At 43.9% G+C, this 60,948-nt stretch overlaps 1 protein-coding gene and 1 long non-coding RNA gene across 2 annotated transcripts; one reads left to right on the top strand and one right to left on the bottom strand.

Moving 5' to 3' along the window:
• The first annotated feature begins 420 nt into the window (after window positions 1–420).
• On the top strand, window positions 421–49,397 carry ACVR1C (activin A receptor type 1C). The gene is made up of 9 exons (XM_028746245.2): window positions 421–538; window positions 12,713–12,946; window positions 26,652–26,897; window positions 29,343–29,573; window positions 32,915–33,082; window positions 34,431–34,587; window positions 35,865–35,989; window positions 39,688–39,818; window positions 46,053–49,397. Exons 1-9 carry the CDS (start codon window positions 463–465, stop codon window positions 46,176–46,178), a joined length of 1,494 nt encoding a protein of 497 aa, XP_028602078.1. The 5' UTR covers window positions 421–462; the 3' UTR covers window positions 46,179–49,397.
• Window positions 36,689–39,696, bottom strand: LOC114605248 (uncharacterized). The gene is made up of 2 exons (XR_003708536.2): window positions 38,474–39,696; window positions 36,689–37,348 (listed from the first exon to the last, which is right to left on the bottom strand). It is a non-coding gene; the product is annotated as an uncharacterized LOC114605248 (long non-coding RNA).
• Window positions 49,398–60,948: the final 11,551 nt, after the last annotated feature.

The following is a 60,948-nucleotide window of genomic DNA, read 5'->3' as shown; positions in this document are numbered from 1 at the left end:
CAAAGGGCCAGCGGCAGTCTCGGGTGACTCGTGTGCTACCTGAAGAGGAGCCACCTGAGATCAGGCCTCGGAAGTTTCCCGCGCGAAAGCCCGACCGGGCACCGTCGTCTGCAGAGAATGCCTCGCGCTCCACGGACAGAGGCCCGAAGTTTGGAGCCACGCCGCTGGAGAGGCGTCGGCCCTCGGCTCTCTCTCTCTCCCGCGGGGCAAACCCCCTCTGCCCTGTAAACAGGGACCCAAGGGGTGTGTCCGGAGGAGGGCGAAGCTGCAAACCCCACCCCAGGCGCCGCTGCCGCTCCCCCCACAGCTGACAGTCGCTGCTCGCAGCCTGCCCTGCCGGGAGCGTCGACCAGGGGAGGGGAGAGGGCAGCCGCGGGAAGCCCGCCCTAGCGGGGCTGCGCGCGTGTGCTGCCGCCGCTCGGCTTGCTCTTCCTCCCGCCAGCGCCTCTCCCATGTGCTGCCATGCGACCTCCGGCGTCCCGCTCCGGGCTGGGCGCCTTGGCGCTCGTCCTGGTAGCCTGCGCCTCTCTCTGCACAGGTAAGGAAAAGAAGCTGTGTGTGTGTGTGGGGGGGGGTGTCGGGATCTGGAGGGGAGGCGGGATACCTGTTTCTTCTTCGCGTGGGACATGTGGGCGCGGAGTGGCGGGGCGGGTCTGCTTTGGAAACTTTTGTGTGTGTTTGTGGCTTTTCTCCCAGGAAACTCTGCCACTCGGGTCTGTGCGCTTGGACGCGTCTCCCATGCTCTCTGCACGTGCCCAGAGGCATTCGCCCCCATCCCTTTGGTCCACTTACACGTACTTAAAAATATATATATATATATATTGACTAGGTCCTAGGATGAAATGGCTGTGTTGCAAAAGAACGATTTGGGTGATTAAATCTCATGCGTAAGGGAAAGAAATGTGACTAGAATGAAAAACTGCTTGAATGGTTCTGTTGCCAAAGAACGGGTTTGGGTGTTAAATCTCATGCAAATATACTCAAAGGGTGTTTGTTTGTTTTCAAGTATTCTTTTAAAAAAGGAAGGGAAAGGAATAAAGCGTCCGTGAATGGGGTTGGAGGAGAGTCACATAAGATCGGTTATTGGAGAGCGGCTCCAAGGTTTGATCCTCCTGAACTCGGCTTAATATAAAACCTTTTGGGTGGCGGCTACGATTCTGAGGGCAAAGGCCGGTTAGAGTTGACGGCAGAGAACTGTATGTATATATATAGAGAACTGCAGAGAACGGCAGAGAACCCTTCAAGTTTCCAGAGCGTGTCTTTTATGTTTACAAACCCAGCTGACTGATTTAAAGGGCTCTGGGATCTATTCTGCCAGAAGTTACAATCCCCCCCTCGACCCAGAGGTTTTTTCCTCCCTGGTTATAGATGTAGAGGGAGCACTTGGTTGTTACTTAGGGCGAAGGGCGTTCTACACATTCCTCAGAAGTATTACTTCATGGGATTCAAGGTTTAACCCTGGGGTTGAAACATGCTTGGGGGCAGGGTCCCTGGATTCATACCTTCACAACTTCATGTTTCCTTTATTTATGCAACTTTTGCTGCACTTGCACATAGAGCATTTTGCTTGAAAGGAATTTGGGACCATTTGCTATTGCACCAGTTTCCTTCATGTCAACTGAGGAATAGGAGTATATTTATAGACTGGGAATGAACTGGGTTTTCTAAAGACTTGCAATTAAATCCCTTGAATTTTGAGTTTGATCTGGTTGGTACTCCCTGACCACCGAATGGTTTCTAGTATATCTTAACTTGCTGCATCAAGTGTATGCACAACTGTCAACTTTCAGATTTGAAAATAAGGGATCAGCAGCCTCGAAAATAAGGGATCACCAGCATAGCTGTCAACTTTGGGAGTTGAAAATAAGGGATCAGCAGCCTCACCTGTCCCGGAGACAGTCTATGGGATATCTAACAATCCAGGATAGCAGCGGGAAGCGGCACTGAAATAAGGGAATTTCCTGTAAAAAAAGGGCAGGTTGACAGCTATGAGTGTATGCTTGCTCTGAACTTCTAAGATGGAAGAAAAAAGTGTAATCCTGCAATCCTATACATTTCTACTCAAAAGTTAGAAGCCCCACTGGTTTCAGTGAGGCTTACTCACAGGTAAGTGGGGTTAGGATTTCAGGTTGAAACTTGTTTCAAATTAAACTGATATGATCCAGTTATTTTCTCTCTCGCTCTATGAGACATCCCAAAGTGGTGTCTAGAACTCTGATTCAAATGCATGCTTCCCCCCTCTTAAACCCACAAAAATCTATTTTTGTGTGTAGGGTTCCATCAGTTTTCTTCTTCTTAGTATGTTCTCAAAATACTCCCAAAGGTGGGGGAAAATCATCGTAAATTAGTACCGTATTTTTCACCCCATAGGACGGTCCGTCCCATAGGACGCACCTAGTTTTTTTTGGGGGGGGGAAATAAAGGAAAAATTTTTTTCCCTTTATTTCACCCCCAAAAGCAGGTCGGGGAAACCGAACCAGGTCGAGGAACAGCGGGATGGCGGCGCTGTGCCTCCCTGCTGTCCCCCGAGCTTGTGGGGCTGGCCGATGTCTGCCCGGCGCGAGGGGCGCTCTACTTCAGGGCGCCTTGCCCGCCGGGCGGCAGGCTGCTATCTGCAGCGTGGGGAGCCCTGCGGGGAACTCCTGCAAGGCTCCCCATGCTGCGGATGTCTGTCCGGCGCGCAGGGCGCTCTGCTTCAGGGTGCCCTGCCCGCCGGGCGGCAGGCTGCTATCCGCAGCCTAGACATCCCTGCGGGACCTCCCACAGGGCTGCCTAGGCTGCGGATGTGTTCCCGAAGCGCCGGGCGCTCTGCTTTCAGCGCGTCCGGCGCTCTGGGAAGCAGGCTACTATCCGCAGCCTAGACAGCCCTGCGGGAACTCGCACAGGGCTGCCTAGGCTGCGGATGCCTTCCTGAAGCCTGGAGAGCGAGAGGGGTCGGTGCGCACCGACCCCTCTCGCTCTCCAAGCTTCAGCGAAAGCCTGCATTCGCCCCATAGGATGCACCCAGATTTCCCCTTCATTTTTGGAGGGGAAAAAGTGCGTCCTATAGGGCGAAAAATACGGTATGTGATATCCACTGTGTTGGAAAGAATGGGCAGGCAGGCAGGCACAGAGGCAGCCCTCTCGCGTTAGGCACCAGTTCAGTATCTAAGCCACATCTTTGGTGCACAGTGAGCAAATGGTGCTGTAATTGGTTGGAGAGAGACAGAGAGTGCTTTTGGGGAAATATTGTCTTAGGTGCCTTAGGTGAGAAAGATGGGCTCCGAGGGATGTGGGGAAAGGGCAGGTTTGGAGAGCGGAGGTTGTGTCTCTGGCAGTTTTGGGTACATCGCATGCATGACAGTTGGGAGGAAATATAGCATGTGGCAGGTTTTCAGGATTATGGGGAGCTGGTCTTTTGTTTTTTAACAGAATGCTATGGGAGCAATGTTCTGGGATAATATGCAGAGGATATGTTTGTTGGATAGGGGCTGCTGTATCAGAGTTGTGGGAGGAGAACCACTTGGGGAAAACAGAGTGAGGACAATGGGTTTGAGATTGAGATGGATGATGCATAAAGGGTGTGAATGCAATTAATGCACACAGATTTTATGTAAATGGGAACGAGCCTGGCAGTCCTAGCAAAAATCAAACCTCCAAAACTACTGTTTGCATTTCAGAGGAAAGCTCCCATTGGTGCAAATGGAGTCACAATGTTTGGAAATGCAAATAGCAGTTTGGGGGGCAAGCCTCTCGCCCCCAAGTACCAGGAGACAAGATAGAATTAAACTTCCCATACTACCTCCATAGCCTTGAGGCTGCCCAGGCTTTCCTTTGTACAAAACAGTATGTCCATTAGCACAGAGCTTGGATAACTCAGTTGGTTAGAACAGGGTCCTCATATCGCCAAAGTTGCAGTTTCGATCCCCGTATGGGACAGCTGCCTATTCCTGCATTGCAGGGGGTTGGACTAGATGGTCCTCAGGGTCCCTTCCAACTCTCCGATTCTATGATTAATTGCATTTACACAGTTGTTGAACCCTCTCTAAGCTATTTTGCTGCCCTAAGTCACTCTGGTGCATGTTGTTGTATAGGGTGGTATGTGTCTTGCTCAGGTCTGTTTCCTGCAAATGAACACAGCAAACGCTTTCTTGACTTTGCTTTCCGTACAAATGAACATAACAAAGAGAAGAGGCACTTCAGCTCTTTGGGGAATTTGCATGAAATGAAGAGCAGTGGGGTGCAATCAGGAAAAAACAGGAGAGGTGGACCCGATTGCTTCCATGTCTAAACCTGAGTTCTCTCAAGAAGATTTGTCCATAAGAACATATTTGCATGAACTTGGAATTCTAGTGTATATTGGCAGCAGAGCTAGATGTAATACAGTGGTACCTCGCAAGACGAATGCCTCGCAAGACAAAAAACTCGCTAGACGAAAGGGTTTTTTTGTTTTTTGAGCTGCTTCTCAAGACGATTTTCCCTATGGGCTTGCTTCGCAAGATGGAAATGTCTTGCAAGTTTGTTTCCTTTTTCTTAACACCGTTAATACAGTTGCGACTTGACTTCGAGGAGCAACTCATAGAACGCGGTGTGGTAGCCTTTTTTTAAGTTTTTAAAGACTTTGGTGATTTTTGAAGCTTTCCCAAAACTTTCCCGACACCGTGCTTCGCAAGACGAAAAAAATCGCAAGACGACAAAACTCGCGGAACGAATTAATTTCGTCTTGCGAGGCACCACTGTATGTTCTAAATATATGGAACAAGTTTGTGCCAAGGTAACCCACATTCTATGCTGAAAATGTGGAATTCTATAATCTGTATAGATTATGGAAAGTCAGAAAATTTGCAAATATCTGCTTATTTTGCAAAGCTATGTTGCAAATAAGCTTCTGGCAATTTCACCAAATGTTGCATACTCTGGAAAACCTATCTTCACACCTGTGTGGCTCTCCTCTTTTTCCTTTTTTGAACACCGAAAGCTGATAGCCAAAACATGCTGAATATTTTCACCCTAATATCAGATTCCACACTTGTATTGTATAGAGACGATAAGTACTAGGTTTAATTACTGTGGTGCATGGCACGAATGTTTATATGACCCAAAGTGTTTGTGCAGTGTAGATGCTTGCGTGTCAACAGTGGTAGAAGTAAGAGCAAAATCCATAATAAATAATTATGATGTGTGCCACTTCTAATGCAAGGCATCTGAGGCAGACACAATTCCAGTAAAAAAAATTTGAGGGTTTGAATACAGTTTGGTATGTACCGGTATGTGTGTGAGGGGTTAGAGCAGAGATGGGGAACATGTGGCCCTCCAGATGTTGTTAAACTACAACTTGTATCAGCCCTCATGGCCAGTGGCCAGAGATGATGGGAGTTGTGGAGGGCCACAGGTTCCCCATCCCTGGTTATAGAGGACCCTGGTTACACTGAGATAGGTGCATTCAAAGTATCAGCACTGGTTGTACAATACCCTTTTATCATGGTCACTTAGCTTTATTCTGTGTGTTCAAATTCATATTACAGTGGTACTTCAAGTTACATACGCTTCAGGTTACATACGCTTCAGGTTACAGACTCTGCTAACTCAGAAATAGTGCCTCGGGTTAAGAACTTTGCTTCAGGATGAGAACAGAAATTGGGCTCCGGCGGCACGGCGGCAGCAGGAGGCCCCATTAGCTAAAGTGGTGCTTCAGGTTAAGAACAGTTTCAGGTTAAGAACGGACCTCCGGAACGAATTAAGTACTTAACCCGAGGTACCACTGTATTTTAAAATTTGAGGTGCCATGTAAAGTCCAGAAAGCAAGCCTGCGCATAAATGTACGTGACAAGCATGTGTTCTCCAGATAGTTAATTGCATAATTCAACTGGAATACCAAGTCTGTTTTCTCCCTGCTTTTTTCTTTTTTTGCTTCCAAGAGACCAGGGTTTCACATCTATTCATTCATAATATTTTCCATTATATCTAACTTCTCCTTTTCCCCCCAAATCAAAGATATAATTCATACTCCCTCCATTTTCCTCAGTCTATTGTCCGTATAGTGTTGACAGCTGCTTGTAGCTGATGTGTCTTCATTATTATTTTTTCAGGGATGTTAAGGAGCTTAGTGCATTTAATTATAATCAATGTATACATTCAAGAACTAGGTCAATTAGGTTTTCAAGGGAATAACCAGTCAAAAGCTATTAGGTAGGATGGGTTCAGTCCAAGTTGTTATGATATGGAGGCATCGTACTGTATTGTTGAGTGCAAATACAGGGGCTTCAAATTTACTTTTTGAATAATTCTTGGTTCTTATGTCTTGTAATTTTATACATTTACTTAACTGGGAATATTGTAACTGGCACCCCAGTATTTATTTTGATGGTGTGATGAGCAATATCAGTGAACATGGCACTTCTACCATGTAGTATTCATGACAGAAGAATAAAAGTATACAGTCCAAATGTTACTAATCTACAGTAAGCCCACAATTTACGTGCATTTAACTTGCATGCTTCAGCTTTGTGCGCGTGACAAAAAAAGTAGTTTATTTTCAAGGGGCAGAAAGGGAGCAATGTTCTGGGAAACATAGCTTGGGCGATCCCACCTGCCATTTAACCCAATGGGTTTTGATTATACATGATTTCGCCTTTAGGCGCCATCCCTGGAATGTAACCCTCACATAAATGGCAAGTTTACTATATACCGGGAGATACAAATTCCATGGGATTTCTGGGAATAAAACTGGTGTAAGTAGCACGGCTCATTAATAACTTAATGTTCTCTGGACTGTAAACAAACCCATTTACAAGCCACTCTTTTGGCTTGGACATCCCATAAACCAGGGCACTACCAATGAAAAAGCCCTTTCTCCAGTAGCTGCCTGTCACACCTGAAGAAGAGCCTCTGAAGATGACCTTCAGGTCCAGGTACATCAGTGATAGCCAACATGGTGCTCTCCAGGAATTTTGGATACAGCACCCTGCATCTCTGATGGTTGGCTACTACTGCAATAGGGATATACAGGTGACTTTCCATGTATGGGGGAGTTACGGTCCAGGGCCCGTAAATGAGGAGCACCCTGGAAAGTCTTCATGGCTAGGGAGGAGACCCACCCAAAGGACCTCTTTGGGCTCTGGGGAGGGTCTCCTTATGAGCTGGAGGCACAGTGAGGCTTGGTTGACCAGCCTAGCTGACGCCTGGAGAAGAGGCTTCCTCACTGTCAGCTATGCCAGTTCCACTACCTTTCTGGCTCATGTGAGTTGCAGGGACAGTGGGGTTGGTTGACCGAGTGCTCCCCATTTCCAGGTACCCAGCACCAGACCTGTGTGTGGTCACTCGCAAATAGAATGTGTGTAAATGGGGAAGGTGCCTATATGGGAAGAAGTGGTCCTTAGAATTTGAATTGGTCCTGCAAACAGACTGGCAGCCAGTGAAGATGGAGAAGCACTGGCATAATTTGGTTCTTTTCACCCACTCCATTTATTGCCATTTATGTTGACAACTTTTTGTGTTCTCCTCACCTCCCGTTAGTGCAGAAGGGAATACATACCTGGACATAATTGGATGCCAGAATATGCTGCTTTTGGTAATAATGTGCCTCTATGGACGACTTCACTCATTACTGGGTGGTGTTTATTTTAAAGATAGTACTTCTATGATGTTTTAAAAATATAAGCTGTGAATATGACATGCAGATGTTTTGAAGTTACCACGTATTGTATCGTATCTTCATCAAAGCCTTGACCCCTTGTTGAGGGTAAATTCAGTGGCAAATCCAGATTCCTTACATGTTCAGCCATGTGTAATTCAGAATATAAAGAAAAAGTAAGAGCACTGATGCCAAAGCAGGCCTTTGATGCACTGCACATATCTGGGAGACAGTCTCGATGTGGGGGAAATTGCCTAGGAAAGGTTGAAGAGAGGAAAGAGCAAAACAGAGCACTGCCCTGTATTTATTGCTGTTTAATATGACCCTTGAGTTGACTTTGGTAAAGCAAGAAAAATAAAAAAAGTCCAAGGGTTTGAAGCTATATGAGGCACATGCCAGAATAAACATGATTAGATTAACATAGTCTCACCTCCTTTGTTTCCAGACCAGAACACTTTGCTAGCCATCTGCTTTAATGTTTGCAGTATATGCTCATGCCTCAGGAGGTCCAAAGTCTTGCAGAAGTTTAAAACAACTGCAAGAGTGTCACTTGACCTGCCCAGTCTTTTAAGTTGGTAGGATCAACATGCCTACAATCACGTCTGCCCAATTCTGGTTAATATATTTTCTTTGCTTTAGATCAGATGCGGATGGTAAAGCAAAATGTTTTTCTCTTTCAGTTTTGGATACAAATGTGCAATCAATGGATGCACCTAACAGGATCCAGCTGCATCTGCAATAATGCTTTTTATGTTATTATTAAGCCATGAGAGTCTTTAAATGCACTTCATTTACCAAAGTAACCTCACAGTTCCCTCGGGCTCTTACCCTAACAGTGCATCCACTATTCTATAGGTGTTTGGACCCCATAGAAATCAGGCTTGTACACACTGTTCTGCCCAATATATAATAAACAAGGAGCTTTCAGAATCAGTTTAATGAATGGAAGATCACAGTAACCTGTTCAGTAATGTTTTGCAATCTAACTGGCTTTTGGGTGCCAGAATAGAAAAATATGAATAGCTATTTCAGTCTCATATGTTGGAGGAGAGGAGATAAGTTGAATGGCAAATGATATGGGAATAGGCATGAGTCATTTTGCATGTGAAAAATATTGTTGTTTTATGGAGAGAGAGAGATGAGACTAAAATAGAAGTGCTTTTGCCAACCAATAAATCATGGTATAGAAAAATGCGGCAAACAAGCATATGACACGAGCCGAGTTACTATGAGATGTCCTTTCAAAATCCATTAAGCTTATCTGTAGACCTTCTGGGCAAAAACTAGCAAATGTCTTCTTATTTAAGACCACATTTTTAGTTTAAAGATTAAAAGGCACATTGTGGACTTTTATAAGCAATAGTCTAGCCTTTTCAGGCAGAGGCATACACAGCTCATCTGTGTAAATGATAATGCTGGATTGCAAAGTGGATGGTCATTCAGATAGGCTCTGTTGAAAACTGTTCTACCTAGGTGTGAGGGTGTGTACACACACAGCTTCTTCCAATCCTCGGTCAGTCTCCAGAGCAGTTTTGCATCTTGAACCACCACTATCCCCCACTCCACAAAGGTGATGGAAGAATGTTTGAATGAAAGTATGCTTGGTGCTTATGAAAGAAAAGCTGGATATCCTGATGGGAGAATGGGATAAAGGACAAGACTGACAACCAAATTTGGTTTTCAAATTGCTTGTGTGTCTTGTCAACCATGTCGCACAGGTGACAGGAAGGTGTGCTCACCTGCCAGGAGCAGGAATCAGGTGCAGGTCAGCAGTAATAACAATGAAAATACTGTGTCGGTGAAGTTAACTCTTTATTCTAAGAAGCCAAAACAGCCTAGCGATCTCAGCAATTGTTCCCAGTAAGTCTCGTCCACAGAATGTTTTTAAAATGGATGTTCCAAAATGGGATGGGGCAGGAATGTTTTAGTGAATGTGCAGAGGGAAGAACAGGAACATGATAGCAGGACCTGCCCTGTCCTACATGCATTTGCTAGATTGTCTGGGTTCCCACTTCTACAGCATGTATGGTTGAAGGGTGGGTGAAAGAGAAGGACAGTAAAGTTTGCTGAAGTATGAAACATCTTTTTGGGGAAGGGGGTGCTGAAGAGAGGAACTTGCCACTAATGACTGAGCACGGTGAGTGGGTGGTTGCATAATTCGGGAGTTGAGGTGAGAGAAGGGACAATGCAGTACCTGGGAAAGGGCATGGCTGGCTAGCCGGAATCCTTAAGCACTCCACATAACAACAGCTTGTTATAGACCCCCATTTGTGTTCCATACAAAATAAGCATTTTCCTTTTCTGTCTTCACCTTGACAACAAAAAGGTCTGAGTAATTTTATTTGTTCATTACAGCTAACAAATTCATGAATGGTAGTTTCATTCAGGCAAATATTTAGTGGCAAATAGTCACTAAAACACACTGAATAACTTTAAAAGGCTATGGAAAATTATATGCTTTTAGGAAGACAGGATTTGGTTTAAATATAGAGCGCACACAGAGCAAAACGCAATTTTGAAAATATACCTCAATTTAACTTGAAAGGACCCAGTTAAACAAGCTGCACGCACACACACACACACACACACACACACACACACCCTTTCCCCAAAGGACTATTAGAACTGTACTGATGGAAAACAGATTCAATTCTCAGCAGGTGTAACTGCAGTCATCAAGCAAACGTGTTTGTGTTTGTATTTAACAAGATTTTAAAAGCATGTTCTGCATCATAACTCAAGTATTGGCTTGATGCATAATGCAAAAATACTCTAATTCTAAGAATAAAGCATTTGGTACAGATGCTGAAAAACTTTTTGCACCGTGAGGTTTATTGGCACTGATCTTAGGATTGTCTGGGTAGGGACCATTCAGTAAATTAGAGAGGCTGAAGGCAATTATTTGTGAGGAATCACAGAATAATAATAATAATAAAAACAGGATTGCCTGCTTACACTGGAATGTACTGTTACCTTCAGTTTATGAGCCAGGCATATCTTTCCCATGATGTAAAGCTGGCACAGAGCATCTCTTTGTAGGGTCAATTTAGTGAGGCCTGAAAGCAAAATAATATAGTATTGGGATGATGCGGGTATAGGTTTTCCTTTCCTTTTTTAAAGGGACATCGTCTGAACTGCTTTGAAGATAGCCAACCCTCCTCAACAGTTTTAGACTAGGACTGTACAATCTGTGACCCACCATGAGGAATGCAACCCACCAGCCATGTATGATAGTCTGGCAGCTGCTTAATAACATCCGTGCATTGTACTCTGATGCAGCCTCTGCCCTTTCAGATGTTGTTGGACTCCAACTCCCGTCAGCTTCAGCCCACATGAGCAATGATCAAGTGATGGTGAGAGGCCAGCAACATCTGGAAAGCCAGAGGTTGCCCATCCCTGGAATATAGTGAACTGGCTTTACACTGTTCCCTTAAGGGCAGCGCAGATATCCCTCTCCCAACTGGCTTGGAAAAATCCTGCTGCAATGGGCCTGTGTTAAGAACCCTTCTGGGGAGCTGTGTAGAGTTTGTCAATAAATCTGCTTAGTTACTAATACTTCTGTGGAGTCTAAATTCAAAAGTCAGGGCTCAGCAAACAACGCAGTGCACACAGTTCATGCATGGAAAAAACCACGGGCACAAAAACTAGGCTGGTTTTAAAGTCTGTGATTAAGTGGGTACTTTCCCCAAATTATGGGGAACATTACTGCTAATTCAGTAGTTAACTATGTTAGGCCTATCTGAGAGAGTTTGTGCCCCAGAAAGGAAGGGGTGGGAGTGCATGATCCTTTAGTCTGCAGCTGACTGCACAACCATGGTAAGGCAATCGATAAACTTGGAGTGCATTGTGACGTGGAGATGGTTGCAATAGTTTTCCTGATTGCAATGCTAGTGCTTCCATCACAGGTTCTAATGTTCCTTTTAGACAACATTACCTGTTGCATTACAGGACTGTGGCTTTTTGATCGTTACACTGCCATGTCACACTAAATGGTGAGAAAGAACTACGTGCCAGAATACCACTCTCAGTCCCATCGCAGGACATTACAGTGCAAAAGCCCTGCAATTTTCTGGCGTAACCAAGTTGCAAATACATATTTATTTCTGTAAGCAAATAACAGGGAATTAAGCACTAAACTTCCACTCATTTCTGCTAGTGCTTAAGAAATGGCTTTTACGTCATGTGAAAGATCACACAAAACATGGAAATGATCAGGTAAGGAGACATCAGAAAAATGGCATAAAGTGCTGTCTGAATGCAACCTTCTATGTTTGTTTTAAATTCAACCAGCCCAAAGTGTTTCAATGCATGCCACATACTGGGACTGCAGAGCAAGTAGCATGGGGTTCACTTTTAAGAGTCTTAAAATGGAAGTAAGCCAGTGTTTGAATAAAGATACACCATTTAGAATTTTGAGTAAAGCTCAAAAACTGATTTTCACCAAGATCGTGAACTTTTCAATTTTTTAAAGAATACTAAACTTTTAAAAAAAAACATTTTTATTGAGCAATTTCAACATAACAAATTGTCAAACCATATAATCACAGACATCGTTTCCCCCCCTTCCCCCCTTCCATCCCTCCCACCTAGGACTTCCCTCAGCTCCTCTCTCTGATTTCTCTGCACATATTATTCTCTGCATGTTATAAAATTGTACATATCCTTACTTTATCTATCATGTTATAAACCAATAAATTTGTGTATGTTTATTCAAAACCTGCCAAGGAGTCCAGTTCATTTTGTTGTCTTTTTAGATAATTTGTGAAAAGCTCCCATTCTTCCTTAAAGTCACAGTTGTCCTTGTCCCGCAGTTTGTATGTCAATTTGGCCAGTTCTACATAGCTCATCAATTTTTCTTGCCACTGTTCTTTCGTTGGGATTTCCTCATTCTTCCATCCTTGTGCTATCAAGACTCTTGCCGCTGTTGTAGCATACATAAACAAGTTATTTGTTTTTCTTGGCAGGTCTTGTCCTACAATCTCTAACAAAAATGCTTCTGGTTAGAATACTAAACTTTTATCTCCTCTCCATGTGCAACTCAACCAGCACAAACTTGGTTTTACTTGGTGGTGTTCACCCAATGATTATTTATCTTTTCAGGTCTAACGTGCGTGTGCCAGTTGTGTGAAAAAACAAACTTCACCTGTGAAACTGAGGGCGCATGCTGGGCTTCTGTCATGCTAACAAAAAACGGTAGACAAGAAGTAATAAAGGCATGTGTCTCCCTACCACAACTGAAAGCACAAATCTTCTGCCACAGTTCTAAGAACATAACCAAGACAGAATGCTGCTATACAGATTTCTGCAACAACATCACCATTCACCTGCCCACAGGTAAGCTATGCTTGTTAGGGTAAAGAAATCTGCTACTATCCTATGCTTAGCTGGGAGTGCTTCCCATTGAACCCAATGAAACTTGCTTCCTAGTCAGTGTGCATAGGGTTGAGCAGTGTGTTAGAGTAAAACCAAATTGTGGGGTTTTTTGTTTGTTAAAACACTATTTCGCGAAATCTGTTAGTACAAATTTGAAACCTGCCAAACGAATGTTTAGAGGTACAACTTTTTTCTTTTTTTCTTTCCTGGAAATTCCTGTCAATTGTTCAAGGCAGGATTTTTGGTCTTGCCTTGATAAAAGGGTGGCCAGATGTAATAGGCAGCAGGGCTCCCACACCTTTAATAGTTGTGCAAAACAGGGAATTTCAGCTTGAAAGTAGCACCTGGTGATATTCCCTCTTCCAGAACCCTTGGCGTGTGGACTGAACAATGTGGGTGGAGATGCTTCTTCAGGTATACTGGGCTGAGGCCGTTTAGGGCTTTAAAGGTCAGCACCAACACTTTGAATTATGCTCAGAAACATATTGGGAGCCAGTGCAGATCTGTTAGGACCAGTGTTATATGGTCCTGTCAGCTGCTCCCAGTCACTAGTGTAGCTGCCACTTTCTGGATTAGTTGTATTGCAGTAATTCTAGCTCTTTAGCCCCACTTCTACGGAGCTTGTGAGTTTTTTGTGCCCCCCGCCCAGTCACATCCCTCTAGGCAAATCCGTGAACTTTAGTAACACTTTAGAGAATTAATGTAGCACAGCAGCCATTTCTATAAATGATTATAATAAAGTGCTGTAGCTATAAAGATTATTTAACTTAAAACTTGACTTTGACCTTTTTCAGTCATTCGTGTGTGTGTGTGTGTGTGTGAGAGAGAGAGAGAGAGAGAGAGAGAGAGAGAGAGAGAGAGAGAGAGAGAGACAGACGCTCTCTCTCTCTTAGGCAACAAGATTGTAAATGAAGTATTAAAGGAAAATAGCTATGGTGGTGAGGGGACAAACAGATTTTTTTTTATAAAGCAGTGGATATACCCACAGTTTATTTTAAATAGTCCTTGGAGGCTATTTTGAATTTCATGTGAAGTACAGTGGTACCTCGGGTTAAGTACTTAATTCATTCCGGAGGTCCGTACTTAACCTGAAACTGTTCTTAACCTGAAGCACCACTTTAGCTAATGGGGCCTCCTGCTGCTGCCACGCCGCCGGAGCACGATTTCTGTTCTCATCCTGAAGCAAAGTTTTTAACCTGAGGTAATATTTCTGGGTTAGCGGAGTCTGTAACCTGAAGCGTATGTAGCCCGAGGTACCACTGTAGCATCATTCTAAACGCTGCAGAGTTTCCCTTCTGTTTGCTGTATTTCTGGTTTTTGTTCTATGTGTACATCAGGTTCACATTCCCGCCCTGCCTTCAAACTGTGACCCTATATCTGGTGTTGCTTAGCTTCCTCTTTTCTTGACCTTGCCTTGACCCAACTTTTGGTTCTTATGAACGGCATTGCAGGGAGTTGGGCTAGATGGCTCTTTTGGTCCCTTCCAGCTCTGCAATGATTCTGTTATCACTCCTTCAAATAAGAGGACTATTTATTTAAAGTGGGACACTTGCGAGAAGGCCAAATAAAGAAGGGAGAAAAGAAGCCCTCAGTTGAGATGTACACGAGGTATGTGCCAGTTTAGGTAGAATCCTACAATGCAAGAATTTGTCCTTCAGCTATGAACTGGTATCAGGAGAAAAGACATATGGCTGTGGTTTTGTCAGAGTTACAGACTCTTCAACTGCCCTGGCAGGCTGATGAAGGCATTGCTTCCACCAGGCTTCAGCTCATTCCCCTCATTATCACAAGACCGATCGGGAAACTGCAGAATGCCCTCACAGGTTACTTACCGTACACCTTTAAAAAGTTTAAATACAATAGTACCTTAGGTTACATACGCTTCAGGTTACAGACTCCGCTAACCCAGAAATAGTACCTCGGGTTAAGAACTTTGCTTCAGGATGAGAACAGAAATCGTGCTCCGGCGGCGCGGCAGCAGCGGGAGGCCCCATTAGCTAAAGTGGTGCTTGAGGTTAAGAACAGTTTCAGGTTAAGAACGGACCTCCGGAACGAATTAAGTACGTAACCAGAGGTACCACTGTACTAGCATTTACATCAACCCTCCCCAAGGTGTGGCGCGTTGATTTCTACCTCCCGTCAGCCCAAGCCAATATGGCCCAACGGTCAGGGATGATGGGAGTCCTAATCTAGCAACATCTGGAGGAGGCTGCCTCCAACTTTGGAAAGCCTGATTCATAGTCATAGAAATAAAGCACTATGGTTCTGCCACTGCTAATGCAACAGTCGGGGTTTTATTTATCTATCTATCTATCTATCATCTATAAAAGTAATCATATACTACTGACTCATCTAAAACATCTAAGCAGCATACAGTTAATATAAAATCTCAGTAAACACAAGGAATACACACACACACACACACACACACACACACACACACACACAAATGCAGAGGTTGGGGACCTTTGGAGTCATGTGCTGGCTAGGATAGCTCCGTCAGTACAGCATGAGACTCTTAATCTCAGGGTTGAGCCCCACTTTGGTAAAAGATTCCTGCATTACAGGGAGTTGGACTAGATGTGCCTCGTAGTCCCTCCCAACTCTACAGTTCTGTGATCTCTGCCGAATCCTACCCCCTTTGCAAATTGGGGTGGGGGTTACGATTGCTCTCTGCCTCCTGCCTTGAGCACAGAGGGATTTTATATGAAGAAGTGCTCCTTGCTCCAAAACGCGATTCGCTTCCAAAGAACCGTTGCTGAGGGCAGCTTTGAAGTGCGATTGTGCAGAGGCACATTTGATAGAACATCTCTGGGTGTTTCATTTTCATACTGTGTTTATTTTGCTGTTAATGTTTAATTATTGTTGATTTCTTGCTTCAGCTTTAACTGTTGCTTTGTCACAGGAGAGGGTTTCCTTTTTCCTTTCGGTAGTAACAAGGTGGTTTGTGGTCTGCCTGGAATTCTGTGTAGAATCTTGTGTTGCCTCATGGTAGGGTGAATTAAGATGCCTAGAAATCGGAGGGCTGCCCTGCCTTTGGGTGGCTGGACTTCATTGTGGCCATGAGATTATGACTGAGACGCTGGAGTGTGGCGCAACCCTCTGGGCCATGGCTGCCTCAGAAAAAAAAGGCGGAGTTGGTTAGCCTGTCATTCAGCCTGACGTTTCACATTCCAACCAGCAGAGGGAGACTAGCAACATGAAACTGGTGAACAATTCAGATACCATATTTTTCGCTCTATAGGACGCACCAGACCATAGGCCGCACCTTGTTTTAGAGGGGGAGAACAAGAAAAAAAATTCTCCCCCTCTCTGCTCAGCGCCCCTTCAGCGAAGCGGCAGGAGAAACGGAGCCCCTTCCATTTCTCCTCCCGCTTGGCTGAAGGGGCGCTGCGCAGCTCTCCCTTTCTGCTGAAGCCAGGAGAGTCTTGCTCTCCCGGCTTCAGCAAAAGGAACCCAAAGCCTGTGGAGTGCAGCGGGAACTTGCGCTGCGCTCCGAAGGCTTCAGGCAGCTATCTCTGAAGTCTGGAGAGCGAGAGGGATCGGTGTGCACCAACCCCTCTCGCTCTCCAGGCTTCAGCGAAAGCAACGCGAAGCCTCCAGAGCGCGAAGGGAGCGCTTCCGCTGCGCTTCAGAGGCTTCGTGTTGCTATCGCTGAAGCCACGGAGCCTGCATTCGCTCCATAGGACGCACACACATTGCCCCTTAATTTTTGGAGGGGAGAAAGTGCATCTTATAGAGCGAAAAATACGGTATATGGGACATAGAGTATGGGTGTGTTTGTGTGCATGTATTACAGAGTACTTCTGTTGTGATATTAGTTACCATGGAATATAGGACATCTGTCCTTAAACATGGGTTCAGCTTAAATGGGTTCCAAGTTCAGCTTCTGAACTTGGATCGGCTATGATCACACCATATTTTATTTAATTTAACTGACCAAAAATGAAGGGTGATCCATCAGCCATGGTTCAGTGTCCAAGCCCCAAGGTGTGTGGTAATGGTTATTCTCCACTGTGAGTGAAGTACGATTAAGTCACACTCTGGGTGTGAATTCAATGGATGCAACCAATGACCAATGCTGACTCTCGCCAGGTCTTTTGTTTAGCCGGAACTCAGTTCCGGCACCTCTCAGGTGGGCACCATTGCCATTATAAGAGAACAAGGGAGGCGTTCATGGAGAGTTCTGGCTCCTCTTTTTCTAGAAAAACAGCACTGAATATCGCCACATGAATATTTCATGTTCATCAACCGGGGGTTGGGGGGCAGCCTTAATTATTAGCTTCTTATGCTGCCAGTCTCTGACATTTGACCCCTGTGTTATGTTGATCTGTGAAATAAGTGGTTTCCGAAGCCAAGGCTTTTTAGAGCCTTTTTAGAGCACTTTTTAGAGAGATAGGTAGTAACACTTGTATATTACAGAGCATATAGATGCCGCTCACCCCTAAGTCAGGGATAGTCAATGTGGTGCCCTTGAGATGTTGCTGCAATACAGTTCGCTTCATCCTGGACTACAACTCCCATAATCATGCCAGGTCCTCCAGCAGGTGATGGTGGCATATCCCAACCTGAACTGGTATGCAATTCTGGAAGTAAGTACAATTGGATCCAGGAGAACTAAATGTGTGTTAAGAGCGGGGGCATGTGACTCCAGCTTCCTATTAAGAATAAACCATTTTGGGATAAATCGCTGAATTGGCAAGACCAATTGGGAACTCCTGGCCGATGAGCTGCCCCATTACCTCTGGTGTTCTGCTGCTTGCACGCTTCTGCTAGGATGATAATAACAAAAATTTTAAAATTCTGATAAAAATAAAATAAAGCACCCCAGCAGCCCCAAAAGGTATGAAAAAATGCGAAGAAGTGAGATTGAAAACTGCACTAAAAATAGATGTATTGGAACAGATTACATCAAAAACAGATGTATTTATATGCCTAATTAATGTGTGGCGGCTCAACACCTTTCAGTGTTGTTCATTACAGTTCTCCCATCTCTTATAGTGGTCTGTCAAGGCAAACTGTTAGCACAAAGTGTGGTCTGCTTCTTTTACTTCTATATATGTTGCAGAATAAATAGCTCTCTGTGGCTTCAGTACGTTATCTACAAGCTATGCTAAGAAGGTATTGAGATCCAGAAAGGGATCCTTCTCTCTCTCTTCTCTCGCAATCTACATGGAAGTCAGCCCTGCTGAACTCAATGGAATCAGGTATAGGATTATCTTAACAGTAAGTCCCATTAAGCTCAATGGGGTTTGCTTCTGAGGAAAGACCCACAGGATGGTTAATGTTCCTATGCCACCAGGCTCTAGAAAATAGCATTAATATAAAGCAATGCTGCACAGCAGCTGTAAGAGATTTTTCGAGAGGCTGAATTCATAACATCAGTAGGGAGAGGAAATGTTTCCAATGAAACCAACATTCACAGTTGAGAGGAGGTGATTCCATTTGAGAGCCTTTTTGTGTGATGGGGTGGTGTTGGGTTTTTAAGCTATGCTATGTTTAAAGCTGATAGAAAACTGAAGTGTGTGTTTTTCCTTGCCTTTAGAGATAAAACTTGATAATAGTTTTGTGTGACTGGCGCTATTTGCTTGCAAGCAAGCAGTTTTCACCAAAGCCATTTGCCTGCTGTGCTGTTCCATAAAGGATCTGCTTTAATCTTTCTTTTCATTGTGGAGGATTTACCTGGTCAGTGTGGGAGACTGGAGATGCTGGTGATGCTAACCTTTCCTTTTGATGCTTCTTAAAGCATGGAGGGGATATTGCACAGCGGCAGTGTGTGCGTGCTTTGACTGGTTAGAGCCCAATAATCAATCCCTGGCCTCTCCAGATAAAACAAAAAAGGGAGCAGGCTAAGAAGAAAGACTTACTCCTTTGAAAGCTGCAGCCATCCAAATAATATTGGACTGGATGGGCCAGGGGTCTGACATAGTATAAGGCAGTCTTTCTCAACCTGTGGGTGCCCAGATGTGGTTGGACTACAACTCCCATCACCCCTAGCTAGCAAGGCCAGAGCTCAGGGATGATGGGAGTTGTAGTCCAACAACATCTGGGGACTCTTTTTATACATACATTTATTTTGCGGTCTGCAGTTTTGTATTAGAAGCTGCATTTTCTTTATGCCATGTTTGTGCTAATAGAACATCTTCCCGATACAAGTAAACGGGATTCCACCAATCAGATTAGAATAATCACATGTGTAGCAAACTGTTTGCCTCCTCTCTGGTTTATAGCACTCATCTGCTTTACATTGGTCTGATCTTCGTAAAGAATGGGCAGCCTGATTTGTTGCTCGCTATCTTAGCAGAGAGCGAAGCTGTGGAGACCTAGAGAGCTAGATCTGCTGTCTTTTTGGAGCAGTTGGAATAATGCAAGAGGCTAGAAGATTGGGCAGAGGCCAGTTCCTATAGCACAGTTCACCATGCCCTTGAGTTGCTGTTATGAATTCCAGCATCTCAGAGATTCTGGCAGAGAATTCCGTCCTCTGTAGCTCAAGACACCCGACACCATAGTTGGTCGCATGCAATAGCCACACAGATGGCTGGGAAGTTAGCACAGGTTGTGAATCTTTGAATTTGGATGGGGCTGAGACTTAAGCATCTAGTGTGGTACAAGATAAGTTCATCAGCTCAAATACATAATTATGGGGAAGCCAGAAATTAACGCTGGATCCTGGCAACAGTAATTCATGTTTTTTTATTTTTTAGCAGTGGTTTGGAGAATTACAGTGGTACCTCGGGTTAAGAACTTAATTCGTTCTGGAGGTCTGTTCTTAACCTGAAACTGTTCTTAACCTGAAGCACCACTTTAGCTAATGGGGCCTCCCGCTGCCGCTGCATGATTTCTGTTCTCATCCTGAAGCAATGTTCTTAACCCGAGGTAATATTTCTGGGTTAGCGGAGTCTGTAACCTGAAGCGTATGTAACCTGAAGCGCATGTAACCTGAGGTACCACTGTATATTAAAATTCTTACATTCACTTCTGGATGCAGCTGTCATTCCCAAGGTTAATTAGGCAGAAAGAATAACTGTTAATTCAGTGTGTTACAGTGAAGATAATGCCTTGGGAAGTGGTCACATTAAATTAAAACTGGGTCCCATTTGTTTATTTGTTATTTAAAATATTTGCCTTAAAGCCCACGTACACACACACACACACCATTTCTGATTAGGGTTAACAGAGAGGCCTGTCACTGACAAGCCTGTTCATCCATATCCAGATTGACAAGGTTCCATTAGTTCAGTTCAGAAAACATGAGTCCAACCCATGGTTTATAGCTCACACCCTGGTTTAGCCACCCCCTCACAAACCATGTTTTGTAACCTAACTCGTGTTCAGATGTAATGCCAAAGCGTGATTTGTCTGTCTTTCTGAATGCAGCCGTTGTCTGGTGAGGAAATTGCTGGGATTCAAAATCCTTTGGATACCTGTGAAACTAGTTTATGAATGTTTGCTCAGGAGCAACTCCCAAATTGCTCCATAACCATGTAGTTTGCCTGGTCAACTGTTTTGCAGCGGCAGGGATTGTGTGTACGTGTTACTGAAGCTAAGCAAAGAGTCCTCTTCTGATAAACTTCAGATATGCTGTGGCCTTTGCTCAAGCACAGGCAACCCTTCTGAAAGTTCTGTTTTGATGAACATGAAAAACAGGCAAGTGTCTTGTTCATTGATGAGAGCCTTGGAACCTGCTTTGTATGCTGAACCAGGCCAGTATTTCATAAAAGTAATATTTAATTACCCAGACTGGTAGCATCACCAAATATTTGCTCCAGACTTGCTTACTGAGTATCAGGGTACCACATGCATGAAGCTGGGAGCATTCAGCTTCTGTCCATGGTTGCCTTGGGTTGAGCCACCTGGAAGGACCATTGGTCAATTTAGCTCAGCAAAGCAGACTGATTCGGTACAAGGGAGCTTCCTTTGCTCTTTATGACTTTGTAAACATTCCAAGTAAGCATGCACAGCTTGATGTTAGAAGCTCTGTGTGTCTCTTTAAAAGCCCAACCCCTTATAAATGCGCATTAGTGGAAAATCTCCCCATTACCCCCAGTAGCCCCTTCATCTTCCCTCCTCTCCTGTATGATGTTGCAAGCGATACCCTACAGAATGATGCTGTTTGAACCAGGGGCAGGGAACCTGTTGGGGAAGGTCCATAGATAGCTCAGTGGTAGAGCATTTGCCTTGCATGCAGAAGGTCCCTGGTTCAATCCCTGACATCTCCAGGTAGTGCTGACACTGGCCCCTGTCTGAAACCTGGGGAGCCACATTTAGTGAGCTTCAATAAGGAGCTAGATGGGACAACTGTCTGACTTGGTGTAAGGAAGTGCTGCCTTGTTGATTCTCCTCGACTTCTCAATGGCTTTTGACACCATCAGCCATGAAATCCTTCTGAATAGGTTAGGTGTGGAAGGCATTGCTTGGCAGCAGTTCCATTCCTGTCTGGAAGACTGTTTCCAAAAGATGACACTGGGAGATTACTGCTCAACCCTTGACGGTCATGCTTTTGAATTCTGCTGGGTTCTGTTATTTCTCCCATGCTGTTTTAACATCTACATGAAGCAACTGGGATAGCTCAACCAGAGATTTGTCCAAGGCATTGGCAGTATGTGAATGATGCTTTATTGCTCGCTCATCAGACTGGTGATTCAGGAGAGGGCATTTTGTGGCAGCCCTTAAACTGTCAGACTCCCTCTCCACAGGCGTGTGGCTAACATCTTCACTGCGTAGCAATTGCCATATGCTAAAAGTGGACCTCTTTATCCTGGACTTTGACCGTTACGGTTTTCTGTTTCATGGGCCCCACCTCTTTTACTGGATTTCTACTCTATTATTCCATATGGAATGGGGTTGCTTATTTTATCATTGTAATGGCTTTATCTGTTTTTATAACTGTATATGGTCTTCTGTTGTTGTAAATTGCCCTGGGACCTTAAGATGAAGGCAGGTAAGTAAATGAATGAGGATCTTTTGTCAACTTTGTCCAATATGCCAGCTGCAACCTTACCTGGGCGAGAATAGCTTGGCCACAATTACCCATGCTTTGCTCACTTCCTGTTTAGACTAATGCAGTGCGTTGTACATGGGGCTGCCTTTAAAAAGGGTCAGGAAACTGCATTAATTCCCAAAGAACAAAACTGGTACTGGGCAGTTTAATTACACCTGTGTTTTTGTCAGCTGAGCTGTAGTTGGCCAAGTAGTATTTTTATCCTTTAAAAAACCTTATCGGGCTTGGACCAGGTAACCTGAAAGATCTTCTCCCAGATATACCTACCCAAACCTTAAAATCCTCCAGTAGGGCCTCCAAGTGCCTCTACTGAATGAAGTGCTATCTCAGGCTTTGGTGAAGAAATGGGTTTGTAGTAAAACTTCAGAATATCCTTCTACACCTGCAACCCTAAACATACTTGTTAGGGAGCAAGTCTCACTGAGATATTTCTGTGTAAACAGGCATAGGCTTACCTTGTAAATTCACTTAAACTTTTGGAGTTAGTGCTTCAAGCCAGGGGTCTGCTTTAACATGCGCATGTTAAAAGCACTATTGTGTACTAATATGTTTTTCTGCTAGTAATTGAAATTGGATTACTATTGCTTTATGTCATATATTGGTTGCTTTTAATTTACCTTGCCCTTCAAAGGGCTGTTTTCAACTGCTTAGCAACCAAATTTCCTATTCCATTGCTTTAAAGTGGTCTTCATTAGCAGAACATGGTCAGTGAGTCATTCAGTACTTCAAATCCATCAGGCAGATATTGGATCACTCATTTGGTTGCAAGTTAATTTATAAACAGCTTCTGTTTTTGAACCCTAAATAACTGGGTAGGTATTTAAATAAGAGCTGGAAGACCTGTTTTGTTTACCGTTGTCCATTAGTGGCCTCAGTTAGTCACCAGGAGATTTTATGTATCCTAATTCATAAGCTGTAAACATGGTGATGGTGCAATTTTTCCTTTAGTTTTGGCCAGACTTTGATCATTCCACAGTTTGGCTTTATTGAGCTGTTAACTTTTTTTATTGTATTTCCAGCGTAGTTCATGAGTTTATCCTCATCAGACTTTTGTTGCCTCTGATGACCTGTCATTGAGTATCACGATGTAGTGTTAAAAATAAATTTTCTGTGTAATAGACAGAACGTTCTGTTTCCCAGGATTTCTTCTGCCCCACCCACCTCCAGACAGAGGCATTATCTCTTGATCAAATTCTCAGGGGACTGGTGTCTGAAATCCTAAGCAAGTTTACTCAGAAGTAAGTCCAATTAAAATAAGTGGCCCTTCCTTCCAAGTAAACATCCTGGGCTATAAGGAAGCAGCAAAGGCTATTATTTCTAACATGGTGAAAATGTAATCTCCACTGATGCAATATTTGAGGATACTATAGACACAGTTATGGATGAATACCACCACTGATGGATCAAACTACAGACCCCTTTTGTTTAGCAGTTGTTCAACAATATGCTTCCCACAGTAAGAACATCAGAGCCCTTCAAGTTAGACCAGGCTAGCCTGCAAGCAGGGTATGAGCACAACAGCAGTCTTTTGACACTCCCTAGCAACTGATCACATAGCCTCTGGAAGTGGTGTGGGGAGAGTAATATACCTTCCATGACCAGTAAGCACTGATAGCCTTATATTCCATGAATTTACCTAATTCTCTTTAAAAGATGGCCAAATCGGTGGCCATTTCTGGCTCTTGTGCAAGCGAATTCCAACATTTAGCTATGCAGTGAGTGGGGGGGACGACAAGAGAGAGACATTGCACAAACCTTTGTAAACCAAGAAAATCTTTAATAAAAATACATTTTTAAAAAGCTATGCAGTGCGCGAGGAATTGCTTCCTTTTGTCAAAACAAAATTTTAAAAAATTCCTTCCAGTAGCACCTTAGAAACCAACTAAGTCAGTTCTTAATCTCCCACCATTCAGTGTCATTGGATGTCCCCAAGTTCTAGCGATATGAGAGAGGGAGAAAAAAACAACATTTCTCCGTCCACTTTCCCCAAACCAAGCATTGTTTTATACACCTGTATTGTATCACCCCTTATTTGCCTCTTTCTACAAAAGCCTTCCTGGGATAGCTCAGTTGGTAAAGCATGGCTCTCTTAACTTCAGGGTCGTGGGTTTGAGCCCCACATTGGGCAAAAGATTGTGGCCCCTCCCAATTCCATGACTCCGTGATTCCACGCAACCTATCCACAAAATGGAGTTGCCTCAACCCCAGGGTCTTTTTTTTCTGAATATCCTTTTTTGAGGTGAGGTGAACAGAACTGTAGGCAGTATTCCAAGTGTGGCTGCAACCTATAATATTGGCCGTTCTTATTTTCAATTCTTGTCCTAATGATCCTAACCAGGCTAAAAAAGTGTTATGTTTTTGTTTACAAAGCTCTAAACACATTGTGCTTTTCCAGGTAAGCATTCCATGCACGGCACATCGGGTTGACACATACTATGTGTCCACTGACCCATGTGGCATGATCATGCCAGCATGGCACCCATCTGGTGTACTAATGCCATGGCTAAATACTCTGATGCATGTGATAAGCACATTCTAAACATGACAGGACCCCCCTTCATGCAAAGGCGGTGATGAAGCAGTGTGACTGTGCCACTGCTCTCAAGCCATGTAGATTCTTTGGCCCTGCTCTGACATCCACACATGGAGCATGTAGATTTCCCTTTCCTAGACCTCTGCACTCAACACATGGTTGAGTGGTGTGGCATCCTTACCTCTTCAGCTTCTGGGCAGACTCTCCTTCCTATGAAGGGGGCTAAGGTGTCAGTGGGAAGATTTCTGCTCATGTCCCATGCCCATCAGACCTCTGGTGATAAGCTTATCAGTGATGACATTCCACCCACTGAGTGGTTTGTTTACAGAAGCTGAGTGCTTGGCAGCACACGACAAAGAAATTGGCTAAATTGAGGGCAGTAGGTGTCACCTCATTACACTGTATTCTGCAGCCAAATTTTAGTCGGGTCCTTTTGATCCCTGCCTTTGTTCTGCCTTAATTTGTTGTGCTTTTTTAAAAAAGAAGCAAGCACTCTTCTGATTGTTCTATGCTGCTGTGAAATAGAATCCCCGCCCCTGCCCCCCTGGAAATGTTCACTAGATGCATGTATGTAGGTGTCTGATCTGGTTTAAAAAAGACTTGCATTGTGAACCTGTGGTGTAATTTATTTGCACAGTAGCTGTCCAAAGAAGAGGGAGAGGCCGCTTAGCCAATTCTGTGTCAATAGGCTGGCCCAATAGGCATCACCAAAAAAGGAGGACAAACGTTTCCATAAGCCAAGCTATAGGCATAGAGGCAAATTCAGAAACCATTATTGTCAGCTAAGTAGAAATGAAACACTTTCCCTACTCTTGCTCCCCCCTCTTTAAGGCTCTTTATCTGTAAAGCAGACTTGGAATGGATGGCTCCTTGAGGACTTAACCATGTGAACATGCGTCCTACTTTACAGAGGATTAAGTACCAGAACTGACCTCTTGTATTAGTTGCCATTTTGAACATATCTAGACTCTTATACATTTGCCTCTTGTTTGAGCTGTCCCCCCCCCCCCATTTTGTGTCACATCTTCTAGGCCCCATTTCTTCACTTGCAGTGGAAGCATTGGACCTTTTCTGTGCTTCTGGCATAAAACTACAACCTCCAGGCTGTGTGGGGAGAAGCACATGCTCTGGCCCTTCCCCACCACAGCACCACCCCTCTGGAACTTGGGATAATACTGGTTGTGGGGTGTGGTTGTGTATGTATATGTGTGTGTGTAGTTGCACCATAGGCTCCTGGGACTTGTCAGATTATTCCAGTCACTTTGGAAAAGCATGACAAAGAGATACCTGTTTTATTATTTGTAAAGTGCTTAGGAGAAGTCTAAGCACTGGTGAATTGATGTTGATGAGGAGTGAAGACTTTGGAATGACCTGGGTCAAATCCACATAAAGCATTTATAACCCTTTAACAATCGTGGTTCCCCCTATGGTTTGGGAACTGCACAGCTAGGGAAAAAACAATGCTGTCCAGGGTTGTAAAGACTGCAGAGAGAATAATTGGGTGCACTCTTCGCACCTTAGATCAAATCTATGCTCTCAGGTGCCATTAGAAAGCTGCAGAGATAGCACAGGATAGTATGCACCCTGGAAATGATCTCTTTCAGTTTCTGCCTTCTGGAAGAAGGTAGAGGGTTATAAAGACCAGGACTAGCTGCCTGAGAAACAGTTTCCACCCAAATGCAATTCTGGTTCTAAAAGCAGTATAAGGGGTCTCTATTGTATATTGTATTTTAAAATGGGGTTTCAGAGTTTTTAGGGGTTTTTGAATGTCTTATGTAGATTTTCAATTTCATTGTTCTGTATGGGACAATGATAATAAAGATATCATATTGTATCGTATTGTATTGTATCGTGTCAAACTGTAGTTTGCCCCCCCCCCCCCGAGCTACAATTCCAAGCTGCTTTAACACACTACAGTTCCCAAGTTTTTTCAGGGAAACCATGCCCTTTAAACATACGGTATGGATGTGACCATGGAGTTCAATAACCAAAACAGCCACGTTCTCAACTTTCTCAATATAATGTCAATCCTTGTTGTCACTTCCAGCAAAAAAAAAAAAAAAAAAAGTACATTTACATGCTTCTTTGAGAGCATAGTAGATTTGACAGATTTTGGTTTGTGTCTTTTTAAGGTCCAGATGCTGCAAGGAAATCAAAGCTGGGCCCTGTGGAACTGACGGTGGTTATAACTGTACCAGTATGTGTCTTGTCTATAGCTTTAATGCTGACTCTGTGCACACATCAAGGCAACAACTGCAGATTCAGGAAGAAAAGAAGACAAAACATTGAAGAGCCTCTGTCGGAATGCAGTCTGGTGAACCCAGGGAAGACTCTCAAAGACCTGATTTATGATATGACGACGTCAGGTTCTGGATCTGGTATGTGAGTGTGCGCTGTGGATTCTGTTGGAATTTCCCATGATGTGTAGCAGATTAAGGTAATATTCCAAGAGGCATAGTGCTAAAAAATCTCTCTGGAAGAGCCTGAAAATGGGAAACGAAGGGGTATCAGTTATACTCCTGATAACTGGAAGTGCAAGTAGGAAAATTGCTTTTAATCTGGTGTCTGTTACACAGCTGCATTGTGTTTACAGCTATGCAAAGAACAGGTGTCGCAGCTAGACATTAAAAATGCAAACCAAATAGTTTATTGTATTAACTGAAGGCCATAAGAATCAATATTGCATAATGACCGGGGCAGTTTTGTGTAGCTTCTCTGTTAGAGTGAGGCATGCCTGCTTCTCAAGATGTGTTTCATGCAGTCTGTTTCATAAAAGACATGCATGCACATGAAACCATCTGGAGAATGTTAATCTTTCCCAACACATGTGTGAATATTCAAAGAAGTAACATGGGGGAAAAACACCCTGAAATGCAGTTAGTAAGGCTGCTGCTTAGAATTGGTGTACTATGTGGAAAAATTATGTGCCCCCCCTGCATGATAAAACTTCTGAAGTTCCAGGTAAGAGTTCCCTCAAAGGTTATGATGGCTTTAGAAATGTTCATCTGATTTTAGCTTGCTTGCTTACTTACTTTGCCAAACCTTTATTAGGCATTACAAATAGGTAAAGGTAAAGGGAGCCCTGACCATTAGGTCTAGTCATGACCGACTCTGGGGTTGCAGCATTCATCTCGCTTTATTGGCCAAGGGAGCTGGCGTACAGCTTCCGGGTCATGTGGCCAGCATGACTAAGCCGCTTCTGGTGAACCAGAGCAGCGCACGGAAACACGTTTACCTTCCCGCTGGAGGTATTTATCTACTTGCACTTTGACGTGCTTTCGAACTGCTAGGTTGGCAGGAGCCGGGACCGAGCAACGGGAGCTCACCCCGTCGCGGGGATTCGAACTGCCAACCTTCTGATCGGCAAGCCCTAGGCTCTGTGGTTTAACCCACAGCGCCACCGCATTACAAATACAGGCCATCATAAAACATCCATATATAAAATTTTAAAATATACACAAATAAACAGCCATGTAAAAATATGTAATGATGAGGATTTTCATTGGAGTTTCTTCCCGCTAAATATTCCTGCTAAAAATTCACCACTCTGAGAGATATTATTTACTTCAGCATATTCTGTGTCTTTCTCCACTGAGAGCTAAAGTTTGCCAGGGAAAAAGTACCATCTTTGATATTCTGAGCAATATCTGACCGCAAGCCAAATGAGGAAGAGGTTGAAGACTTGTCAAGCTGCAGTAGCTGAAGTCTCTGCAGCATTTCCAGACTATTCTTTGTATGTCTGCGAAAGACAAATGTTTTGGCTTCAAAGGTCAGGCCTATGCTGACAATTCCTGGGTGTTTCCTGAGCCAGAAACTTTAAAACTGTTTTGAAATAAGTGTAGATTCAGATTAATCTTCTTGCTTAACACCATGCCTTATGTGATGTGAAGACACTGGGGCTGCAATCTAATTTCTTCCAAGCAGAGTGTCCTGAAGTCTTGGCCTTAGACAGGGCTGATCTATCAATTGTTCACAAAACAGAAGTGATGGTACTCATGTCATTGTTATTTGATATCTTTGAAGAGCGCCGTTGTCATTCTCAGGGACTACTTTCATTTTCCATCTGTAAGGTTGTGACACTATCCCCCAAGTTATCTAATAATCGAGGGTTAAATCTGATGTTGGTAATTCATTCTCCTTTTCTAGTGTGTCACTCTCAGGAGGGCCAGATCAAGTTTGCTTCTGAGGTGAGACTATGCCTGTGGGCTGCTAGTTGGTCCTGTTGCCCTTGGGTAGAAACAGGAAATGCCACTTGAAAATGACATACTGTAAAGCAGGGGTCATCCACCTTTTCGGACCAGTGGCATATTTCAAATTTTGAGAGAGTGCTGGGGACCCCAGTCACAAAATAGGTGCTATGAGGAAAGCATGGCATAACACAAAATGGTTGCCACAGGGAACGTGGCATAACACAAAATTAGAGACAGCCACAACTGATAACATTATGCTTACCATGAGATATCAGCTATGACCTGCTGGTCCTGACTGAGAAGATCCCATGATATTGATTTTTACACACACACACTGTTGCTGTGTGATAGCCACAACAAGCATTCCTCAGTACCAGAAAGCCCATTTTTGATCCAATTCTGTTGGCACTTGCCATCTGGGTTTGCTATTAGATGGATAGATAGATAGATTGCAACCAAAGAGCAATCCAGCAGTACCAAAAACAATGGGAGTTTTGCCACTGATTACAAGAAGATGTGGATTTCACAAATTGGAGATTGCCTTTGCGTATATATTGCACGTGTTGTAGATCAGTGGTAATTATTGGAGGGAGGGTTAAGAAAAGGTTTTAATGCTTGTATTTCTCTTGTTAGGCTTGCCTCTGCTTGTCCAAAGAACAATTGCAAGAACAATAGTCCTTCAGGAAATAGTTGGAAAGGGTCGATTTGGCGAAGTCTGGCGTGGAAAATGGTGCGGAGAAGACGTGGCTGTGAAGATCTTTTCCTCGAGAGACGAAAGGTCTTGGTTTCGTGAAGCAGAAATCTACCAGACCATTATGCTGAGGCATGAAAATATCTTGGGTTTTATTGCTGCCGATAACAAGGGTATAGTACTTCCACACCGTTTCACAATGTTTGCCCTGTGCTAGATTAGCCCTGTGTTGTTATATTCTTTAAGAAAGGCTGGTTTATTATGATTTGGATGATGTGATGCCAGGCGTAGTCCCATACTCCAGTACAAGCCTCCCCACCCCTGAGATTTTCATTGTAGGCACTTTCCAGGATTCCCTCACCAATGGAGGTTCAGTAGTTATAAAGAGAAAAGGCTTTCCCTGTGCATGTATCTTAAACATGGCAATCTCTCCCAAGGGCAGAATTGCTTGTATCGATATAATAATAATAATAATAATAATAATAATAATAATAATAATTTATTTATTTATACCCCGCCCATCTGGCTGAGTTTCCCCAGCCACTCTGGGCAGCTTCCAATCAAGTGTTAAAAATAATACAGCATTAAATATTTAAAAACTTCCCTAAACAAGGCTGCCTTCAGATGTCTTTTAAAAAGAAGATAGCTGCTTATTTCCTTCACATCTGAAGGAATGTCCACAGGGCGGGCGCCACTACCGAGAAGGCCCTCTGTTGGGTTCCTCATAACCTCACTTCTCGCAATGAGGGAACTGCCAGAAGGCCCTCGATGCTGGATCTCAGTGTCTGGGCTGAACGATGGGGGTGGAGACGCTCCTTCAGGTATACAGGACCGAGGCCGTTTAGCGCTTTAAAGGTCAGCACCAACACTTTGAATTGTGCTTGGAAACGTACTGGGAGCCAATGCAGATCTCTCAGGACCGGTGTTATGTGGTCCTGGCGGTCACTCCCAGTCACCAATCTAGCTGCCGCATTCTGGATTAATTGCAGTTTCCGGGTCACTTTCAAAGGTAGCCCCATGTAGAGCACATTGCAGTAGTCCAAGCGGGAGATAACTAGAGCATGCACCACTCTGGCAAGACAGTCTGCAGGCAGATATCCTCTATGCATGGGGCTTTTGGCAGGAGATCTGGTTTGATTTGCTATATTTAGTTTCTCCCCCACTAATTTCCATGGGCGGTGGCTTTTAGCACTGCCCTTGGTGCTGTTATTAGTATTGCTTGCCACTGGGGTGCTGTTGTGTGTCTCATCAGTGCGTTTAACAATGTGTGAGCATTTGATTTTTAATTTAAAGTCTTTATGGTGTTCCTTGTTATTTATTTATTACATTTATATCCTGCCTTTCCTCTAAGGGGCTCAAGGCAGCATATCCCGTATGTTCCCCTTTGATCTTCACAATAGCCCTGTGAGGTAGGTCGGTCTGAGAGAGGGTGAGCAGGGATTTGAATCTGTCTCTCCATGCTCTCAGTCCAACACTCTGATCACTACAGCACACTGGCATGATACATTATATTGGATGCCAAACAATGATAGAAATTTAAATTAAATGCAAGAGCATGGGAATCAAGACTTGGTTGTTTTGGTTTCCATGGAACTGTAGTTCTACATTCTGCTGGGAACATTTTAAATGGTTTATAGCAACCAACCTAATTAGAAAACATGTGTGAAGACAAGGGTACCATTCCAGATTTTGGCAGAGGGTGGGGGGGACAAGTAGTTTAATTATAATTATTTATTAATTTGTATACCTCTGAATGCTGAAATATTACAAAATATAGAAACCAATCACACAGCATTGTTAAAATACATACATTAAACATACAAAAGGATTAAAATACATAATAAAGCAATCTCACTACAGTATTGAAATATCAGTGTCTGTCATTAAAATATGTTTGTAGCGGGGCAAGGAAAAGAGATTTAGGAAGGTCGGAAAGTCTATTTTTGGTTACATTTAAAGTTAAATTGCAAAACAAACAACTATCTGTCCGTATTTTAAGTCCATTCATTGTGGTACTTGGCATTTTTGAATACATCATTATAGCTTTCACAATGCAGCATGCTGTTAAGCCCATTGATTTCAAAGGACAAGGATGCTTGCCTTTGTGGGGATAATGAGTATAGAAGTAATTCTCTGATCTGATTCAGGTGTGGAATAATTGCAACTTGAGGTGTAAGGCAGTGCCCATTACTAAAGGGTGCCATGCATTATGGTTATTAATCTTGCACAATATTATTATATTACCAGTTTTCCAAACTTGAACTCTTGGAGCTCATTTGTAATTTCAGTTCTTTCATACATTTTAATCCTATGCTGGTGCTTGTCTCACATTTTCCAGCAATCATATGACTGCTGACCCAACTATCTGAGATACTTTACTAGAATATGCAGCTAGTTGTAGCTGTAATTTCCTATTGGGGTGGGGGCAGAACTAGCATCCATTCTCTTGAACACCTTAGGAGACATCACACACATGCCCTATAGAAAAGGGCATGTCAACAGATTTTTAAAGCTATTTTCTAAACAGATGGTTAGTATAGGTGACATTCCTCATGACAATTCAGCTCCTGTTGAGGACTCAAGCAAAGGAGACAGATGGGCTGCAGGCAGCTCAAGAGTCCAGCCCTGAAACTTCCTCCTCTTCTTCTAATGACAAGTGGATCTTTACCAGTGATTTCCTTGCTATGTGGCTTACAAAATAAGATTTGCAACACAGTCCTATGCATGTTCACTTGGAAATAAGCCCCCACTGTCTTCAGTGGGACTTATGCCCTAGTAAGTGTGTTGGAGATTGCAGCTTTTTAGTGTGAAATTCCATTCTGGCATGAATTAAACTTTTCCTACAGTGTACAGTTCTGGTTGCTTCATCTTAAAAAGGATATTGTAGAGTTGAAATGGGGTCAGAAAACAGCAACCAAAGGGGGATGGAGAAATTCTGCTGTGAGGAAAGGTTAGAACATTTGCAACTTCTTTGTATAAGGAAGAGTGACTTGGGGACATGAATTTGGGATCATCCAATGAAGCAGAACATTGAGAGGTTCAGGGCAGCCCAAAGAAAGTCCTTCTTCACACAATGCATAGTTAACCATGAAATTTGTTCCCACAAGAAGTTGTGATGGCCACCAGCTTGGATGGCTTCAAAAGAGGATGAGACAAAATTTGTGGAGAAGGAGAAGGCTACCAAGGCCGCTGGCCATATTCACTTTGTTCTCCCTCACTGTCAGAGGCCGTGGGCCTTTCTCTAAATGCCACTTTATGGGGATCAGAGTGCTCTTGTACTCATGTCCGGCATTTGGGCTTCCCATAAGCATCTCACTGGTCACTGTGAGAACAGGATGCAAGACTAGATGGGCCTGATTCGGCAGGGCTCTTCTTATGTTCTGCATTGCCAAATATTCCGTTGCGAAAATAAACGGGCCTTGCAAAACGACTACCTTTAGAAAATATTTTCACCTTTGAGGGTTGCTGTGCTCTACTGCTACTTATTGTTAAATGCAGTTATGTCTCTCCACAGATAATGGGACTTGGACTCAGCTGTGGCTTGTCTCAGAATACCACGACCAAGGTTCTTTGTTTGACTACTTAAACAACAACACTGTAACAGCCAATGGCATGATCAAGATGACATTTTCCATAGCCAGTGGCTTAGCCCATCTTCACATGGAGATCGTTGGCACTCAAGGTAATGTGTTCATGTTTATGCAGTTACCTTCACATTAAGCTCACTTCGGGCAGAAGATGACTTGGATGGATGTTGAAGAAGTGAATGAACCAGGATTTGTTTGACTTGTGATTATTTCTGCCCCTTTCTCTGGCATCTTTGTGTATTAAATGAGCACAGTACATTTGGTAGATACATGTTTACAAAAAATCCCAACGCTTTTAATATAAATGAGGGAGTGGGTGCCTAAATATTAATATTAGTGTGGAAATTGCCTTCCACTCCCCTCTCCCCTACACAAAATTTTAATTTACATTGAAGAAGTGGGGAGAGGTATGTGGATGTGAAACAACTGTGTTTGTAGGAATGTTTAGGGAGGCAGGAGAGGATATATTGTTTTCTAATATTCTTCCTAACTTGCATGCAAGTTCCTTTACTTAGCAGAGTTTTACATTCCCCCTTTTAAACACACAGCAGATAGCAGGTTGCAGACTTGTTTAAGCCTCTTACTATTAGATTCCTGGTATGTCCCCTCTTCATAGAATAAAAACGGCACAATCTTGGCTTAGTTTACTCACATCATCAGTTCACAGTTGGATCCCTGAAGGCAGACTTAGTTACAAAGTATATACGTGTGGATGTATCCCATATAGGGATAATCCCAGTGTTCCCTGTTGGCAGCCAACAGAGCATTTCTAACTAAAAAGCTGCTCCAACGATGGAGGAAGTCAAAGAGAGAGAGTGTGCTGCGTGACTTGCCCTTTTGTTACCTGGACAGGTAAGGTCACATGCAAAGGAAGTATGCCCCAGCCAGGAGGAAACAGGAAGTTTTCAACTGGCTGAGCCCAACATTCCCCTGCATGTCCACTCTAGGAAAACAAGGAATGTTGTACTTGACTGCTACTTATGTATCACATCCCATAGTATTGATAGATACATGCATGTAAAGGGAATTGTGTGTGGTGTGTAGGGTGACTCTGGCTGTGTGTGTGTGTGTGTGTGTGTGTGTGTGTGTGAGAGAGAGAGAGAGAGAGAGAGAGAGAGAGAGAGAAATAATCTTAAGATCATCATTACTGCCCCTCCCCCTCACCTTCTTAAGACAGCAAAATAGAGTTTGTGTGCATTGTTCTAGCCCCACCTGCTGCTGGCATTACCCTTCGATGGAAAAAAGCTTCCCCAGCCCTGCTGTCCAGGATAGGGTGATAAACTTTTGAGTGTTAAAACAAGAGCTGAAAAAAAGTCGTATGAGCAGAAGACATTACTTCTGAATTTTTGTGGCTTACATTTACATACACGCAATGAACGTTTCTGTTAAACATATCAGTGGGTAACGTAAAGACATTGTGGGCATATTTTTTGTGCTTCGCAGGCAAACCAGCCATTTCCCACAGAGATCTGAAATCTAAAAACATTTTAGTCAAAAGGAATGAAACCTGTGCCATTGCTGACCTGGGACTGGCTGTCAAGCACGACTCCCTGTTGAACACAATTGACATACCTCAGAATTCTAGAGTGGGAACCAAGAGGTAAGTCAGTATGCTTGTAATATTTCCCATTAAATATTTCACACCCAAGAGGGTTGAGTTGGAATTCTACATGCATATGGCAAAAAACCCCAAAAGCTTTCCCCCTGTGAAATGTCTCCCCACCCCCAGTTTGTTTCAGAGATATTTAAAGGGGCTGGTGAAACGGGGTGAAATATGTTTCGCGGTCTCATTGCCCTCATTCAGATTTGTCCATACGACATGCGGCAACATGTGTAACTAGGCAAATGAGAATCAAGATACCACTAGCCAAGAATCCTTCAAAAATTAATGTTGTATTACTCAAGGCTCACTGCATATCTGCCTTTATTACAGCCAAATGACACATTGCAAAATATGTGTATGTTACTGCTGTGTGTGTGTGCATGCTCTCTTTTAAAATAGCAGCCACTGAGGGCAGGGACAGAACAATCAGGTAGGGTGGAATTAACCCTTTCCCCCACACCAAGTTCCCCTCAAAGAAAAGCTATAGTGTGCCAGTTGGAGCTTCCCTCCTGACAGGCCCAGCTCTGGAGCTGCTTTGCTAAAAGAAAGGAAAAACCCGTGCAGTGCTAAACAGCAGGTTAATGCGGCTTGCAGTTTTGCCCTCACTATTTCCTGTGCTGTGAAGGGCAGGGAGAGAAGCAAATAAACCAGGATTCCTGCAGTTGCTTTGAGATGACTTGAGCTCAAGGTTTGCTTTACTGTGTTATCTGAACCCAAGCTCATGGTTTACAATCTCCTGGACAAACCATAAGCTGTAAGTCATAGGAAGAACCTTAGTTGTAGCACATGGTTAATTTGGAGAGAGTTAACGCATGAGCCCAGGTTCAGACAATACACTAAGTCAAGTCATGGCTTAGTTCAGCACAGTACCACCGTAGAACTGCCAGGTACAAGTGAAGTGGCCTCTTTGGCAGCCATGGTTTGACTTAGTGTGATGTACAAACTAGGCAGTACTGTTCTGATGGTCTACTGAATGTGCACAGGTCCAAGGGATCAGGATCAGTTATTGAGATCCTGCCTCCCTCTTTAATGTTTTCATAATACATAAATGTTGATCTCATGAGAAGGGCTAAAGACCAACTCCCAGGAATTGGGAGACCTAACAAGAATGCCTCGAATCTTCTGCTTTCTCTCAAACAAGTTCAGTGTTCTAAAAATACCACATTTGTATTTCATTTTTATTTGTTGTCCCTTAATTTTAATCCTAGTTAACTAAACACACCCCTTTCTACCTCTTTGGTAAATATGAGTTTTGGTATCTCTGTATTTGAAAGGTACATGGCTCCAGAAATACTTGATGACACGATGAACATAAGTATCTTCGAGTCCTTCAAGCGTGCAGATATCTACTCTCTTGGGCTGGTGTACTGGGAGATATCCCGAAGATGCTCAGTTGGAGGTATAACCTATGTCTCTCTCTTTTTAATGCTCCAGACCCCTGCCATTGTGTTTCAAAACTATTCTTAGATAGTATAAAAACAGGGACATGTTTCATCCTGTTTGCTTGGCACTCAGTGCGGTTTCCAATACAGGAATAGGGTTGTGGAAGTATGTGTTATACATGGGAAGAAGGGTCTCACACTATGACTAGGGAGCAGAGCTATGCTGCTGTAGCATCACATGTGACTAGCTGTACCAATGCAGGCATCTGAAGAAGATCCCCTTTGCTTGCGGGGATGGGGGCGCTTTGTGTCCTAGACATGCAGTGGTACCTCGGGTTATAGACACTTCAGGTTACAGACTCTGCTAACTCAGAAAAAGTACCTCGGGTCAAGAACTTTGCTTCAGGAGGAGAACAGAAATCAGGTGGCGGCAGCAGGAGGCCCCATTAGCTAAAGTGGTACCTCAGGTTAAGAACGGACCTCCATAACGAATTAAGTTCTTAACCCGAGGTACCACTGTAGTGTGATGCTCCCTCACATGAATAATACCTAAAGACAGGGGTTTTTTTTTTCCTGGCACCTCTCAGTTGTGCACCATTGCCATTATAAAAAAAGAAGGGCAGCTCTTTTTTCTAGACAAATAACACTGTTTAAAGGCGGCTTATGAGTGGCTGAAATAATCGGTGAGGAGGAAAGGAATAGTGGGGAGACTGGAGAATAGGAAATTGCACAACTGGTACTTTATTTAATTTTAAGAACATATACCTTCTTTCACCAGGTAAGTGGCTTACAAAATGTAGCATTGTAATAAGGGATGCGGGTGGCGCTGTGGGTTAAACCACAGAGCCTAGGACTTGCCGATCAGAAGGTCAGTGGTTCGAATCCCCGTGACGGGGTGAGCTCCCGTTGCTCAGTCCCTGCTCCTGCCAACCTAGCAGTTCGAAAGCACATCAAAGTGCAAGTAGATAAATAGGTACTGCTCCGGCGGGAAGGTAAACGCCGTTTCCGTGCGCTGCTCTGGTTCGCCAGAAGCGCCTTAGTCATGCTGGCCACATGACTTGGAAGCTGTACGCCGGCTCCCTCAGCCAGTAAAGCGAGATGAGAGCCGCAACCCCAGAGTCGGCCACGACTGGACCTAATGGTCAGGGGTCCCTTTACCTTTAATAACAGAAGAGCATTGAGTTGCAAATATCATATGTATAAAATGCAACTATAAAGAGAACAGTGATCCTTGGTTGAAGGGCAGTATATCAATTTAAGGAATTAATAAAATGACACCCCAGTAGGCCATTCAGCTGCTGCTTCAGGATTGGTGAAAACCAGAAGCCATCTACGATTTGATTGTTGTCCTGAATCAAACTTCTGTCGGTGGTTCCCTGTGGTGGGAAAGAGGGTATTTCCTTCCTTAAACAAAACCAACTTCCATGCCCAACAGTTTTCCTGCACCTGTACTTCTGCTACCATTTAATATCGCTTGTACCCTTAACTTACCAGTAATCCTGGTAACTATGAGATAAAGCCAGTTGTATATAGTTACTATATTTGACAATATTAACATTTATTTATAGTCAGATTGCGTAGTGTGCGAGCTTCAAATTACACACTTTGCTAATTTGTTACTGTCACGTTCAATACCAACAGCTTTTACACTACTGTTACCAATACCATACAGCCTCTGGCAATTGCCCTTGTTAATTACCGTATTTTTCGCCCTATAGGATGCAGCTAGTTTTCAGGGGGGGAAATCAAGGGAAAAAATATGATTTCCCCCCTGCAGCTCTGGGAGCAGTGGACAGGCTGCACGCAGCCTGTGCACTACTCCAAGACCTCCCTGCTTTTGCGGGAGGTGGCGGAATTCCCCCACCTCCCGCAAAACCCCACAGGAGCCCCGCGTGACTCCTGCAGGCTTTTTGACCAGGAGGGGAGAAGGGACTGAAACGGCCAGTCAGTCCCTTCTCCCTCCTTGGGGAAAAGCCCCCAAGAGCCGCTCGCTCTTTAAAGGGTGCGCGGCTCCTGCGGGCTTTTCTAGGAGGTGGGGGAATCCCCCCCCCTCGTTGAAAAGCCAGCAGAAGCCGCGGAGCCCCTTTAAAGAGCGCGAGGCTTCTGCCTGCATTTGCAGGAGATGGGGGAATTCCCCCATCTCCTGCAAAAGCCGAAAGGAGGGTTGGAGAGTAGCGGCAAGGCGTTGCGTGCCTTCCTGCTGCCCCCCATCCTCTGGGGCTGGCGATGGGGGAAGAGCTGCTTTCCCCCACTGCCAGCCTCAAAGAGCAGACTCTCCTGGCTTCAGCGGAAGCAACGCGAAGCCTCCGGAGCGCAGGCTTCGGAGGCTTCGCGTTGCTATCGCTGAAGCCAAGGAGTCTGCATTCGCCCCATAAGACACACACATTTCCCCTTCATTTTTGGAGGGGAAAAAGTGTGTCTTATAGGGCGAAAAATACGGTAAGCCCTCAACACTATGACTGAGGACTTTTGTTGAAGCCTCTGTTTTAACCCCTACTCACCTATTGAAGTGTGGGTCTGTTTCTGCTGTCTTGTCTTGGAAGACCTTCCTCTAAAGCTCCTACCAGGCGCCAGAGCCCAGCATTCCCAACTCCTCTCGCCCCTGTAGACAAGTTCTCCCTGTCAAGTGATTCAGCTACCCCAGCAAATCTTCAGCCATCAAACCACTTGGTCTTCCTCTCAGGTCTCCTTCTTCCTTGATCCTCTTCCTCTTTGCTGTCTTCTTCTTCTGGCTGCCAACCAAGAACACCAGCACAAACCCACATGGACCAACCAGCACCCAAACATATAGACACTTCTTCTGCCGCCCCTTCTAGCCCCAGCCCATCACACCGTCTATCGTGGAATTCCAAACCTGCAGCCCTCCATCGCAATGTGCACGCTCTCTCTCCTCCTTTTGCATACTGAGAGTTCAATCTCCAACCCCTATCTCAGCTGTCACTTAAGGTTACCCAACTTGACCAAGACTTCCTGCATCAAACACATTGCCATATTAATTAAATGAACTCCACACAAACACCCCCAAACTCTTCCACTACCACAGGCTTGCATCTAGCTCAAGTGCAATGCTTTCTTTCGTCTTTGAGAGTTCTGGGTCAGTGCAGAACTGGGTCTGGCTATTAACTGGAAGGTTGGGGGTTCAATCCTGTGGACAGGATTCCTGCATTGCAAAGGGTAGGACTAGATGGCCCTCGGGATCCCTTCCTCATCCCCACTGGATTGTAAAACCATAGAGCTAGGCTACGGCTCCAACATAAGGGGTTGTCATATTGCATTATATAATAGGTTGCGTTATTACATTTCCCCCACTGAAATGCATCATCTCCTTCTACCTCTCATTCTTTGGATCCAAGCCAGAGTTGTATTAGCCCATATTGGGTCTTCACCTGCCCCTTAACAAGCTGACAGAAAGAATTGTGGGTACCGCAGAGCTAGTTTGACAGGAATGATTGCCTGCAATTTCAAGGACTTTCCCATGTAGCCCTGAATGAAAATAAGTTTCTGAATACTTCAAGGATGCGGCTTTACAGATTTTTTTTTTTACCGAAGCATTTGGAAAAAGCACAATGTTTTCAAGAATATATTTGCTGACACAATGGATATTTGCCCAGGTGTGCCAGGAAGCCGTTTCTGTACTACATCTGTCCATGTTTTGCTCCCATAACAACTGAAAGTCCCCTAGTAAATTTATATTTTTACCACATTCCTCTTCTAGGAATTGTCGAGGAGTACCAGTTACCTTACTATGATGCTGTGCCTTCTGATCCTTCAATAGAAGATATGAGAAAAGTAGTCTGTGAGCAAAAACATAGACCAAATATCCCAAATCAGTGGCAAAGCTGTGAGGTAACATTTTCTCTTGCTTCGCGCCTTCTTTGAACTGCAACTTTTACTGTGTATCTAAAAAGTGCATGTTTTTAACTGAACTAAAATATGAAAACTTACCCCCCCCCCCAAATGCTTGCATATACCTGTCTGGTTAAGTAAATGGGCTCAATGTGAGGCGCAGTTCACCCCTAGAGGCCTTTCAAATGCCAGAGTTTAATCCACAGGGGGACATCATGCGACTTTCCTTCGATACAGCCCTCCAAACCTAGAGAGAGAGAATGCATGGATGATGGAAGGATTGGGAAAAGTTTGAGTGTCGGTGGGTGGGTGGGTTTAAGAGAGTATGTGTGAAGAAGAGAAAAAAATGGTGTTGCAGCCACCTTTCCTTTGGTCCCACCCACTTTTTGCCCAATAGGGAACCAGGCAGAGGGCCTTCTTGGTAGTGGCACCCTCCCATCAGATGTCCAGGAAATAAACAACTATTTCACTTTCAGAAGACACCTGAAGGCAGCCCTATATAGGGAAGTTTTTAATGTTTGATTCTGTTCTTAATATTTTGTTGGGAGCCACCCAGAGTGGCTGGGGCAACCCACTCTGATGATAATAACAATAACAATAATATTTATCGCCTACAGAATGCAGCTCTTGGCTCCCCAGCACAGGCTTAACTCTAAGATAAAAGAGTATTAAATGTAGTGCCTCAATCAGGTGTCGAAAATCCTGTCCTCATGACCAAGTGACTATCACATACCTGCACCCCATAAAAAAATATATGTAGGATTTCCAGCAAAATCCTATATACCATATTTTTCGCACGATTGGACGCACCGGACCATAGGACGCACCTAGTTTTTTTGGGGGGAAATAAAGGGAAAAACCATTCCCTTTATTTCCCCCCCAAAAGCAGGTCTGGGAAACCGAACCAGGTCGAGGAACAGCGGGATAGTGGCGCTGCGCCTCCCTGCTGTCCCCCGAGCTTGTGGGGCTGGCTGATGTCTGCCTGGCACGCGGGGTGCTCTGCTTCAGGGCGCCCCTCGCGCCGGGCAGCAGGCTGCTATCCGCAGCTTGGGGAGCCCTGTGGGGAACTCCAGCAGGGCTCCGCACGCTGCGGATGTATGCCTGGCGCGAGGGGCGCCCTGAAGCAGAGCGCCGCTCGCGCCGGGCAGCAGGCTGCTGTCTGTAGTGTGGGGAGCCCTGCGGGGAACTCCTGCAAGGGTCCCCACGCTGCGAATGTATGCCTGGCGCGAGGGGCGCTCTGCTTCAGGGCGCCCCACCCGCCGGGCGGCAGGCTGCTATCTGCAGTGTGGGGAGCCCTGTGGAGAACTCCTGCAAGGGTCCACACGCTATGGATGTGTTCCCGAAGCGCCGGGCGCTCTGCTTTCAGGGCGCCCGAAGCTCCGGGAAGCAGGCTGCTATCCGCAGCCTACACACGGCTAGCGGAGCGCTAATCCCGAAGCTTGGGGCGTGCGGAGCTCAGCGCGCCCCAAGCCGGCACCCAGAAGCTTGGGGCGCGCTGAGCTCCGCACGCCCCAAGCTTCGGGATTAATGCAGCGCTCCGCTAGCCGTGGGAGAGCTGGGTCTCCCACGGCTAGCGGATAGCTTCCTGAAGCCTGGAGAGCGAGAGGGGTCGGTGCGCGCCGACCCCTCTCACTCTCCAGGCTTCAGCGAAAGCCTGCATTCGCTCCATAGGACGCACACACATTTCCCCTTGCTTTTTAGGAGGGAAAAAGTGCGTCCTATGGTGCAAAAAATACGGTACGTCTACTAAGAAGTTACGTAATTGCACTAAGCACACAGGGGCTTACTGCTCAAAAGAATTTCAGTCTTTCGTCAAAAGCATGGCTTGCAGACAGACCTTGAGCCTTGGTGATGATCTAAAAAAAAGTTAACTACTGACAGTAAACTTGAGGAATTATATCAACACATGCACAGCAGAAAAGAGTACATCAGAGCATATTTCTGGTGATAAATCAGTAGCGATTGTGGATATGCTCCCTATAGAACTTGCCACCCCAATGGTATAACCCCAATTAAAGTGTATTTGCATGAGCAGAAGTTCTTTTGCAAGCCCCCTCCCCAAATTTCCATTGATTTTCCCCTTTCCTGCTTGCAGCCCTCTTTGCCCTGCCATGGTTTTCCTATAGGGTCTCCCAGCTCCTCAGAAGCACTTTTTCAGGGGTGCAGGGACCTGTGGGTGGGGGCAGGCAGCACAGTCTTGTTGCGTGAGCAGAAAGGTTCCAAGTTCAAATACAATAACGTGTGTGTTTTTATATATATATATATATATATATATATATATATATATGCTTTCGTAGATTTTCACGGGTACAGGAATGCAGGTTTTGGTGTCCTCGGGTGTCTTCCCGTGTAAAAGTTGGGGTGTCTAGGCGACGTTTCGACGAGGTCTCACTCGTCATCTTCAGGCTGGTGCTTTCGGCTTCTTGTTACTGGAACAGAGCAGGATCTCAGTGTTTGAGTTCCTATAAATACTGTTGAGGGGGTGTGGTGTATAGCCTCCAATGTTCTGGGCAGAGAGGAAGTTCCCAGGCTAGTGTGCCTTTTCTTCTTTTGTTCCTTAATTACTTGAGGGATATCTTGAGTGATTTCTTGAGTGATATCCTGAGTACCACTTAGGTGGGTCATTAGGTGTGGATTAGTTGCTAAAGCCTTTGTGTCTTGACCTCTTGAACTTTGTGAAGAGTTTTTCTGAGAAGATGGCTGTATTGCACTTAGTTGTGCTCTGGCTTGGCTTCGTGTATAGGGGCGAGCTGTGGTTTTGTGGCCTGTGCCAGCCAGATCTGTGTAGGGATTGCAGGGGGGTGCAGCATCCGGAGGTGCCACCATGGTTTGGCTACTGGATGGTGTCTGTAATTTATCTGTGGAGAGGGTCTGGGTTTGGGTCTGGTGTGGTTGATTGGTGATGGCGTTCTGTGTGCCTCTGGATCTGGTGTCAGTTTTTGTGGGGAGGGCTAATTTCCAGATGTCTGGCAAGCGGGATGTGTCGTCACGCTTGTTCATGTTGTGAGGGTGTTTCTCTATCTCGATGGCTTCCATGATTATTCTCTTGTGGTGATGTTCCATGTTAAAGAGCAATTTGGAATCTGCAAAATTAATTTCGTGTCCTGTTTCTTTCATGTGTTGGAAAAGAGAGGAAGTTTTTTCTTCTTTTTTGACGGCATTCTTGTGTTCTGCAATACGTGCATTTATTCGTCTGTTTGTTTGTCCAATGTACGTGGCTGGGCAGACTTTGCAGGGTATTTCATAGACCCCTTGGTTTTCCAACTGGATTTTATCCTTGGGGTTTCTGAGGATATTGGCTATTTTTTGGTTGGTGCAAAAGGCTGTTTTGATATTGTGTTTATGGAGGATTTTGCTAATTTTATCTGTAGTGCCCTTGATATAAGGAAGGAGGGCCATGCCATTGTTTTCTTCTGTGTCTTGGTTTTTGGGGGGTGTTTCTTTTTGGATTAGCTTCGTAACCCTGTTTTGCTGGTATCCATTGGCAATTAACACATTTGAGAGATTCTGTAACTCAGTTGTCAAGTGGTCTTTGTCAGCCAGGCGTTTGGTTCTGGAGATGAGAGTCTTGGCTACGGAGTTTATTTGTGCAGGGTGGTGGTGTGATTGTGCATGTAAGTAGCGGTTGGTGTGTGTTTTTTTCCGGTAGATAGTGTGTCCTAGGGAGCCATCAGGTTTTTTGTAGATTAGGACGTCAAGGAAGGGAAGTTGGTTGTTGGCTTCTATTTCCATAGTGAATTGTATTTTGGGGTGTAGGCTGTTGAGATGTGTGAGGAAGCTATCCAGTTTTTCCTTCCCGTGTGGCCAAATTACAAAGGTGTCGTCAACATATCTGAGCCAAAGTTTGGGTTTGTGTTCTGACTTGTCTAAAGCATTGGTTTCAAAGTGTTCCATGTACAGGTTTGCGATGACCGGTGAGAGGGGTGATCCCATAGGTGCTCCTTCTATCTGTTTGTATCTTTGTCCATTGTGGATGAAGTACGTGTTGGTTAGGCAGTGGTTGGTCAGGTCCAAGATGTATTCGGGGGGATTGTATTTGTTTTGAATGGCTGTCAAGGCTTCATTAATGGGCACTTGTGTGAAGAGAGATACAACATCGAAGCTCACAAGTAGGTCATTGGGATGTAGGTTTTGCTTCTTTATTGTTTCTATGAACTGGAAGGAGTTTGGAACGTGTGAAGAGATGGATTCTGCATAGGGCTGAAGTTGCTTGGCGAGAAATTTAGCGAGATTTTGTAGAGGTGAGCCTATGGAGCTGACTATTGGTCTGAGTGGTGTTCCTTCTTTGTGTATCTTGGGGAGGCCGTAGAGTTTGGGGCATCTGGATGATTTTTCTCTGGGGATGATTCTTAGCTGGATTTCTTCACTGATAGGAGAGGCCATTAATGAAGCCTTGACAGCCATTCAAAACAAATACAATCCCCCCGAATACATCTTGGACCTGACCAACCACTGCCTAACCAACACGTACTTCATCCACAATGGACAAAGATACAAACAGATAGAAGGAGCACCTATGGGATCACCCCTCTCACCGGTCATCGCAAACCTGTACATGGAACACTTTGAAACCAATGCTTTAGACAAGTCAGAACACAAACCCAAACTTTGGCTCAGATATGTTGACGACACCTTTGTAATTTGGCCACACGGGAAGGAAAAACTGGATAGCTTCCTCACACATCTCAACAGCCTACACCCCAAAATACAATTCACTATGGAAATAGAAGCCAACAACCAACTTCCCTTCCTTGACGTCCTAATCTACAAAAAACCTGATGGCTCCCTAGGACACACTATCTACCGGAAAAAAACACACACCAACCGCTACTTACATGCACAATCACACCACCACCCTGCACAAATAAACTCCGTAGCCAAGACTCTCATCTCCAGAACCAAACGCCTGGCTGACAAAGACCACTTGACAACTGAGTTACAGAATCTCTCAAATGTGTTAATTGCCAATGGATACCAGCAAAACAGGGTTACGAAGCTAATCCAAAAAGAAACACCCCCCAAAAACCAAGACACAGAAGAAAACAATGGCATGGCCCTCCTTCCTTATATCAAGGGCACTACAGATAAAATTAGCAAAATCCTCCATAAACACAATATCAAAACAGCCTTTTGCACCAACCAAAAAATAGCCAATATCCTCAGAAACCCCAAGGATAAAATCCAGTTGGAAAACCAAGGGGTCTATGAAATACCCTGCAAAGTCTGCCCAGCCACGTACATTGGACAAACAAACAGACGAATAAATGCACGTATTGCAGAACACAAGAATGCCGTCAAAAAAGAAGAAAAAACTTCCTCTCTTTTCCAACACATGAAAGAAACAGGACACGAAATTAATTTTGCAGATTCCAAATTGCTCTTTAACATGGAACATCACCACAAGAGAATAATCATGGAAGCCATCGAGATAGAGAAACACCCTCACAACATGAACAAGCGTGACGACACATCCCGCTTGCCAGACATCTGGAAATTAGCCCTCCCCACAAAAACTGACACCAGATCCAGAGGCACACAGAACGCCATCACCAATCAACCACACCAGACCCAAACCCAGACCCTCTCCACAGATAAATTACAGACACCATCCAGTAGCCAAACCATGGTGGCACCTCCGGATGCTGCACCCCCCTGCAATCCCTACACAGATCTGGCTGGCACAGGCCACAAAACCACAGCTCGCCCCTATACACGAAGCCAAGCCAGAGCACAACTAAGTGCAATACAGCCATCTTCTCAGAAAAACTCTTCACAAAGTTCAAGAGGTCAAGACACAAAGGCTTTAGCAACTAATCCACACCTAATGACCCACCTAAGTGGTACTCAGGATATCACTCAAGAAATCACTCAAGATATCCCTCAAGTAATTAAGGAACAAAAGAAGAAAAGGCACACTAGCCTGGGAACTTCCTCTCTGCCCAGAACATTGGAGGCTATACACCACACCCCCTCAACAGTATTTATAGGAACTCAAACACTGAGATCCTGCTCTGTTCCAGTAACAAGAAGCCGAAAGCACCAGCCTGAAGATGACGAGTGAGACCTCGTCGAAACGTCGCCTAGACACCCCAACTTTTACACGGGAAGACACCCGAGGACACCAAAACCTGCATATATATATATATATATATACACACACACACACACACACACACACACACACACACACACATATATATATGCGTCTTACTCTGCTTTTGCTCTTTTCTCAAGGCACTCAGAGTAATGGGCCGGATCATGCGTGAGTGCTGGTACGCCAATGGGGCAGCTCGACTGACAGCGCTTCGCATTAAGAAGACCATTTCTCAGCTCTACGTACAAGAAGATTCCAAAGCTTAGATTTGCACACCCCCACAGAAGAGGAAAGGGGAGGAAATTCTGTTGGTTTGTTTGTTTTGCATTTGTTTTGATTTTTTCTTTCTTTCTCTCTCTACCTCACATGATGCGGAGCACAGTATTTAAGAGCCCAAAGTAGAGTACTGGAAATTAACTTCATTGGTATGTTCAAAGGTTAATTTCCAGCTGGTTCATGATGTCCACAGACTGCCTTGCCTGGTTAATGAAAAGTTACCCTCCTCCCTCTCTTTTCTGGAAAATGGGATCTGGTCAATGTTCCACTGTGTGACGTCACTCTCCCTGCACCTGCCATGCAAGCCCTTATGCATCTAAGACACAACTGAGAGAACATGGAGAAGGTCAGGATGCAACCACACCTAGGACTTTTGTAGTCTGTGCAGATGGTATGCAAAGTAACTGAAGAAACTAGAGCATTTAAGGTTTGCATTCTAAGCGAATCCTGAATGTAATATTCTGCGTATTTATTCTGTGCTAAGATATATTGTCTGCTCAAGCCACACTTTCCCCCCTCCCTTCAGTAAATCTCACAAGATGAATAGCTTTCCAGGTCATCTAAAGAACTGTGACTTAAGCCACAAGACCTCACATGACATAGACCTAGAGCTTTCTTCCTCATGGGATTTCAAGTGTGACTACAGGCCAGAGTGGCATGTCTTTGAAAATCTCCATGGGATCTGGAGCATTAATGCCCACTTGCAGGGATACCGAGCTTCTCATGTTCCTCCTGGCTTGCTGCAGGTTCCTTGAGCAGCAATGAGCCCCCTCTCCATCCAGGGCATGACAAATGCCTCTCCAGTGGATTGCTACTATGTTGGGTAGGGATTCCTGAAAACCGAAATGTGCTAAGTATATCTGTTCTAAGCTAAGGTACATTATGAGCATTGTGTGACTGTAGAAAATGTTTGCGAAGGGAAGCATATTTCTCTGCCATCTCCAGCTACAGCCAAGCACCTTGTGAAATAACAAACCCCTCCCTAACAGCCACACTACCTGTTGTGTTGGCTATGTGGCTATGTAGCTGTGCATTTAAGTGGTGGTGGTGTTACAGAAATTAGTAGAGCAGAGAGAGAAGGGGAAGGGAATTTAAACCCTTTACTCCTTGCTGTGGTACCAATTTGGATTGCTTCCACCCATTCCTGCAGTTTTGGTTGGTGGGGAATAACTCGTTTTCTTCAATAAGAATTTTCCCCCTATTGCAAATTGCAGCAGCAGGGGACCCAATCTAGATTGGAACCACAGGAAGGATGTTAGCGCTCCCATGCAGATCTCTGCCCCCTCCATTTCACACTGGAATTTTGCTTTGTGGACCAATGATCCAACCTGATACAAGGCCACCTTCTATGTTCTAAACCGTGTGCTGTTACCCTTCAAACAAGAGAGAATCTTGGACCAAGTTCATTGAAGCATTTCCCACAGAATTTTGTAAACTAGCTGGTGCAATGTGTATAGAATTTGTTTCTTGTTTGGTCTTTTATTAACCAAATAAGAGAGGCGTTCAATCGAACATATATACTGTGAAACTTAAAGCTCTCATTATATGTTGCCTTAAAAGTGGCCATTTATTTAATGCTTCAAATGCAAATTTATAGTTAAATGTTAGAAATGGCATTTTGTTACATGCGTCCAGTTTCATATTCCAGAATCTTAGCCAAGGACCACTGCTGTTGGGATAAGCTTGGATTGTGTACTTTTTGGTGCCAAAAATTAGAATGAGGCTGTAGAATATGTCTGTGATTCTTAATGGAAGGGAGGATGTCAGAAAACAATGGGTATTAGTTAATGAAAATTTGGGTATATATTTTCAAAGTTAATTTTCCATGAAATTTTGAATCTGGGAGGGTGATGAGACTATTAAATACATATATTTAAAGAAGAGCTATGTCTTTAGATGTCTGTTGTTCAGGCTGGACACTGAGGTCCAGCTCTGAGGGCCTTCTGGCGGTTCCCTCACTGCAAGAAGTGAAGTTATAGGGAACCAGGCAGAGGGCCTTCTCAGCAGTGGCACCCACCTGTGGAATGCCCTGTGGAATCAGATGTGAAGGAGAGAAGTAACTATACAACCATTAGAAGACAACTGAAGGCAGCTCTGTATGTTTTATTATGGTTTTGTATATGTTGGAAGCCATGCAGGGTGGCTTAAGTCATCGCTTTGATGTTGTAGTCAACCAATGATAAAATACTGCATGTGTGAACTGGTTCTTAATTCATGTATTTGGCACTGTGAGTCACAGAGCCTATCCTTAAAATTCATTTTATGGATCAACCTGTCGCCCTCTTATTTGCTGTCCTGCCATTTGCTTAACTTTGTAAAATTAGCAGCAACCCTTCTGTTGCTGCAAGTCGAGTGAGAGATGCCTATATGTATGTGAGGAATGTTCCTTCTTAACCCCCCCCCCCCTTCTTTAAGGAATCACTGGTATAGTTTGAAATCATCTTATATTGAAGCCTGTACTGTGCAATTCTAATGTGAAAAATAAATGGCCTTGCAGGGAAAAAATATATTTAACTGGATGCTGCCACAAGCTTCATATTTGTGTTTTGAAATACTTTATGTATAAGTCTGTGCTGTGTGATCTTCTTTTGTATGAACCTTTCTGAAAGGAACACACATATTCTGTGCTAGCAGGTGCCACAAATTTATGGCTCTGCCAGTAAAGGAGTATTATTATTTTTTGTTGATGGAATGTGACAGAAGTGCAATAAATTGAATTTGAAGGATCCTGAATGTATTGGGTAAGATGCCTATATCAGAAGAAAGCACAACTCTTAGAGTTCAGAGATGCTTAATGGTTGGGCATAGCGCCATTCCAGAGTGGGGAATATGTAGCGTTTCAAACCTGCAAGTTTCCATAAAAGCTGTGCTTTTTTAAATAGAAATAGGAATGTTTTTATGTTCATTAAGAGACTAGCTTCAAACATAGTTATGGAACTGAGTGGTGATGTCAGTCTTCAAACTTGTACCTGGTCTAACCTTAGTGTATACTGTAACAAGTAAAATATTTATTTTTTTTATTGCTCAATACTGCTGCTGCCTCTGGTTGTAAATAATGAGTTTTGAATGTTGTATTTTTGAATACCTACATTTTTCTGAAAGTGTATTTTTGTAAAGTGGCAATTTTACTATATTAATCCTTCTTCGCCATTGTTTCTGTGAAGCATAATCTCTTTTAAAGAATAAAAACACGATGCCTACGAAATATACTCTGTTCTGCTGCTATGTCTTCCTAAAGTCATATATATATCTCACTTGACCTTGGGGTATTTTTTTATTTTTTGAGTAAAAACAAAACACTGACACCTCCCCCCACCCCAAGTCCAAATCTTAGGTGCTTTTTAAAGCCTAATCTCTGCATATTGTTTGAAGAATAGGAGAAGTAAAATTTCTTACCTTATTTTGCACTGGTCATGCTGCATCTGTAGTACAGTGTCTATTTGGGCACCAAATTTTAAGAGGGATGCTGGCTGGAGCATGATCAAGGGATGGTGAGCCGTCTAGAAACCAGATCCTAAAAAAGATTAAAAAGATGTGGATTACATGGAGTAGTACATGGGTAGGCAAACTAAGGCCCGGGGGCCGGATCCGGCCCAATTGCCTTCTCAATCCGGCCCATGGATGGTCCGAGAATCAGCGTGTTTTTACATGAGTAGAATGTATCCTTTTATTTAAAATGCATCTCTGGGTTATTTGTGGCGCATAGGAATTTGTTCATTTTTATTTATTTTTTCAAAATATAGTCCGGCCCCCCACAAGGCCTTAGGGACAGTGAACCGGCCCCCTGCTGAAAAAGTTTGCTGACCCCTGGAGTAGTAGAAAAGCAAAGGAACCAGGAAAAGGGTGGAAGGGAAGTCATATGGTATATGTATACATGCTGTATTTGGTACGAAGTTCTAAGTGGGACAGAGGGATGGGGAGCTTAACTATGCTTTGTGTTCCTGTTTTGGAAAATACAAAAGAAGAAAAGAAGGAAGGAAGGAAGGAAGGAAGGAAGGAAGGAAGGAAGGAAGGAAGGAAGGAACCAAATCCTCAGAGGAAAAGTTGAAAGAGCTAAATATATTTAGGCTAGGGTGGAGAAGACAAGATTAAGGAGGATACAACTATCTGAAGAACTGTCAGCGGAGGCTGGTCCATTAGGACAACTGGGACACTGCTCTACAACCAAGGTCTGCCTTCATTGGCTCTGCCTCTGCCTACTGTTGGTCTACTAGCTTTCTGCCCCACTAGTCACCAGCCACCCCCAAGAGCTGTCAACACAGAAGAATGGAGTGGACTTCCTCTCTGTCGGTCCAGGGGGACGGTGTTAGAATCAATGGGTGGAGATTTCAATGAATGCCTAAACATTTAGGAGAAATGTCTTGATGGTGATGTGTTAGTGCCTAGGCACTCTGCAGTGTGTTATCTGCCTGTCATGCAGGTGAGGATAGAAACCTTTGCTGTGGCTGAGATGCAGGTGGACGCTTCTTTATTTTAACTACTGCCTCCCCCTTCTATCACCCATTAATTAGGGGGAGTGGGGTAAGAAACGAACGAGTCTCTCCCTCTCCTTTCCATGTGTTCTGGCCCAATATGCTCCATCTTCTTCACACAGCTTCCTTCTCCCAAGATAGCCAGAACCAAGGTCACATCCACACCATAAATATTAAAGCACATTTGCACCCCTTCAACAGCAGCCTTTACAAATTGCATTAGAGACACATGATTACAAAGTGAAATTTACCATCAGGTCACATAACTACAGTATAGGCTCAAACAGACAATTTATCACCTGTAAGGTCAACTAGAACTTGCAGCTGTGTAAAACGTTTCGTACATCTGCCAGTTTATATTCATACTGCTTTCCTAAGCAGAGTAAACTATTTATTTTGAAGAGAATAAATAAAGCTGAGAGTCCCAGGATAAGCCTCATAGCATCAGAGCTCTACTTTGTGCGCACTCTTTCTCTCTCTCTGTCTCTCTGAAATCCAATAATAAATTGGAGAGCAAACAGCAGCTTTTCTTCTGGTGAGAGCAGTGCGCCACCTGCTGGATCTTGAAGGGTTTTTTATGAGTGTGTGTACTCTGAATACTGGGTTACAGTGGTACCTCAGGTTACATATGCTTCAGGTTACATTCGCTTCAGGTAACCCAGAAATAGTGCTTCAGGTTAATAACTTTGCTTCAGGATGAGAACAGAAATTGTGCTCCGGCGGCGCAGCAACAGCAGGAGGCCCCATTAGCTAAAGTGGTCCTTTAGGTTAAGAACAGTTTCAGGTTAAATACGGGCCTCCAGAACAAATTAAGTGCTTAACCTGAGGTACCACTGTAATTCTGAATGAAACATTCTATGCTTTAGATTTATTTATTTTTTAAAAAAAACGATGCATAGTTGCTTTCATTGTTCAATGATTTCAGGGGGTGATTTTATTTAGCTAGCTAGTTTACCACCATGTATCAAATAATGACAACGTGAAAAGCAAATACGAGAATCTTAAGGAGAGCAAAGGTGCAAAGGAACTTTCAAAATAATCAGCCCTGGTTCTAGGCAGGGGACGGAGGAGAAATTCTCTAGCAGTTCCTTAGCAGCAGTGTTGCCAGGTCAGGAGCACACCACACCCTAAGATTTCAGGGTCCAAACCGGAGACCTACACAGAGCCCACTGCCCAGTGATGTCAAAGTGGGAAGGCCTCTTCCCCCCTCAGCCCCCGCCATGCCCTTTTCTGACCTCACAGGTGGTGTGGAGCCACGGTCGACAGTTGGGGAAGGATCAGCACAGCCACCTAAGGCTGGACAATTATGGTGCAACTCAGAACTGATTTATTGATTGTTTATTTCTCACCCATCCCACCCTTCATGTGAATGGGGGCGGGGAGCACACAACATAAAGCTCAGGTATTTACTCTTACAATATCTATCTTTGAAGAAAATGGACATGGTAACTAGATATTTAGAAACAAATATCTTGATGGCATCACCTCCAGACTAGAGGGCAGGGGATAGACACCTTTCTGCTCTAGTTATCTCCCACTTGGACTACAGCAGTGCGACCTACAGCAAATGATTGTTTAATTGGTTGAAGAAGAGGAGGAGTTTGGATTTGATATCCCGCTTTATCACTACCCGAAGGAGTCTCAAAGCAGCTAACATTCTCCTTTCCCTTCCTCCCCCACAACAAACACTCTGTGAGGTGAGTGGGGTTGAGAGACTTCAAAGAAGTGTGATTAGCCCAAGGTCACCCAGCAGCTGCATGTGGAGGAGCGGAGACGCGAACCCAGTTCACCAGATTATGAGTCCACCGCTCTTAACCACTACACCACACTGGCTCTCAAGCCTATGGCACCCGGTATTCCCAGGCGGTTTCCCATCCAAGTACTAACCAGGCCTGACCCTGCTTAGCTTCAGAGATCAGATGAGATCAGTATGGCCGTAGCCCAGGGTAGCAACTAACAAAACAATAGAAACAATAGAAACCTCTTTAAAACATTTAGTTTAATTAGTTGAATGGAAGGTCTACTGTGAGGAGGGTTTGACTAACAGTTTGGGAGAGTCTGGCTTTTAATCTTTATTAAAGAAAGTGCCATATTCATGCACAGATGGATATTCCCAGATGAGTTTAGTGGCGACATCATCATTAACGTTTGTTTTCCAGCTTTCCGCCAAGGAGTTCAAGGTGCTATACATGGTTTACCCCTCTCAATTTTATCTTTACTACACCTAGTGAGGGGGAGTAACCTAAAATCACCCATCAAGCTTTATGGCTGAGTAGGGCCTGTACACACTATACTTTTAAAGCACATTCGAAGCACACTCTTTCCTCTCAAATAATTCTGGGCACTGTATTCCACTTAAAGGTTGCTGGGAATTGTAACTATGAGAGGTGAACCACATTCCCCAGAATTCTTTGCGGGAAACGATGTGCTTTGAGGGTACATAGTGCACACAGCTAAGGTTTCTGAACCCTGGTACCAAACTTGGCCCTCCAGATGTTTTGGGACTACAACTCCCATCATCCCTAGCTAACGGGACCAGGGGTCAGGGATGATGGGAATTATAGTTATAAAACCTCTGGAGGGCCAAGTTTGGCCATGTCTATCCTAGTCCAACACTGTCAGAAGCGATTTAGTCATGCTGGCCACATGACCTGAAAAGCTGTCTGTGGACAAATGCTGGCTCCCTAGGCCTGAAAGCGAGATGAGCAACACAACCCCATAGTCGCCTTTGACTGGATTTAACCATCCATGGATCCTTTACCTTTTTACCAACACTCTAACCACCACAACACACAAGAATTTCCTAGGGAATCCATCCTCTTTCTTGGTTGCGATTATCCATTCCCCACTCCCCCTGGCTGTGAGTGCCACAGATCCATTCCCACTATATTTCTTTATGGTTCCTACCCATTTGTCCTGCAGTGAACTTTCCTTGCTGAGTCACTAAGTCATCGACTCAGCGGAGTCATTCTGGTGCATGATGTTACGTCTGTGTTGCAAGTTTATTGTGGCTTCTCTGCAGGCTTCAGTAGGAAGAGAGGCACACATTGAGTAATAGTTGCACAGATTATTGAGAAACAAGGTTTGTTTTCAAAAGCCGAAGAGTACAAACCACAATGTGTGCCCAATCAGAAAGCTAATTAAAGGTGCTTAATGTAAAGACACTTAAATGATATTGTAGCCTCCTGCTTAGTAGAACTGATATGTTGCAGGGTCACCGTTGCTTTAGTTGTTTCACAGAAGCAGGAAAGAGTTTCACAGCTAGTAAAAAAGAGAAGAGGATGTTTGACACCTTCAGCTAGAACAGGGTTGAAGATCCTGTGGCTTTCCAAATGCTGTTGAATTACAGCTCCCATTACCCCTAATCGCTGGCTGACAGGAGTTGTAGTCCAATATCTGGAGGGCCACAAGTGCCTCATCCCTGAATTAGAAATGGGAAATACTCATGATGATGTTAACACTCTCAATGCTGCTTCTTCCATTTCTTATCTCCATTTTAAGAAGCTCAGAGCGTGGTCTGTCGGGGGTACCCAACAGGGTGCCCTCCAGATGTTGTCAACTGCAACTCCCATCATCCTTGGTCATTGGGCCAGGTTGCTTGGAGATGGCAGGAGTTGCAGTTTACCACACTGGGGAGGGCGCAAAATACTGGGTAGCCCTGGGTTATGTCATTTTATCCTCAGGAGACAAGTCTGAAGGAGAACCAATGGCAGTTGGTCCTTCTCGGCTCCATTTATGGTCCACCACACTGTTGTGGTGAAGGCAAAATGGTGCCACCCAACCCTGAGCTTCCTACAACAGAGAGAAGTGAAGACTGTTCAGAATGTCACTTAAAAGTGTGAACAGTGCAACTGCCTAACTTTCCACCCTCTAAAGGTGTAAATAAGATACAGTGTCAAGAACAGGCCTGAGCAGAAGTGTGACATTGAGGTTTACCTATGATATTTGGCAAGAGTTGATGTTGTGAAGTGGCCATTATTTAACTTTTCTGGGGTTTTTTAAAAAATAGCAATCGTACTATCTGTGTTGACATACCTGGCATATCATGGCACTTAAAAAGCACTGAGCTTTTGTTATGCAAAGTGCTTTAACACACACACACACACACACACACACCTGTTTCCTCATGAGAGGTAGTTGTGTTACAATTCCATTAGAAAGGGAACTAAGGCAAGGGATAACTTTGTTACTAAAATCTGCAAACAAGATTGGGAAAGTAGATGTAAGAGCAGTTAACAAATTACTATCACATCATTGAGTGGCATGCAAGAAAAATTAAGAGAATGCACTTTAACGATTACTCATATAGGTATTAACTTCTGAGTCAGAGTGCAGTTTCAAGAGCCAACTTATGAGATAGAAAACTAGATCATGCTTTCTGTTTGATGCATGTCTTTAGATTAATACAACTGACTTTTACCTTTTAGGACCTCACCTTCAAAAATATTTATGGATTTTTACCCTGTAAGTTGGGTCACTGAAGGAATAATTTATACTTTATCAACCAATTAAACAATCATTTGCTGAATTGCTTAACTAATTTAAATAAACATGCATATTCCCACACTTCAGTTTAGTGCCTTTTTGAGGTACTGAATTGTGTTGCAAGTGGCTATTGAACAAAGACAAGTCAGAACTCTTTGAGTCTTTGTCATTCCTTAGCATATTTCCATACCAGAGCCAAAACACCTTCCAAAATATCCAAACATGCCTTTAACTCTCTACCCCAGCAATTAAAAGTGTCCCAAACTGGTTAATAAAACAAAACTTTAATTTTTGGCCTTTCAGACTGACTGAGAGGCACCAGGGACTGTAAAAGGCCAGCACTTCCCCATTGCATGCTTGCACAAAGGAAACATAATTGCAATGTGGAATCTTTAGTTAGAAGCCATTAATTTTACATTGACTGTTTTAAATGGGAAATTATTTGCACTAGTAAACCCCTTTGCTGCTGCTGCTATTTTCAAACTAGAAAAATCAAATTCAGCAGCTGGTGTACACTATGAGTTCACAAATACGCAAGTCATATTTACTTTAAAAATAAAATAAAATCAGTGGTTCTCAATAAATGCTACAGATTTCATAGAAGCAGTTGATTACACCAATGGATCCTCTCCAATGCTTCCACCTCCTTGTGCAGCAAACATTTGCTTCTGCAATGGAACTTCCCCCTCCTCTCCTCTTCCTTGCAGTCTCCCCCCCCCCCCAGTCCCATCAAAATATGGGTTGGAAGACCCTCTGGAGCCGTTTCTGTGAGTGCATGAGGAGATAAGAGGAAGGGGAAATCCCACTGCATGAGTGGGATGTTGCTTGCACAACATAGGCTGCAGCCAAATGTCTCCAAGAATGAGTTCTGGATTCAGGGGTGTTTTAATTTATTATGACAAGCTGGAGTCAGAGACTTCTGAAATGGGCTGACCTGCTTGGCTGGCACTGATAACTAGCAACTGAGTGGCGTTCTTGGCTGGCTTGCACACCAGTGGTTGCCATCAAATGGTGGCACCAAAGAAGAAACAGAGTGTGATGTGCAAACAGCATCATGGTTCACCTGTGCAATAGGTTTGGGGAATACATCAAGGGTTAAAATAATGGACTGTAAGTGCACCAGAGTGCACCCTACTCCATCCCTTTTTGGTGAACCAGTCAAACACACACACACACACACACACACACACACACACACACACACACGTGGGGCAGTCAGCTTTATTACATGAGCTCACAAAGAGTCATGACTGCAGATGACACCAAATTACTCAGTATGATGACATTTCAGGGAGCGTGTGTAGAACTTTTTTAAAAAGGGACCTCTCCAAACTGAATGAGTGGGCAGTAGAATAGCACGTGAGATCCAGTGCAAACAACTTCAGAGTGATGGGGTTCAAAAAAAACCCAACGCTTCTAACATCACATAATGGCCCGGCTCGCACATAATGCTAAGCCATGGTTTAATAAACAGTTTAATAAGCTTTGACCCCCTCTCCAGCAAATTTCCACTCTCTTTCCCTCAGTGTATACACTATTTCTGCTCTGTTGTAGGGGTAGCTCACATGTGGCTCGCTATAGGTTGTTAGACTACAACTCCCACCATCCTTGACCATTGGTCATGCTGGTTAGGGCTGATGGGAGTCCAACAACATCTTTGCAAGCAGGCCACCCTGCCAGGAGAGTTCATGTGCTGAATACTTTAACAATTCTTTTATTCTTTTCAAAATTGAATGTATTCTTTTGCCATTTTTTACTGTCTTTATTTTGGGGGGCTGCTTCTTCTTTTAAATTAATTTGTACATCACTTTGAGTACCCTGAGTGCCCCCCTTTTAACACCAGAAGAGCCATTAAAATGTTACAAAATAAACTCAGAATGTGGTTTCTTCCCAGCTCCTTTCAGTTTTAAATTTTGCTTTAGTTTTTAATTAATTTGTGATAAGCTTTGGGTGTTCTAAATTGCATTGTTAATGGCTTTTGTTGTTGTTGTTGTTGCCATATGAGTCTCCTAGAAAACTCCTCTCATGCAGCATGCTATATAAATGCAGTTAATAAGTAACTAAATCAATTCATTAATGTTTGGTTAACTTTTAAAAAAACTTAGTCGTGTTAAAGCAGAATTATTATCTACAGATCTTTTTGACTTCGCAAGCATAGCTTTCTCCTGTTTTGTTTTGTTGTGTTTTGTTTTGTTTTGTTTTGCTTTGTTTCCAAAAGAAAAGAAAAAAGGCGGGAGGCCCATATAATATTTAAGATATAGGGATGCACATTTATTGTTTTCTGCAACACACAACAAAGCAATGCATAATAAAGGAAGAAAAGAGGAAGAGTGTCACTGGAGACATTAGTCATATCACTTAAGCAAGTGATGAGATGATGCTATTCCTAGAGGAACCACCTAGTTTGTGTTCAGCAGAAAACAAGCAGTGACAAGCAGATGGTTCACTTTTATCCTACAATAACTGCTGTGTTTCTCCCCCCAACTATGATCACATGCACCTAGTAATAGGGGTAATAGAGAGTGGTTCAAACGACCCCTAATAAATGGAACACTTCTGAGAAACTGCCTGATTAATTTCTATTAAGAGAGAGAGAGAGAGAGAGAGAGAGAGAGAGAGAGAGAGAGAGAGAGAGAGAGAGAGAGGCTAAATTTGTTTTTGAAAGGCAGCCCTCAGATAAAGTGGGGTAGGGTTGGGGTGAAAGTTAGAGCTAGTATTCATCTTACATGGAACTGGATTTCCCCACCACCTTTTAAATTAATAAAAAAAAGGTTGCTTGCAGCTTACTTAGAGCCTCTTTCCAACTGCAAACAGCCAGGTAGCTTTCAAGCCGGTTCCATCTGTTCATTGATCTCTGCTTTGCTACAGTGATTGATTTGCCAGGCTGCGAGACATGTCCTTAGCCCTGAGCTATAAATAACATAGCGGGATGGAAGAAAAATAAAAGAGAATGGAATCAAGGCAGGGGGATAGGAAACAGAAGAAAAGAGAGGGGAATTGATGGAGAGTGAGGTGAATGTGTGAGAGTTGAGCATCCTTGGCTTGTTAGGCCTGTGGTGGTGGTGGAGAATGAGGACGTGTGCTGGCAAGGAAAAACAAATGTGTGCAATGCAGCTGAGCTGTGATTCTTGTACCAGCACCAAACCGCTGGGGGTAGAAGACAACCCCGAGATCTACCGATGAAGGCCAGTCTACAAATTCAATAAATAAATGAAGACATGCTATAGTCTTTAAGAGAGCCCAAAGTGGCAAGATAGAAACGCCATCGATCATGGTGTACATATTCGTTTCTTTTCTCGCAGTCTAGTTTCTGGCGAAGCAGGCTTTGCAACCTGCATTATGATCAAAGTTGAAAGGGGGAACAGATAAAAATGAATGTGGATACCTTGGCCAACAGCTGCTGTATCCTTTTTTCAGGCAGACGTGAATGGTTGGCCCGTGATTTCAAAAAAAAAAAAAAAAAAAAAAAAAAAGGAAGAATGGTGTTAGGAGCAAGGTCTTTAGTTTCCACTAGGGTGATGTCCACTACCATGGCAATCTATGAGCGCTGAGCAGTTATGAGCACCTACTGAAGAGTGCCCATTATATAAGCAGTGGACAAGCTGCACGTGTCTTCTCCTCTTCCCCCTCTGTGTCCGTGGAGTAGTTTTAACAATTTTACTTTAAAAATGCAAGTAAAGCAAGCGGAGCCATGGTGGAGCCCATTTAAAAAAAGGAGGGGAGGTTAGCAAAACCATTTTATCTAGTTAGCTTCATCACTTCCATGGAATGGTTTACATAGTAAAGGTAAAGGGACCCCTGACCATTAGGTCCAGTCGTGACCGACTCTGGGGTTGCAGCACTCATCTCGCTTTACTGGCTGAGGGAGCCGGCGTACAGCTTCTTCTGGCGTACCAGAGCAGCGCACGGAAACGCCGTTTACCTTCCCGCTGAAACGGTACCTATTTCTCTACTTGCACTTTGATGTGCTTTTGAACTGCTAGGTTGGCAGGAGCAGGGACCGAACAATGGGAGCTCACCCCGTTGCGGAGATTCGAACTGCCGACCTTCTGATCGGCAAGCCCTAGGCTCAGTGGTTTAACCCACAGTGCCATCCGTGTCCCCACTGGTTTACATACCCTCCAACATTTCTCTGGTGAAAATAGGGACAACCCATTACATAAGGGTAATTTTACTATTTATACCCCACCCATCTGACTGGGTTGCCCCAACCACTCTGGGCAGCTTCCAACATATATAAAAAAATAACAGAACATTAAACATTAAAAAAACTTCCCTATACAGGATTGCCTTCAGATGGCTCGGGGGTTGGATAACTCCCTACCCTCCAACAGTTCTTCAATGAAAATAGGGACATCTTAAGGAAAAGCATTACATTTTGGGATCAAAACAGAAACCGGGATGGTTTCTCTAAATCAGAGACGACCCTGGAAAATAGGACACTTGGAGGGTCTAGGTTTATGGGAGGTAAAGAAATAATGGCAACTTCGGACACAGAATGAATGTGCCTTCCATCTGCAGACAGGCTCCTTCCCTTCTCAATTGTCTTTGCACAGTTATCTTGCTGTTGTTCCTAGATCAAGTTTAGTGACATGATGCAACTGACAAAGAGATAGTTACTCCTGAAAACTATGATTCAGAAGAAATGTTACACTGGGCAATGCCATGTAAAAACTGATAAAAGTGTTGAAATTAGTTGGAAGTCCTAAAGTCTCTGTGCAAATGTTATCTCACCAGCCCCAAAGCACTGCTCAAAGAATATGCAGGTGCACTACTGCAAAAGAGTATTCTGAAGGGTGCCTGACCACACTCATCCTGAAGGCCAGACATTATTCACCCTTTACAGGAAACAAGATAGCAAATGAAACCCTTTTTTCTCTTGCAAATGTATATACAGGAAACCAAAGAGTGGGGAACAAGAAGCAAAAAAGCACCGAGTTTTGGTTAAAGATGATTTAAACGAGCTAAGAAATCAGATTAAGTTGAAGTTATTTTTTAAAGGGTTGTGCCAACTCCGGTTTCTCAACATTTCAGGGGACTTCCACAGATAATGGTTCTTCATGCAATAAAACCGCATGTTTCACAGTAGTTGTGGGTAATGCAGATGTCATCCTTCAAGCTTAGATTGAGGGGGATATCATATTTTCTCAGTTCCCAAGCAGAAACAGCTAGTCTGTCACTGGGAAAATGTGACCACTCCATTATCTAGCACATTTACTTCAAATATATGAACTGTGTGGTGTATGGTTGCACTAGTATTACAAAGAGGGAGGAATCAAACTCTGAAATGGAGAATAGCTAAACTTTTAGGGCTGTAACGTGTGTCTTGTATTTGAGGTGACCATTACAAACCACTGAGATTCATGCATCCAAATGTGAGTTTTGGGAACATCGCTAGTTAATTGGAAGAAGGGTGATGATAAGCTTGACTCACAAATTCAACTTCATCTACATGTTTGCATCCCAAAATATAGTCCTCAGAAATCTCCAGAGAAAGGCAAGCCTGATGGACTAGACACTTGCTATGTAGTTTGTCTTGCCTATAGCCTTTTGGAATTCAGGAAGTTGAAGTAAATGAGAAGCACATATCCATGCATTCAGGTTGCAGCGGATAAAAACAACTGTGTTAAAGATTAATCCCCATCCCCGGGTTCATTTGCATATAATGAAGCAGTGTGATTCAACAATGACAATCCTGCACAGATATCAGATTGACCCTATACAGCTGCGAGATAAAGGCCCATTTCACAGGTAACACTAAGGATGGGTACACACCAGACATTTACAGTCATACGGTGTGTGT

This window comes from Podarcis muralis, chromosome 1, assembly GCF_964188315.1.
Source record: "Podarcis muralis chromosome 1, rPodMur119.hap1.1, whole genome shotgun sequence".
Taxonomy (NCBI): domain Eukaryota; kingdom Metazoa; phylum Chordata; class Lepidosauria; order Squamata; family Lacertidae; genus Podarcis; species Podarcis muralis.
Note: the sequence above shows the minus strand (reverse complement) of the source record. Positions and strands in the feature narration are given on the sequence as shown.

Coding starts and splice junctions, on each gene's coding strand:
- ACVR1C (XM_028746245.2), top strand. CDS start 463: ATGCGACCTCCGGCGTCCCGCTCCGGGCTGGGCGCCTTGGCGCTCGTC. Junction 29,574..32,914: donor TATTGCTGCCGATAACAAGG/GTATAGTACTTC, acceptor GTCTCTCCACAG/ATAATGGGACTTGGACTCAG. Junction 34,588..35,864: donor TCTAGAGTGGGAACCAAGAG/GTAAGTCAGTAT, acceptor TGTATTTGAAAG/GTACATGGCTCCAGAAATAC.